This window comes from Athene cunicularia (genome assembly GCF_003259725.1).
Source record: "Athene cunicularia isolate RWA chromosome 10 unlocalized genomic scaffold, athCun1 chr10_part1, whole genome shotgun sequence".
Classification (NCBI taxonomy): Eukaryota; Metazoa; Chordata; class Aves; order Strigiformes; family Strigidae; genus Athene; species Athene cunicularia.
Window position 1 is genome coordinate 16822304 of NW_020799112.1, and position 62664 is coordinate 16884967.

A 62664-nucleotide genomic window follows, 5' to 3' on the forward strand; every position below is an offset into this window, starting at 1 on the left:
TGAAAAATGAATTGAAAAAAATGCTGTTCCTCCGTTTTGTTTTACCCAACAAAGTGCTCGAGCTATATTTATCATTTACTTTTGTTCCTGAATTCAATCTAAAAATAAGTTTTTTGAAGTCATTTTCTTTCTCCTAACATCACTGATGATAACTTCCTCAGCGTGTCACGATTTTTATACTACTGTAGAAGGTTTCTTGTGTACAGAATTTGGCTGTGCAGTTAGAATTGCACTGTTAGCAGAATTTCAAGCACATCTCTTTTTTTTTTGTTATGTTTTTTAAATACAGTATTATTTTTTGAAGCCAGTATGCCTGAGGCATCAGAGCACTGGACTGCTTCTCCTCTTGTAGACCATCCCTGCCTTTCTGGCTCGGAAAGGGGATGGTTACTCTGTTGCGGGGCAGTCTGGATAGTGCCAGGTTTGGGTTTTCCCTGTGAGCCATTATCGTTCTCCATTTCTGTTCTGCCATCCCGAGCCAGTGTTTTCTTCTTGGCTTTTCCACCCCTCCTTACGTCCCGTCCCCCCCCCCACCATTCCCAGCCATCCCATCTCTGCAGCGTTTTCCCACACCCAAGTGGGAGGCGTTGGGTTGGGTTCCCGAGCCAGCGAGGAGGGAGCACTTCATGACTTTAAAGTTGGGCAACTTTGTGCTTCTGACCGAGCAAACGAGCAAGTTCAGCATTTGCTACCGCCGCTGGGCATCCCGCGCTGCCCTCGCCGTGTGCTGCCGTCGTGTCAGTGGCTTGCTCCTCTGAAACAGCCTTGTCCCAGGTCTTGTGGCCGAAAAAGCTGTGTAGCGTTGGCTGTGCTGTATCTTTTTGTCATGTGTTTGGTTACTAAAGCAACTTACTTATCCTATAGCTGAAGTTATAAAGTGCATTTGGAATGCTAACGTTTGTATTCCGTGCTCTTGGTGTAGCTTTGCTGGCACTTTGGCTGCCGGTTTCTAGAATTTCACAGGTGGTGGATTTCTCGTTTCTTTTGTGGTTTTTTGTTTGTTTTGGTTTTTTTTTTTTTTGAAGCTGGAAACAAAGCTGTGATTTCTGATCAAACTGTGTTGCCAACACAGCGTTTCTTGAAACGGAATCTTTTCGGTTTTTTAAACTGATGGAGGAAGAAACTTCAAATAGTAACGATCTGGGCGAGTTATTTCAATGACCGGGCATGCAGACTGAGATTTTTAGATACTAAAATATTTACATTCATTTATTCAGACAAGCAATTCTGTTTCACAAGAGGGACTCCATCACATTGCTTGTTACAAGTGCTACTGGCAGTACCTACGGTGATGCTTTTAACCAGATAGTTCCATTTGTAGCTTTGTTGCCTTTTTTTTTTTTTTTTTAAATTTTGAAGTACAGTATGAAACTGTAAATACTTCTTGCAGTACTGCCTTTTTAACTCTTAATTACTTTTGGCACAGTGTTAAATAGTGTTGGATCTACCCAATTGCTATGACATATATTTTTATACATAGGTGTACTCTTTTTTCGAGAATAATACAGCCATTTTGTCATTAATGCCTTATCAGTGTCATACTGCTGTTGCTCATTGTTTGCAAGGTATTGAGTGGACTAATTTCTAGTTCAGATATTTTCACTTTTCCTGGCAGTGCTCAAGTTTGGCTTCAGGTGATTTTTGCCAGAGTCCCATTTTTCACAGTTGTTAGCTGTGAGGAGAATGTGGGCTTGCTTTTGTTTCTATTAACAGAGCAAAGAAAAGGCGATGGCATTTAATTGTCTTTAAAAGGTCGGTCTTTTCCTACTCTAAACCAGAGTGCATTTCATGGAACTAATGACTGTGGGCACTGATTACTTTGTGTAGATTAATGGTCTTTAAAAAAAAAAAAAAAGAAGAAAAAAAATAAATAAAACAACTCCAAAAATGGGCTTCTGTCATTGTTAGGCACTTGGTTATGTATCTGTTTAAACTCTTCATATTGATGTGAAATTGTGCTGTGGATAAAGTGTATTTTGTACTTCTGAATGTTCTATATTTATGACTAACAAGTACAGAATCAGTTGTGTGTATGTATAACTAATAACTGCCTTTTTAAATTTCATTAAAATAAAAATGTCATGAGCTGTTGTTAATTCCTGCCTTTCTGTAAATGAGTAAGATATGCTGTTGGGAATCATCAAGTTGGAAATAACCCTGAATTACAAGATTCCTGTCAAAAATCAGAAGATTAGGTATTGATCATTGTCTTTGAAATCTCCTCCTATGCTGTGTGGGCAGGAAATTCCCCTTTATCTCGTATAATGGCTGTCCAGAGGGACCGGGAGAGGAATGATAGTTGGGAGATCCCAACTTTTAAATGAAGTTCAGGAAAAACATTAATTAACAGCCCTCTTCCGCGGATAACGTCAAGGTGTGTGAATCGGTATCTGTATAGTAGAGTGTTTCATTAGAGCACAGTTGATTTAGAATTAATTCAGAGTCTGCAGCAATTTTTATTCGCTCCCTGGGGTGGTAACACCGTGTATTCTTTGTCCACCTTTTGGTCTCATTGTTCAAAGTTAAAAAGTACTGGTTTCCTTCCCACAAACATTCTGGTGACCTTTTCAGACTTTTTCATGTAAAGTGCATTTGCCTTTCACTGCGGTTCTTCACTGTATTTATATTTCTTTGGCAACTCGATAGTTTGTGAGCAGGGTTTACCTTTGCTAATAAATCCAGAAAGCTGATGAGTGGACCACGGCAGGAGCTGCAGAGGCTGTGCTCTAGGGCATGCATTCCTGGTGCAGGGTAGGTGATGTTTTCACAGCTCCTACTTCATTTTCAGGGCTCTGCCTGTGGAGAACAGACGTGGGCTCTGCTGGGACCTGATGGGAAACCCACGGGCAAAGCAGGGCGCTGGGACGGGCTTAATCAACTGCAGCCACCAGCCCCAACTGCTCTGTTGGGCTCTGCTCACTAGGAAGGGCTCATCCCAAAGAGACAGGTTGGTCAGTGAAAATGTTGCGTTTGCACTGTTTTGCTGTGAAAAGTGGGTTTTCGACAAAGTGACATTTTGGAATTTCCTCAGACGCTTGTGAAAATTTTTGATGAGTGGATACACCCGGGACTGTGAACCTCATGTGGAAATGCACCACAGCTTCGTCATGGCAGCTCTTTGGTGCTTTTTTCGGTGTGTTTTAATAGGCTCTTAGCTGCTTTTGAAGAACGTCATCCAAACAGAAAGGCTCACACAGAGCGGGTGTTGCACGGATGCCAAGCAGGGTGTGGATTTTGATCAGGGTGTTCAGGATCCCTCCTAGCACCCCTTTCCCATTGATCACCATTAACCTGCGCTCTCGCGTGCTAAATCAAGTGTGCTTCTGGGCACCAGCGTGACAACTGGGTGTGAAAATGCGGGGAGCTGTTAATTTTGGTGTGGAATCCAGATTTAATGAATTAGAGCCAAATGTTTGGTCGCTGCAGCTCGGCGTGGCAGGACACCACGGTAGAAATCCACGCACAAAGGCTGGCACACAGGAAAGAAATGCAGTTGAGGCTCGCTGTGTCCCTACATTTATCATCTTTGGCTCTATAAACTGGTGCTAATGACTAATAGCAACAGCTTAAGTCTTCATTATGATGATAGAAATATATTTTTCTTATTTTTTCCGTGGGAGCTAATTCTTACCCATATTTCCATCAATATACCATTATAGTTCAGGAAGTATTACTCATTTAATTTTCCCAGTTTCTCTCCAAGTTGGACGTAACAGGGACAGATACAGGATGAATTCTTGCATCCTTTTTCACCGAGTTTCAGCATATACTTCATTGCAAATACTTGGCAGCATCTTTCTTCAAACTTCTTGGTCTGGCCCACATAAAATAAAATGGAATCACTTGAACTGTATTAATGGATTTGGGATCAGGTCCAGAGGTTGCTAGGGCATCTTTTCATTAGCTCTGGAAAAAATTATCTTCTAATTATAGACTGGCACTAAATACTAATATACAAAATGTGCCATTTGGGACCCAATTGAAAAAAACGTCAACCCAAGTTTCACACATGGAAGATGCAGCAGTGCTTAAGTGCAGTTACCATGGTCTTGCAGACAAAAACGTAACAGCTGTACGCACATTGCTGTAATTACAAATATGCAGGCACAGCTCTGAAGGGTAGAAGAAAGTCCCAACCACAGCTTGGAAAGAAAACCTGCCCCAACACACGCACCCTGTTAGAGAGTGCTAAATTGCCCAATGCCTCGGCATGCTGCTGCATTATAAATAGCAAGTTTCTCTTCTTAGCTAAGAAGGTGAGGTTTTAAATACTTGGAAAAAACACTACTTGAAGCATGGAAGGCACCGCCACGCTGAACTACTTTGCACCCTACCATCCTAAACACGTTTTGGATGGCTCATATGCACACACACACACACACCAGACACTGCCCATCCCTGGTTGCTGTGGCCAGTGACCCTTCCCTTGGAGCCAAAAGCAGTTCTGTGTGTGGCCCTGACGGGAGGCAGCTTTGGTCTGCAAAATAAAATCACAGTATAGTTATTTTCTAAATGCTGGAATTGCTGGCCATTATCACTGAGGATCCAAGATTTAGAAGGCAGAAGTTGCTGCTTTCTTTGTAGTTTTGAGACCTTCAGTTCGCTAAATAAACACAAGAGAAAATGCTGCCCTGGCACACATGTACACAACCCACACTGTCTTCTCTTCAGTGCGTGTAGCAGGAGGTGAAGACTGGATCGTAAGACTTTCCACTTAAGGAATTTCTACTGTGAGATTTATCTCAAAAGCAGCCCTCCTCTCCCTTGATTTCCCCTCCTTGCATCTAATTTCAATGTGTCCAGGGCCAAATAAGGCCCAGGACGAGGGATACCAAAACATGACTCACAGAGGAAACGTAAATGCTGTGGGATTCCTTCCTTCACGTAAATCACACTCTTCCAACCAAATGTCATGGCTTCGTTTACTGGTTCACATAATTCTGAGCAAAAGACATCAGGAGGCAACACTGTGCAATGCTGGTTGCTGAAGAATTAATTTATTTTTTTTTTTTAAAAGGATGGGTACGTCACATCCTCAGTTACCTGATGCCGCCTTCTCCAGCCACCAAGAGAGCACAGAGCAGTCTGTGTGAAAATTTAGGGTTCTTTCAGGTAATCTGAGTTGGGAGAGATGCAGTCTGCTTGCCCCAGTGTGATCTGCTGTGGGAAGCATGAGTGCGCACGGAGCATCCTTTCTTCATAAAAGAGGTAGGTAGAAAAAAAAGCCCCTGATCCCCCTTCCAGTGTCTCCTTGGTACCAGCTTCCAGAGGTGAACTCGCATTCCTCCCCGCACCTCCCTTTTCCCCTCAGTGCTCTCCAGTATCTGACTGCTCAACACCCCAGAGCTCCTGCAGGCCTCCAGAACTGAACAAATCACACTATAGTAAAAGAAAATCTGGGTTTGGACATTGATTTTACACAGCCTCAACTAATCCTCTAATACCAAGCACATGTGTCATCGTGGTTGTCTTGAGTAGTCAGGAAAAGTTTTTGCCCGATGATTTATTCAGTGATGTGGGAAGAGGCCTTTGTCATTGCACCCATGAAGCTTGAAAATGGAATGTTTGCATCTGTCCTGATACGGTGTGGAAAAGTATTGAACGCTTTAACTGAAAAATGTCTTGATTTTATCCTATGCAACCCTGAAATGAGATGGCTACGGCTTTACGAAGAATTTGCGGAACTGACACCTTGTTAACTCGAAGTGCTTATCTTTTCCATTGTCTTTTAAAAAATGCATTTGGCTGAGAAAAAAAAGATACGCATTGAAATTTGTAAAATTCCTATGAAAAGTTTCAATCATTGAGAAACTATAAAGTGTTGTGCGCTTCCTTTAAGCCATGTTGATGCCTCCACTGCACAGAGATGCTTATTCTAAAGGAGGTTCTGAATTGGCGTTTATTTAGATTCTTAACATTTTTTTTGTGACCTCCATGATTTAAGGTCAGAGACCTCAGCAGGGAGTCAATGGAAGTTGTCACTTTAATCATTTTAGTTCTAAAGATTCATCAAAGTTACGCGAATTGACCTAAATTTCCAGCTCCTGCTGAGGGAGTGGGGTTCTGCACTAACCTACCAAGGTTGACCTGGATAGATCATCTGGTAATGAAATACTGGAGCAAACCCACTGAAGCCAGTGTCAATTATATAAATAAGGCTACTAAAAGACAAAAGCCTTAATTCAGTAAATGGTAATATTTGGTATTTATAGATCGCTACAGACATGCATGACACTTCGTCACAGACTGTGCACCCACGCTGAGCCCAGGCAACAGATCTCTGACAGGTTTGTAAAATCCCCATTTTATCCCTTGCACCACCGTGTCAGTAAAGGGTGGGTGAGCAGATTTTTGTACCAATGTTAATAAGGTGTCAAGGCAATTTTTACAAGACTGTTTTAAAACCAACCAAGACTTCAGCATTGAAAAAATAACTTTATTAGTAGAGGTGGGAATATCAGATAACAGATTCCTGTTTTTCTCTCGGTTTTGTGCTCGTTCTCCCATCAGGAGTATGTTTTACAGCCATTTAAAACACTGGAGCTGAGCTTCCAGCAACAAGTCCATTAATAACTCCTAAAATTGGGTTAAAGATACCCTGAAGGCTCAAATTTCTTTGCTGTTAAAGTCTGCCATCCAGAAGAGAAAATATCTAACAAAAACAGAAAAAAAGGCTTTCAATTTCTTCCAGTTGTTTTTCATGAAGAGAATATTTACTAAATCCTGTGCTTGTCAGATTTTAAAAATCACCTGTGAAAATGAGTTTCAAAACTACTTTCCTCAAATGTGACCAGAAGTGCTGCTGAAATGGTTGCCACCTTCCTCTGTTCCTCATGGGACTCGGAACTCGGGAGTAGTGGAGGAGAAGGTCTGGTTCCTGAACCACAGGACACGGTGGGGCTTTGCAGCCACAGCCTGTGGCCCAGGAGATTCAGTTTGGACATTTGGAAAAACTTCTTCACTCGGAGAGGTTGTGCAGCGTGGAAACAGGCTGCCAAGGGTTCCTGCTGTCTCCGTCCTTGGCTGGCCAGGCACCAAGCTGGGGAGAGCCTCTCTTCCCCAGGAGGTGGAAGAGGTGGGTCCACGGGTCCTGTGCCACCAGCATCCCTGGGATTCCGTGGGGTCAGCTCCAGCACTCGGCACAGAGTCAGAGAAGGCACCAAGACCCCTATGGGGTCACTGACCCTGAGTCAGTTAAAAACTCCAGCTGGCCTCCTCAGCAAGTTGGAGCAGACAGAGGAGCGAGGATAACACGGTCACAAGACTTTCTCAGGCTGCCGCCACCTCCAGCTCCGTCTCCTTCAGGCCTTGACACATCCTTTCCCCATATCCAGAAGCCCTGAGAAACTGCTTTGTACCACACTGCCTGTCGGATGTTATGCTGCCTAGCTGTTCCCACACCCATCCTCCTTTGCAGAAATTTGGTCCGCAAAGAGCAGACAAGTTCTCTAAAATGACTCAAGTTGTTGACAAAAATCCCCTCAAGCTGCTGACAAAACCCCAGAGAAACAGTCTATCAGCAAGGCCAGTCCCCGAGTTTTGCAAGCAACTTTTCCTTTTTATTACAGGCCCTGAGAAACCAAGAGAGGGAAGAAAGGAACCAGAGTGAAGCAACAGAATAGCTATTGCCTGATTTGGAACGGGTTTTTTTGCTGGATGATCTCCAATATTCCATTAAATAAAACCCTTATTAACTGCAGAGTGAAACACAAACACGGCAGTTACCAGACGCAACAACAGTGGGAGAAGTAAACAACGAGGATATTTAATGGCTAAGATCACAATTTAGCTACCAGCTAAAATATCTTCCCGTAGGATTATTTCCATCATCGTCACCCAGAAGTGATATGGATTGGTGTGCATGTGGTTTCTAGGTCAAATGTGAAGTCTACTTTAGTAATCTCGATGCCGTGGCAAAAATATCCTGTGTTGAAGGAATCTAAGAAGGAAAGTGGTAATTCCCAGTGGTGTCACAGCATAGGCCCTAGTTCAATATCAATTTATTTATATTTTTTAAATTCGATTTATTTGTTTTATTTGATTTTTAACTGTCTGAACTAGAAGTAGAGCCGGTCATTTCATGGTACTTACAATCCCATCATCGTGCAAACTCCTGGTCAGATGTGGTATTTGATATGTTTGTCAGCTTTTCGGAAGCAGATGCTTTTTTAATCATTAATATTCCTGGTCTAAAAGTTACCGCTGCTACTTGTTCTCCTTTTCACTTCACTAAGGATTTGCAAAGCTGTGGTGGTCTTTCCCAGAAGCCTTGTGTTTCTTTACTGCTAGGAAAAGTGACAAACCGTTGCAGTGTGCTGGTGGATGATCTCAATTTGAAGCAGAAAGACTTGCACAAGACCATGTCAGATGCATCATTTCTGATTCAGAGACTGGCTAACCCAAACCCACGAGAGGTGAAGACAGAGAACAAAGTTAGAGCCAGTGCATGCCTCTTTATTTGCATGAAGACATGCAGTCTTTATTTGGGTGGATTTCAGCCTGGGTACCACAGCAGGACCTAGTCCTGCATTGATCCTCGGCATCAAGCTGTGATGAGGAGGTGTCTTTTTGGGATGCTGAAGCACACAGGGGTTAAATGACTCTGTGCACCAAAGCAAATCACTGGTGACCCAAAATTACAACGTGGGAGTTCCTGACTCCTAGGCCCGTGCTCATTCCACTAGACCACACTGCCTTCTGAGAAAATATGTTTTAATGGTATCTGACCAGCTGTGTAAACATGTCAAGAGACAACCATGTAAAACCGAACTGCTCCCATTATGCAAGTTATAGTCTATTTTATTTGTAAGCACAATTCCTAAATCCCTCCTCCAAAATTATATTTTAAAAAAAAAAAAAAAAAAAAAAAAAACAAAAGAGGGAAATGAGGAAAACCAAAATAATTCCAGATAATTTTGATGTTTGTGCCTATGGGTGACATGACCAAGTTCATTTCCCCTTGGACAGTGAGCCTCTTCCCCTCTACCAGACTCTACTTTCCAATTTGGCTTCTTGTCAGAGAGCTGGTTTCAGGGACGGATGGGCTGATGCTGCCGTGGCGGATGGAGAAGGCACCTCTCTTTTCACCTCATGAGGTTTCCTCGGCTGTCAAACAACTTCTCTGCTTGAAAAGATGTTGCTGTAAGAATCCAAGCTATCGATGAGTCCCGAAACTCCTGAATAAATAATGAGGTCTGAGCACCCTCGATGTTCAGTATTGTATTTTCTCATTTTGCCTGTATTACGGGAAGACAAAACTTTGCCTGGACTAGGACACATTCAACCACCCAACAAGAGATCTTTATTCTTTTATTACAATCGCCCTTTTCTGCCCCAGTATTGCAGGGTACAGAAGAACAAGTGGTGTATTTAACACCAGTGTGATCCATCGTACCAAACACAGTTGTAGCAACATGCCATACAATGAATTTTTGCTGGGTTTTGATATAAAAAAACAGAGGATGGCTCGCTATTTATTACTGCTCCAAGAAGATCAAAAGTAACAGTTCTGGATAAAGTGCCCCAGTGCTTGCTTGAGCTGACTCCTCTCTAACAAAACGTTTCAGGCTTCAGTAGGACTCATGTATGCCTTAAGAGGAAAATCACTGTTGTACTTGTTTCATAGTTCGCTGTGAAGGGCTCTTGGCTGTGTAGGTGGCACAGGCACTCCAGGACTCAAACCACTTCCCTTTGCTCCAGCATGTAGACCCAGCTGCATCAAAAAATAGTGACATTTCTCACTTCCAAACAGTTTGGTTCAGGTTCTGGTGTTAATGCAGTTGCTAAGTGACAGCATTTCCCTGATCCCCCCACTCCGTACTCTGCTCTAAAGCAGCGGAAAGCTTTATCCACAGGAGCGGGCTGTGACAGTGTTTCAGCTCTCAGCTTTGCTCTCGGCCACGTATCATGGTGTTTCTGCAGCGTTTATCAGCGGTATTTTCTCTGTTCCTCTCCAGCAGTTAGACGCAGAGCCGAGTTCCCTGAGGAGGTCCACCCGTGCTGTTCCTCTGCTGCTGACTGCACCGTGACAACGCGAAAGAGAAACGTTCACCTTCTGTGTCACTTGCAGCAAACTTGTGCCACGGGGTCTTCAAGGTCCACAGAGGTCTCCTGGGGCTGGAGTCTGAATGACAGCAGTAAGTAATGAGCCGAGCACTGCGAAGAGGCGCAGCTCAGCTCAGGCTGTGGCTCTGATTATCGATAATGTGTTATTTTATTCTTTGTTCAGCGGGATTGTGTTGGAGCCTGTGAGCCCTGCTCATGCCGTCGTATTAGGCAGTGGATAATAAAAATAAAAAGGCAGTTTCTGTTCCAGTGAAATAAACGGAAGATGGTGCAGAAATTCCAGGTATGTTAATTAAGCGGGAATGCCTGGTACAGGCAGGAAGAAAGTCTGAGTGCTGGATGCTGAAGAAAACGCCTGAGTTGGTAGGGCTAAAAGCAGGTATTTCTTGCAGAGGAAATCACAAGTAGGGAGTTTTCATGGCTCATTTCTTATCTGGGTTTCCTGCTGGGACCATCACTTCCATGATTTTCCCCTTCTTCCTTGCCCTCCTCTTTCCCATCCCCAGCCCTTTCTGGTCTGGGTTTGTCTCCAGGAGTAACCCCACCTGATGGGTGAGAAAATGCCTCTCTGGATGTGTTGGGTGTGCTATATGCCCCGTGTACAGGGATCTGGAGCTGGCTCTGGCTGTGCTGGGCCCCCGTGCAGTGGATGTAACCTCCTACCCGGCCTTGGTACGGCAGTAGAGTTGTTCAGCTCACCCGGGTGGGCAGGTCTGGGCCTCTCCGGTACGTTACACCAGGAATAACGACAAGCTTGACACGGGTGTGAAGCCTCGCACAGGGCGGCCGTGCAGCGGGAGTGTGGGGAATCCGTGCCGGCTTGGTTCACCAGCCCACCCCAGCCGGGCACCTGTTGGCAGCTGCGGGGCATTGCTGGGGGCTCGGTCAGTCCTGGCGTCCTCACGTGAGGCTCCTCTGCTCTCCATTACGCTGAGGCTGGAGGAAGAGCACCCAGCTGCCTTGTAAGCCATCCGAGGCGACAGACTGGCTCCGAGTTTTGCTGACGAGGACTGCAGTGGAGGGTTTTTGTAGAGGCCCCTGCTCAGGGCAGGATTTTAGCAGGTGTTGAAGGTCTCCCTGAGGCCACTTTCCGGCAGGCTGAAAGCAGCCTTTCAGCGTTACTAGTGATGACATTGGATGAGAAAACATTTTTTTTTTTAAACAGTAGTTTCTTCAAAGCAAGATGTGAAAAGCAAAAAGTCCTTCTGAAACTAGAATTTGCTTCCTAGAGTAGAACACCGAAAAGTAATGAAAGCCAGATGCCTTGGCTTGTCCCAGAAACAGGAAAGGGAAGAAAAGTCAGTCTCAGCAGCCTGAAAACCTACAGTTACAGGAACCTGCTCCTGGACCCAGGGTCTCCCAAGCAATAGAGTCCAGGAAGGGCATGTGTTTGTGACACCGAAACACAGTGCGTGCAAGGCAGCAGAGGGGACTGGTACTGCTGACACAAAATGAAGTAGCTTCCAGGGGCTGGACTGCTTCCAGGATTTGCCTTGAGGGATGGGGAGATGTTGAAAGCCGCTTCAGGGCACCCATGGCTCTGGTGCACTAAATAAAGCCCCAACTACGAGCCTGAGAGCCTGACCTGAAGGCCCATTGTTGCAAAAGCTGTGTAGGTGTTCAGGGTCCTTCCTGGTTGGAGACAGCAATTAGGAGCTGAGCTGTGACAAGTTGCATTACACAAACCTCAAAGACCAGCCCAGTCCGTACATCCATTGCCCCCCACTTTCACATTGTGGTGCTAGTGTGTAAGGCAGCACCAGCTACGCACCCACGGTGTGTTCATCCTACCCTTCTGCGTCATCGTTTTGCAGGAAAAGAGGTGGGAGTTGTCCATTTGTGGATGGAAATATATGTGCATGGCAGAAATGAGTCTGACGCACTTTCTGAAGGACCAAGGTCATCATACAAGTGTGTGTATGTGCAGCAATAAATGTCTAAAGTAGGTGTGTGTGCATGTATAGATGTATACACTTGTCTGTGTGTATACAGACACTCAAGCTCAACATACATGGGCTGGAAAACGCAAGGGCTAAAATAATTGGTATGGTGGGCAAAAGAAGAAAATGCCCCCTCTCCCTGGGCTCCCACAGCCACCCCAGCTCTGCCAGAGACAATGGCAGGAAGCCAAGGGGAAAGAAAGGGATTGTCGGGGTGGGGTGGGAAGCCAAACCAGGCTGGGCGTCCACTGTTTCACACTGGAAGTACGGAAACTCAGCAGCTTGAGTCTTTTTTCATGAACCTTTCATCTGGAGCAAAAGGGCTCATACAAGCCATGCTCACTAGCCATGCCCCTGGGCTTACACACAGACCTCAGACTTGCAGGTTTCATCCCGTCCTGCTGATTTTTCTGGGTGGAGATGAAACACTGATTTCCTCTCAGGAAAAATCATCCCTTCCTGGGAATGGTTAAATAGTGCTGACTGCACGTATACCTTCTGGGAGGAACGAGAGAGGAACAAACCCAGCCAGTTCCAGGTTTTGCAAGTGGTGCAGACTTCGGAGAATAATCTTTAGCAATGAGGCTGATAAGCACTTTGTACAGCCACTAAATGCATGTGCTGGGCTGATCTTGAGGTCAGATATTTCCGCCTTGGTGTCCTGGTTCAGACCAGAGAATGATGCCAGATCCAGGCATCGAGCCACAGGTCTCTGCCTGCTCTGGATCTGGCTCCTACTGTCTGCAGGGGGTGGATCAGCACAGGCAGCTCTTGGTGTGGGGAGAGCCCCTGCGTATGCCTCTGCCTGTCCTCACTGCACCATCCTGGGCTCAGCTGTCACGTTTTGATTAATGATTGATCCACGCCAACATCACGCAGGTCCTCCAGCTGCAGCCAACTTCTACATGGCACATCGTCCAGTAGACACATGTATGTTATTAGCACTGCAAGTCCAGCAGAGAAAGCAGCTCTTCATCATATACGCTTTCGCCAGGATATTATAGCACAGTTTCCACTTCCTGGCAATTAACTCAGTCTTTCCCATTCCAAACCAAGAAGCATTGCATTCACAGATCGAGAGGTCTGCAGAGGTTGAGAGCTTCTTATTCCAATTTGGAAACACCAGAAAATTACTACGACAAAACATTTTTCCTGTCATTTAAACACAAAGAAAAAGGAAAAGTCTTCAGGAATATTCCATAAATTGTTAGTTTATCTCCCCTCTGTTTTCTTCCCCCTTATCCCTCCTAAATATAACGTAAGCCTAGTATCATCTAAGCCAAGCCTGTACCAATGACTTTGAAATTAAAGTGGGATTGCTTGTTGATGGCATTGATGGATATCAATGGATATCTGACAAAGCTTCTCTCTAAAGCTAGTTTTTTTGTCATTTTTGTTGTAAATGAAGTACCAGCTTAAGATATTGCTGTAGATGGAGAGATGAAATGCAACTGAACCTCTCCTGGAAAACAAACACTGTCTCGTGTACCCTTGTACAGGTTTGAGGGGTATAAGAGATACAAATAAGAGGGGAAAGATCCAGCAGGACCTAAATCAAAACTCTTTTCTTTGCCTTTTGTCTTACCAGGAGAGTCACTGAAGCAGATGCCCAGATTTAATATGAATTTTTTTCTAAGCCTTTGTTTGAGGAAGCTGCCAGGAGCAAAGCTATAGTCAAATAACTCTTCGCAATGCCATCATTACCACCAACAGGTATTTATTGAAAAATTGAGTGAACCCTTTTCTAAATAATAAGTAAAAGACTTGCAGGCTGGTAAAGCATGGGCAGTGTTGCTCAGCTGACAGGGACAGGATTGAGTTTCAGGTGACTTGGGTTCAGCCCTCGACCGTGCTGTGGACCTGCACCCTGTGACCTTGGGTTAAGGTCCTTCTCTCTCACCCAGCCCTGGTGTTTGTCTGGCTTTGTTATCTGTGGGCATTACTAAAGATGGTGAGGTTAAGCATCAAAGCCATAAATCAAATGAGGAGTTATTGGGGAGGGAAAGGAAGGCTGAAGGTGCCTGGGTTTCCTCCAGCTTTGCTGCTCTCCTTCCATTCACTGGCTCAGTAGCATCCTCCATGGTCAGGGATGGGTGTGTTGGCCTTGGACTAGGCTGGGCAGGTTGCACAGATATAGTGGTCCCTGGTGGCCCTGGCTAAATGGGAAGAGCCAAGTCCCTAGCTGTAGGTCTGATGGTGGGGCAGGCCCTATTTATTCAGGTAGGTGAGCTCAATTGCAAAGTCTTTGTGGCCAGGACTGTTTTTAATCTGGTGGCTGTGCCCAGAATAACAGGAGCAGGATGTCAGTGGGAGCCTCCAGAGCTGCTGCAGCACAAATACTGATCAGTCCCTAACAGATAATGTTTCCTGTCTCCAGCTTTTAAGAGAGCCTTGTGGGCCAAGGGAATGGAAATCTTCCTCTCTGTTTTACTGGTTGTGGTCTCCAGTTCAGGCAGGTATAACAGGGAAGCGCCTGTTCGCTTCTCCATCAGCTCTGGATGTTCTCCAGATGTCACCGGGGAGACCTGGTAGCTCCTGAGAAAGAAAATATGCCCAGGAAGGCTCACTGGAATGAGTACTAGCTATCCCACACCTCGGGAAGCCAGTGCTATCTGTGGCTCTGCCCTGAGGAAACTAGGTACTGACTGGATAACAGCCAGACCTGGGCAAAGTGGCTGGGCAGAGCGCAACAAGGGAGCCAGGAGGAAGGAAATGAAGTCAGCCCTGTGATCCACACCAGATGCACACTCATGCTTTGCTACGAGCTCATTGCCCCCTGACCACATGCTGCCCTGATCTGCAGCTACAGCTGCCGGGGGAGCTGCCGAACTTGGCAAGGACGCGGCCCGTTCCCCAGGCTCCCTGTGAGGAGCAGGGCAGCCCTTTCCCCAGGGCCCCGCGCAGAGCAGCGGTGGCTCAATGACTAATACAGAAATCTCCCTGCGTGGCCAGCCATAGCGCGGTGTTGAAGTGTGGGGATTTGTAGGGACTGGTATGATCCCCCCCGGGGTGTGTGCAGTGGCTGATGGATGGCCAAGGCTGAAAATGTTAGGTGGGTAGCGATCACAGGAAATATTTGCATTGTTTATCAGGACATGAGAAGTCATGGGGTTTAAAGGACACATTCGCTGAGTACAACCAGTAAATAGTTGCTTAAGACAGCCTGCTGCTGGGACAAGCAAATCATGGCCTCAGGGCAAAGAGGAGAGAAATCCTGTTCCCTGCAGGTCTGTTGGCAGCAGCCCTGGCTCTGTCCTGAACTTCTGCAGAACTGGGATGAGGACAACACCAGTCCCAGGGGCTGTGTCCAAGGAAAGAGGAGGTGAGCTCAGAGACGTGGCTCCGCAGGAGCTTCTGACATCAGGAGATGAGGTGAAAGGGCTGGAGTTTGGCTTTTTTCACGACTCTTAGTAGCACTGGTTTGTTTGAAGAAGTAGCAGTTGGAAGGAGAGGGAGTGGAGCAGACACAGCTGTGGGGTAGGAGGCCAAGGGAGAAAGAGGCAAGACAAGAGAAGACCACTGTTAGCAGACTCATTCAGCCAAGACAGCTGCACATCTCATGGCGTGATGTGGGGTTTTTTTAATTGATTTTTATACTAACAGACAATTAAACTGATCTATTTATTTTTTTTTATGTTTCTCTAGTACTGAGTCATTTCCTGGGGGATGGGAAGAAAATAGCATTTTCTCAAAGCTCCAAACCACTGTGTTAGGGTTTGGGTTGAGGATTCTTTCTTTGTTTCTTTCCATGAAACAGCTACATATAAAAAAGCATGAAAACAAAAGCCAGAGATTGACAACCCCTAGACTTCTGCCAGAGTCGCTCTTTGCTCACAGAAATGGGTGTCCATAACGGGTAGCCCAAAGCAGCGTACAGGGTGATGGATGAGACCTGCCAAAGCCGCCAAGCACCAGACTGCCTTGTCATCATATTCACCCGCAGAGGTTGATGCTTTTTCCAGCTCCTACACACGTCACGGGTGTCGGTGCCTGTGTGCTCTGCAGCATGCTGACCTTTCTTCTGGTTTACCCATCAAAACAGCCTGGTTTGGCAGTGGTTTCCAGTTCAGTAAGCCACATGCCTTTGCGCTGTAGTGGACATCAGGCAAAGCTGTCTATAGCCCCCAAAACTTATGTGTTAGTAAAAGCTGCTGGTCTGGGGAAGCCTAGTGTGAAACAGTGGTGAGTCTAGATATTTTTGTTTTGTTTTGTTTTGTTTTTTTTTAATCCAGAGAGCTATAAGTACAATGTGTTAGTTAGATCTTTGACTAATAAAAGTGGACATCTCCAATCAAGCTAATTTGCTAGAGATTAGAGCCTAATTATAACCAAATAAGCAAAGGGGCTGCCAGCCTCAGAGCTAAGCGCATGTACAGAGCAGAATGCATTGATAAATAAGAGATGCACTGTCTTTTTGAAAATAAACAGCAATTAACCACCTTGAAGGAGAAGTCACACTACCCATGAAGCTCCCAAACACCAACTTCACTCCGTCCTGTCTTGCCTGTGGACTTGGGGACAGAAGGACCACCAGCTGTGGTAGAATGAACAGCAAAAAATTCTATTGACATCAACGGGTCCTGAACTCATCTTGTGGCCTGTTTTGTTTGTTCTGTTGTGCTTGGTGTCCAGAATGTTTTGTGTGTTAATGGAAAAGGCAGAAAACATACGCTTTCAGAGTTACTGCTTGGATGTCACCAAATTGGCATGAGGGACCCTTGCTCTTGGTTGAGCACTGGCGTAATTAAACTGGAAGTCGGAGTCAGTGCAGTTACCTCAGATCCAAAGAGGCTTATCTCGCTGCAATATTTAGCCAGTTATCCTCCCTAAATAGTATGCCATGAAGCCAGTAGTGGGAGAAAATAAAACTTCTAAAGGTGTGCTCATTGACCCAGTGAATATGGCAGTAAACCGCAAGAGGTATGTTGAGACCATGCACAAAGAAAACTTGATTCTGCCTCTTACCCTTGGTTTCTCATGTCTTTTTTTTCATGGTGTTGATGCCTGCTAGGACCCTTAGCACCAAATGATGTGCAGTAACACCTGGGATTAAGTGCTAGCCTGAAGCGCTAACCCTTGGAAGTCAACAGGCACATGATCAACATCAGGCGCTTGTAAAATATAGCCTGTCTGTTGGAAACGAAACGTCTTGATTGCTTATTCACAACAGATTGTATTAACCCATTCTCAACTAAATTGGTGAGGGGCTGTGGTTTAACTTTTTTAAACAAAAGGAAGCAAGAGGATACGGGTGACTAATTTCCTCCAAACAACGTCATGTGGGTCATCTTCCTCACATGTTGTTTGTTTTGCTGATTAGTCTTTAGGTAGATATTCATATATCAACTATTATTTTCCGCTGTGAATTGTGGTTTTCTGCCCAGCAGCAAGTCCAGTTTCCAAGGTAATTGGGAAGCCAACTCCTTTCTAACTACGCAAAAGATGAACTGTGTTTCCTGCAACTTTAATGTCTCTAATGTTAGTGGTTGAGTAATAGCCGGACACGACAGTGCCTTCTGTAAGGAAATATGCCAACAGTTGTTGCTTAGAAGTGAATAAAACTTGCTTTTTCTTAAAGAAAAAAAAAAAAAAAGTGTTTTGAATGATTTGAAGCTGCAATAACAGTCCTTTCCAGTCAAAGCTTACCCTTCACAACAACAGGATGCATTGCTCTATTTAAGCAAGTAATAATATTGGTTTTAGTCACTACACATGCTTCGCTTCCTGTTGGGGGTATTGCACAGAAAACTAATTCACTGCGTATCGGATAACTAATTCATTGCGTATTTACAGATTTTATATACAGAGATGTTTTCTAATACCATCTGTGTGCAAAGAAAATGTATCTTTGCAATAAGCTAGCGTGATCTGTTTATTGGTTGTACGAGCCACAACAAAATTAAGGGAAGCAGCCTCTCAAAGACTGCGTTGCTGTGAGCATTAGCAAAGCCGTGTATATTTAGGGTTTCAATGCTTCTGACTTACAGTCAAAAAAAATTTACTGTCGCAAAATGTTCATTCTGGTTGCACAAGACCTTTCACCTAAAAATTCCCAGTTGCTTAAATGCAATTACTGGGAGCAGTGGCAAGATTTAGCCTAAGGACTTCTGCATTTGCCCCCTGCTAATGATCTGCTGGGATTCTGTCATCTCCCAAAACATAAGCATAGCAGCAGTAATTCTGATATCTGTCATTGCTTCCTTACTTATATTAACAGTTTATTTCATGGCTGACTTCCCATCCTGCTAAGTTAGTTTCTCCATGTCAGGCTGTACTATTGAATAGAGAACAGATTCTGAGCTGCTTCTCTTCCAGGGTGAAAAAAAGCACAAACTCTGCTGAAATCAATGTAGTTGCTCTGCTTTGACCCCGGTGTAAGGAGGATCCTCGTCTGCCTTCAGGTAAATGCCCTGAGGCTTTTCTTTCTGTCAAGCAAGTGCTGCTGCTGACATTCTCCTGGAAGCAATTAACATTTCAATCATCTTTGTATTTCAGCAATGCAGTTTCTGTCACAGTGCTGAAGCAGTAAGACCTGACAGGCAGTGCCCCATGCCTCCCAAGTGAGGGGCCATAATGAAATCCCAAAAACTTCCCTTATGGTGGAGGACAGGCTGGATCCCTGCACGGCACATTTAGTGAGATGCTGGGGAAGGAAATGCATATAAAAGCTAGTGACAACTTTTGAGTGTGCATATAGAAATCAAGGCTGTGCTGTGGTATCCATTTTTTTAGAGGAACATATATTTTTTTTTCTCTATCTATATGTCAGTGGATGATATTTAATCAGAAAACTATCAACATTTGCAGATCCAGTGTTTCATTCATCATCTGAAGTCAGACTGAACATCTGCCAGCCCAGCCAATTGTTTTAACATTTTTCTGCCGAGCTATCCACTGCTGAGAAGAGGAAGGGGGTGTTAAGCCACCATCTAACTCCAAGGGCCAAGTTTCCTTGTCAGCATAAATTGGGAGCCTCCTTTCAGTCCAGCAGAGGTAGAAATAAAATCATGATCAGAATGGAGTGTGCTTTATCCCAATGCCAACAGCCAAAAGGGGAACTGGGTCACACTAGATAAGGCACATGAAGGGAAAAAGAGGCTCGAGGGGAACCTTGTCATTGAACTTCACCTTTATCCTCTTGAATTATGGTCCCTGACCACTTCAGCTCAAGCCACGTTCAGCTCCTTTATCACTTACACCCTTTTTCCATCCTGTTTGTTCCTCTGGCCAGATCTTTCACTGCAGTTAATTGACCTGGTTTCAGTGCTTTCTGTGAAGACTGGCCAAGCCTCCCAAGCTGGAGAAGTGGGTCACCGTGCATCATGTACACCAAGGCATGGGGGGAAGGTTGCCTTGACTCTCTCTCTCTCAGCTGAGAAGTGTTTCTGCTGACACGTGAAGCTCTGTTTGACCAGACTGCGACTGGCTTCTGTAGGAGGAATGCCTGAGAAGTGGTGTGAGGAAAAGGAGGGTCTGGTGACTCAACATCTGTGCGAGCCATGCCTATGTTGGTTCAGATAAATTTAACTTGAGGCTTACTCTGAGAAGCTTCAGACAGAAAACAAAACCAGCAGATTGTAACTCCCAACGAGGGGGTTATTGCCAAATGGATGCATGGCATCAAGCTCTTACAAGAAACTAATATATCCAAGAGGGAGAAGTAATTCTTCTGTTAAAAATTACTGCAAACAAAACTGCAAATGTTGTCATCACTGTTGAAATTTGAACTGTGACAGAGTAGAATTACATCCCTCAAAAAAACTGCCTTTTGGCCCAAAGTGGGAAGCAGAAAGCTTTGGTTTGTTGGGGGTTTTTTGTTTGTTTGTTTGTTTGGGGTTTTTTAATAATAAATTAACAGAAGCCAGAGTATCTACCCTTTAAACACATTTTCTTTTTAGACCAGGCTAAAATGATGCTTAGAGTTGCATTTATTAAGCTAAATGATCAGCTCTAAAAAGACCCAGTGCAGAAAAACAGGGAAGTAACAGTGCATGTGGAATATTTTATTCATTTCAATAGAAGCGCTGGACTGTTTCAAGGTAAGAACCAGATTAAGTGCTTAGTCAGTTCAGAGCCAAAATTTATCCAATTTCTCTGTAAGAAAAAAAAATCCTTCCCATCTCAGTACAACTAAAGTGCATTGTACTTTAACCAGCTTCCCTCTTGAAACAGAGAGTTATAGCAGCTTGTGAAAACAGACACCTCCCAGGCTGAATCACAAAGATGCTTGGAAATGAACAATAAAATTCAGGTAGTGACATATGCTGTAAAACAAAAGAGCCCCACTTCACCCTAGGGCTCTCGTATTCTACTGTAATGCTATTCCCTAGAGTACAGGTGCAAGTGTTTTTCTTAGTATAGTCTGAATGACTAAGCCCAAAAAGGTTTGTTTTTTTCTTTTGCTCTGTTCCCCATGAGTGACCGATGTGCAGGAAGAGGAAAATGATGTGTTTCACATGGGAAGTTTCCCAGTATCTTCTTGAACTTCTCAGACCTTCCTCCTCTTCTTTCCAGCTCCGCAATACTTTTACTGCAGGCCGGTAAGAGCTATGGTTAGACTGAAAAGGGCTGGCCAAGTGGATCAGCAGATACACAGAGCTATGTACCATTGCCGGTCCACCTATTCAACAGTGCCTTCACTACCAAATACAACTTTGGTGTCAGTACGAAGCTAGTGAGCCCCTGGTCTAGAACACAGCTCTGGCTTTTAAGGCGGTCGCTGAAAGCTTGGCTGATGCCAATCAGGCTGACAGCTGGTGGGAAGGGGGTGTCTTCTTTTGATAACCAGCGCACAAAGATCTGTCAGCCCGGTCACCACTCTGAAGGGTTGTGAGGCATCACCTCCTGGGGCGTTTGTAGAATCTAGTCTTTATTACTGGCTGACAGACATGAGCACCAAACTCCCTTTTATTATTGAACAAAGCGAAACCAGTGAGATATTCCAGATTCTTGTGGTTGTCAGAGAATAAGGAATGTGTGCTTAGCTGTAGGATAGTGTTTAGCAAATTGTGACTGTCACAGAACTGTTCCAATTACACCACAATTTTAGATGCAGTTAATATGTGAAAGCCAAGGCAAGCAAACATATGCTTTGGGTTTTATCTCCTGCACAAGCCTCTAATCTTTCCTCAGGAAATTACCATGTAGTTTATCAGTACCTTGGCGTTAATTTTTAAAACCTCAAGACTTCAACCAAAAGGAACTGGCCATTTACTGTTTTTTCTTTCTTATAAATGTAGCTATTGTTACCTCATTAACTATTTAGCATCCTGGCAGGTTATCGAAATGAGCTTAGCTTGGCGGAACCTCAAGGTTTTAACCCCTGACAGAAAATGTCCTTGCTCTCCGTATCTGATACATTTTGGTTAGCAGAGATTTAAAAGCAGCAATAACAGACCCTTAATAAGATATGTTTGGCAAGAAGATAAAAAGTAACTATTAAGCTGGTTTACATCTGTTTCCTTTTTCATTCATTTTGCCTTATCTAATTGCATACTTAACATTAATCTGCTATCACAGTGACTTGGATTATTTTGTTTCTGGGTTTAGCCTCCACATCTCTGCCACTGAATTTCATTGCTGCTACTTCACCGGTAAATAATGAGTGTCTTTTTACCTCTGTACCCAGACTCCTGCAGTCAAAATGATTAGCAGCACATCTCTTTAAACACCCCTGTCAGACAAAGGTTTGAAGAATGACTAGGCTAGCTCTGCTCAGTTCTGTATTGCCAGAGAGCTCATGTGTAGAGTCTGGTAATTACATATAAAACAGTATGAGATTTTGGAAGATCGGGGGCAAATCTGTGGAAGGCTCTATACACTTCAGAAGAAAACTATCTTTTAAATAAGCACATTTCCCCTAAAGTACCTCATATATAACAGTGGATGTTGCACAGCAGGTTCAGCAAAAAAAAGGGGAAAAAGGGGAAAATAGTTTTCTTTTGTTTTGTTTTGTTTTGTTTTGACAGGATGGTAAATGTTTAATCTATTTAGAGAAATATGAGAGTTTGCTTCTGCCAGCCATTTTTCAATGTCCAGGCGTAGAGGGCTGACACGTGGGGTATGGGTTGGGGTAGGGCTGCTGTTTTGCCACGGAGCAGTGCACTTGCCCACTCACGGTGGCATAAGGGGCTCTCAGAGAGACCCTCTTGGTCATCCTGGCTGGCCAACAGTTGTATCAGTGCATGTCATCTATAGAGAAGAAGGGGTCTGAAAATAAGAATATTAAGTGCTTCCTAAAAAAGCAGGGCTGACCTGATCCTGGCCCCCTGTACTAAGCACTTTATTTGTTTGCAACTCTGCAGGTGCCGAGTGTGTTGATTGTATTAGAAGTGGATGAATGCAACCCGATAAGGACAACTGTGATGTTCTGCATGTTGGTAGGAATAATCAATTGCCAAGAAATGGGGTAAAGAGCCAACAGAGCGAGCAGCAGTTGGCTGAAAAGGTATGGGGGTTAGAGCGGACTGCAGGCTCAATGGGAGCCAGCAGTGTCATGCAGCTCTTAATAAAAAAAAAAAAGATGGGGAAAAAAGCAAACATCATACTGGGCTAGATCAGTGAAAGTACAGTCTATAAGCTGTGAGATCATCCTACTATTCTACTCAGCATGAGTAAGGCCACAGCTGGGGTACCATATCCAGCCTGGGGACATGCACTTGAGGACAGCTGTGGGTCAGCTTGAGAGAGATGAAGAAAAAGAATGACTTGGAAACAGAAGTTATAAAGAAAAGTTGAAGGAACTGCATTTATCTGAAGAAATGACTGAATAGAGGTAATGATAAGCATGGAAATAGCTGCTGTGAAGAGAAGAGACTATTCTTTATATTGACTGTAGGAAAACTAGTTGTGGGCTTAAATCGTAGAAATACATGGCTTGAAAATTAAGGTAAAAAAATTACCAATGGGAAGAATGGAGACACAACGAAACAGGCTGCCTGAGGTTGCCTCACTAGAAGTGTTTAAGAACAGGTTAAAAGATATTAGTTGGGCATGGCATGGGTTTGCCTCCAAGCAGAGCTCTGAGCCCTCTGATAAGGTCACTCAGTTCTACTTGTTACGCTTTTGTGCTTGGATGTAATCATATTGCTTTTTTGGACATTAGGAACCAAATATAGAAGACTTTTCTAGGAAACTTCCCTTAGACTATGAACATCAGGGTTTGATGTTTTGGAAACCACAATGACTAAAAGGACAATGTGTGGGAATTCAGTTTGTCAGTCAAATGATTCTGAGACAGTGTGGGGGACTCTCTCAGCTCAGTGTCCTCTCTTTTTGTCTTTGTTCCTCAGAATTTCACCTTGAGCTAAAAAGGTGAAATATTTGGTTCTAAGTAATGGCAACAGTTGGAGGGAGTTGGTGAGGAACAAAGCCAGAACGTGTCTTTTCTGCTGCCTCCTATCACTCTTCTCACAGAGAGGAGCATCCCTGCTCATCTGCTTCTAGCCTAAATGGTTTCTTCTTCCATTGGTCCCCCATGCCCAATCCAGTCAGTCAGTGCTACACACAGAGTATACTCAGATTTACTCCAGCAGTTTTGGTAGCTTCACCTCTTCCCTCCAGATTCATTTTGCCAGGGTATCTGTTCACTCAAAGTTTTCCCCCATTTGCTGCCAGAATGCCAGGGTGAAGAATTCAAGATGAGTGTCACAAAAACAAAGAGCAGGCTTGGGGCAGGCAGCAGTTCTTGATGTCTTGCTGTTGTTGCCACAGGAGGCAAAAAGAGTGTCACTGGGATTTAGTGACAGTTAGAGTAACCCCCAGCAGCACCACCAAAGAGGGAATATGTTCCACAGTTCAGTTCCCTGCTTCCTTATGCACTGATAAAATGCATGTTTCCAGAACACCAGGTTTTATCCTGGCTTTCTAGGGGAGAACAGGGGAGATAACAGCTTAAAGAGAAGGAAGGGAGGGGTAGGTAATGCTTGAGAGTTGGGCTATCTGGTTTCCAGCCTCAAACGCATGCTCCAGGTGAAAACATATCCCAGACTAACAGCATTTTTTGGTTTCTGTGAATTAAGAAAACTGAGCTTGAGTGACATTGAGAAGAAAATGCTGATACATCTCCCATAAGAAATAAAAAACACCCCTGGCCCTTCTGTGCTTGTGCTTTCTAAAAAATAAATTCAAACTGACGATAATAGGTTTGCTCCAGCTGAAGAACATGGTTCAGAGTTTGGATGTGAAGATTGTTTTCATTTGACAGGCAGTTGGAAGGGTACACGTGCTTCAATAAAGCACTGCTGATTTCTGACAGGCAGTAGTGCACGTAAGCCTAAATGTACTCCTCTGTTTTAATTATATGACCAGTACTCATGAATGGGAGCCTGAGGCTTTTATCTCCACTGACCTTGAAAGTTCCCTGGAGGTTTATGATGAAATGAAGCATATGTTTTCTGGTAATTTCTGGAAAATGAGGAAACCACTTGTTCTAGTTCTGACTTTTTCAGGAAACAGTGTGATACACCATATTACTGTAGGAAAATCTGGAGGTTCTCCACTTAGTTCCTGGGACATACATGGGATTTAGCAGTTGTACACAGCTACCCAGATCAGGATTTCATAAACAACAGCCTCTCCCCTGAATATGTGTGCGAGTCTGAACCCCTTGAACAGTAATTCTAGATCTTGCTAATAAATCAGATCATCTTAATAGAGGAATAATGGTAACGAACGAAATGTTTGTCTACGCCTCGGTCCCGTTACTGACTCTGTAGTAGTGTTGATATACACAGACTAGCTTTTAATTGATAGTTGGATTACTGGTCTAGCCACAGTGACACAGAGCTCTGGCTCTGACCAGATTTTGTTTGGTAGCAATGCCTCAGTGCTTCCTCCAGTGTCGGACCTGAGCAAAGGCAGCAGATGTAGCCTACATGTAGAGGTCCTAAAGACTTTTCAGTGAGCTTGTTACACCCATGCTGAATGCATGGATGGGAGTGGAGTGTGAATCAGCTGCTCTCTGAAGGTCACCACAGCTCCTGGGAGCCCAGCTGGAAACCAGGGCGCGTAGTGAGCATCCTGGATGTATCAGCAAAATAAAAAATTCTCACCAAAGGATAGGATGGGAAAATGGTGGATAGGGACATGCAGGCAAAGCATGCAATATCTGAATGTGTTCAGAGAGAACAAATTTGCCTTTCACCCCAAATATTAGGTGACTGCAAGATAGATAAAATGGTTTTGATGTGGTTTTCTACAATTAGTACTCCTTTCTTCCTTCTTCTTTTTTTTTTTTTTTTTCCCCCCCCCCCGGGGGTTTTCTATTGTGTGGTTTTGTTTTTTTTTTTTCTTTTTTTGTCTCTCTCTCATGCGCTGTCTTCATATCCATGTCTTACTATTTTTCACAATTCTTTTCCCTAAGGCTTTCACCATGTTTCATCCCAGTCCTTTCCAATATAGCTATGCAGATTTACAACCCCTTTCATTTCCCATGACACTGCTTACATTTACAGGGCAAAAATCAGCCTTTTCTTGCCAGGTTATGCAGCCATCCTCCCTGCCACTCCTGAATGACTCTAGACTGCTATTCCCTTGAGGACTAAACTAGATTGGGATTATTAAACTCTTAGCCCTTGTTTGAATGATATATGGCCTCAGGCAGTAGGCACTAAGGTGAATGCACAAGGCTTCTTTGTAAAGGCACAGTAAACCATGCTACAGAGTGCACTGCCCCAGGCATTCCTAAACTATCTTGTCCTGTGTCAGCAAGATGCCTTAAGAACTCCATAGACCTTTCATTGCTCCATTCTCCCTCTGCTCCCACCCTGTGCATTTCAATACAGCAAGGAAAGGATTTCATCCTTAATTGATATTCCTTTCATCAGCCCAGATATAGCCTGAACAAAGATACTGACATGAAAAAGCAGTCAAGAACATATCTTTAAAATGTCAGTTTGCCAGTGACAGGCATAAAATGCAGTCACTGCATATCAAGACTCTAAACCCTCACTGTGTATCACATAGCTGCCACTTCCCCCCACTATCCCTCCCGTATGTATTGATGCTTGTACATCTTTGTTTTTCTTTCCACATTCTTCTCATACTCTATTCAGAGCAAATTTGAGGATAGCTGGGTCTTGATTAAACTCCTTCAAACCTTAGAGAAAGCTCTTTTAAACCCTGAATAGTGTCATTTATCTTGGACTCATACTTCTGAAGAAATCATTCAGGCTCTGTGGGTTTTGTTTACTGTTTTTCCTTTTTTTTTATTCATTCTGGTGAAGTAATTGATGCACTTTTGTCCATATAGACCTGCAAGTTTAATGCTACGTGGATTTAGGTGGCAGGAAGTTGCTACGATCTTGCTCAGCTGCAGAAAGAGGAATAAGAAATTAAAGTTCTTTCCACTGGCACAATGTAGGGAAGGATACACCCAACAGAAAAAACTTAAGTATGGGCCATCTACTGAAGGCTGTATTTGGCTTGCTTACCCTGGGTGACTAATTTAGGTGTTGCATCTTAACATCTTGACTATACAGAGACCAGGGTCTGGCACTCTGGCAGCTTGTGTGACTGGAAACATCCACCACCCTCTCGAGCTTCAAGGTCACACCAAGCACAAGGCCCAGCTTAAGTTAGATGCAAGGGAGGCTGCTGTGTGGGACTGCCAAGGGTAGATGAAGAGCCATGGCCCCAGTGCCTGCTTTGTTTATGGCAGCATCTTGGGAAGGAACACAGTGCGCTGCTGCCAACAGGGAGGCTGGTCCCTCTGGAGTGGAGGACCTGTTGTGACACAGGAGTAGCAGTTACTGCCCTGACTCTCCCTTCCTCCTGGCAGCAGAAGGAGCGGCAAGGTCGCCCTCAGGGGGTCCGTGTCTGGCTCTCCTTCTTTACTCCATCCCTTCCCTCTACTCTCTGCTTCCTCTGCAGCAGTGGTTTAGCGTTAGCCTGGCACCGCTTTGCTGGGGACAGCAATTGTAAATTTTAGGTACTTAAATCTGAGAAACCTGAAACTGGCTCTATGTTTCTAGAGAGATGTTCACTTTAAAAAAAGTTATCACTCCTTATTAGTGCTTAGAGTTTTAGCTGTGAAGTTAAGAGGAAAGAGATCAAAAGCTAATATCTAATTATACAACTAAAGACAGGCAAATGGGAGGAGACACTGCTGGTCAAAGCGCAAAATGTAGGTATCACACTCAAATCCAGATTCCCTGCCAGCTTGGGCTGCATCACAGGATCTTTCTTGAAGTCTCTCTAATACATGCCCATCATATAATCCTTCATTTTTTCATTAACTCCACTGTCTCATGCTGTGCCGGCAGCACATCCCATACAGCATTCTTGACTTCATTGACAAAGCTTTCACAGCGTGTCCTCACCTTCTTCTCACTAGCACTAGAGTGATATGTCTCCAGTAAGTTCTTGATGCCACCATCTGTTGTCCATCCATTCTTTTTTTCAGACACACCTCTTCCCACTACATCTGCCAGTCCTGTGTTTGGGAGAGTCCCATCCCCAGAACAAATTCATTTTTCTCTTTCAAAGTCTTCCTTCAAGTACACCTTTGCCCAGAAACTGCAAAGAACTTGACAGTGACTTGGCTGATGAGAACACAGCCAAGCATGCCGATTAATAGTGCTTCATTATTTCCTCTGCACCTCAGTTTGGTAGACTCCAGTGTGATATCTTGTCCTGTGCTTCAGCTGGGGGAGACACTGCCTTCCAGCGTTGCTAATGCTTTAATACATTCTACAAGAGGCCTGGGATACAGAGATACTAACTTACACAAGCAGTAAGAAACAATACTTACACTCTTCATGCACTGTTTGTCCAGGAAATAAAGCAAAAATGCATTGAGGAACTTCCTAGTCTGAATTTGGCATTTGTAACTAGTCCTGCAATCAGACGATGATTGCACGTGTGCAGGTATTAGATGTGGACTGTTTATCCAGCTGTAACAGTCACACAGTTGGCAAGCAGCACCAGGAAATCAGGCATGGTTAATGTTCAGGATACATAATCTTCACAGTGCTTCTGCCAGGTGCCTTCTTTGGCTTCAAGCTCACTGTCTTCTCACCTATTCTTTTGTCTATCTAGTGTTCAGGAAAAGGAAGCGGAGTGCGACATGCTCTACCCCTGTAACAGGCAGAGTGAGCCTACAGGACACGGTGGAAATAATCAGGACATAACCAACACTGTGTGCTCTATTTGTTATATTTACATCTTTGGTGGCTATTTGAAGATTTTCCTTGCTCACCTGAGGCATCTTTCTAGGTCCATCAACAGTTAATGAAAGGCTGATAGTAAAAGTCTCACAGATAACATGTTTTCCTGTGGGTTATTTCCCATCTCTTAGTGGGCTTGACAATTTATTATTCAGTGCTTGCACATTCTACCCTTGCAGGCCATATATTAACATTTAGTGAAGAAGCAGGGTAATTCACTGAATCTTAGTGTCATGTTCGTTACAAGGCACAGCAGTAGGGCTATCTTTATTTACAGATCATTAAAAAGATGAATTCTGCAGTAACAGAACAAGCAGAAATACTTGTTTTTCTTGAGCATTTTTCATAGTATTTGGTCAAATGAAAACTATGCAGATGCCTGCTGGCTGCAAAAATGAAAAGGAGAAGAAAGAGCAGGGGGAATTTGGTGGAAAAGAGATCTGAGACAAGAGGGACCACTGGACTGAAGCAGTAGTCTCAAGGGGGACAGAGGAAAGATCCAAAACAGCCATTCTTCGAGTAGCATTTTCAGATGTTGAGCATGAGAAATACTGACACACTCTCTATCCATTGTCTTTCTGTGCCCACCATTGCTGAGCACCTGGACATAACGATGTCAGAAGATTTGCACATCCTGGAAACATCCTCATCCCAGGGAAAGTGTGAGATCTTTAGCAAAAGAGGTGACTGAAGGAAGGAGGGAGCAAGCTGTGAGGAACCAAAGCTATCTATGGTGGCAGAAGTAGCAGCATGGTTGTTTGGTGGGCTACTGTAATTAGGACAGCTCTGAGACTTGTCTAAAATGTTAGGAGAACTAACCAAGCTCCGGGCAGTGTCCAGGCCAGGGTGTGTTTGAGAGGCATGAAGTTGTCTGTTCCCAACTTTCACAGTCACCCCTTCAGCCCAGCAAGCTGCAACACAATCCCCCAGGACCAGTGTGGATCCTGGAAGGCTAGAGATGTGGCTGCCACTGAAGCAGCACACAAATGGATGGACAAAAATTCTCTTATTAATTTCCACTGCTTTGAGCACTTGTGCAATACAGGTCTGTTTTGACAACTGGGATACAGGATACACACTGATGAGTGCTAATTTTAAGTCCTGATCGCTTTACTTCCTTGAACTACAACCTGACAGACACTGTGTTTTCAGCTTGTCGTGATGGCAGCAGTATTCAGGAACTCCTTTTTCTTACTTCTCCATCCTTATCTTCTGGCACGATCTCAGTCACTCCTTCTTGCTCTTTTCTTGATTTTGTTCTCCAAGACTGGCAAATGTTATCTTTCTTGAGGAGGCACCCACTGTGCAGGAACTATTTTATTGTATGAGGGATGGACTGAGATTAATGTAAACTACACAGAGCGTATGATGAAAACAATGAAGAGACTCTAATAACTGATAAGATTTGCACAGCTCAGTTCACTCGATGAGCAAATTTCATGACACTTCCCCTTGGATTCAAAGAGGACACTTTAATCTCACTACTATAAACATGACCTAAGGAAGGACTAGGGTGGAGCATGGGAAATATTGTCCTTTAAATTGTCTAGTCTTTGGAGTAGCAATCTACTTATGATATAGCAGCCTCAGCTGTCTGGCTCCAGGCAAGTCATACAGCCTTTGCGAGGGTCCTGAGAAATGTTTCAGTTGGTGCTACAAGCCCAAATTCCAGCTCTTATCTTGGTTTCAGTGTGTGTGCAGCGAGAGGAACGCGCAGCGGCAGCACTAGACAGGCTTCTCTCAGATCTCATCAGCCAAATCACTTCTCAGGGTATATCCAGGGTTTTCTCAGGGTTCTATCAGTCTTCCCACAGAATATCAATAGTGGTTCTTGTAACAGTGTAGGTGGAGCTCGAGGCCGTTCGTGATCCCCAAGGAATTTGATAGGGTTCCTCATTGATCTATTTTGTATTTTCTTTATCCAGGTTTGTCTATCACATGCTATGGAGCAGGAGTCCCTTTCGTCATTTGATCAGATGTCTGAACAGCCCATACGCAGGGCACATTGGCCGTGTCTGCCACCTGAGTGCTGCTGTGTCTAGCAGGTGGGACATGCTTCATTCCCCCACCCAACCTCTGGGCCCTGTCACCCTCCCAGCAGGACAAGCCTGGGACACGTGTAATAAACTGGGTATTCTCTGTCCTCAGGAGGAAACAGTCTGTCTGTGCCAGAGGCCACACTTTCAAGCTGGTTGGATATACACAGTGTTCCTTTTCTCCCTTAACAGTCAGCATAGACATAATTATTGCTGGCTGAATTTCGGATTTCTAAAATTCCCATTGTTAACAAAACTAAAGATTGATGTGGATGGGGGTTGGTCTTACTTTTGACATTCCAAAGACAAAGGAATCTCACACATGACCGACTCTTTTGTATTCAGGTTTTCAACTAACTTGCTTTGAGTTGGCGAGTGTTAGCACTGAAAGAGTTCGTCTGAGGCTCGTCACTATTGAAATTACCTCAGCTCAATGTTCTCCTTGTTTTTGAAACTTTGTTCCTCGTAGGCAGCAAGTTGGGTAATGGACACACCTTAGGAGAGCACCATAAATGGGTGAACATGCATCCCATGCCTGAAGTCAGGGCACTGGTTGGATGTACATGAATTACTGGGTAAGTACTGCTGCACAGGTGTAATTTTCCTTGTATTTTCACTTGGGCTATGTTAGTGGTTTTGTTTTGGTTTTTTTTTCAGCAAGCACTCAGTGCTGGTTAATTAATTTAAGGGTATAGTTATAACCTGTGTTGGTCCCAGAATGTTACAGGTAAATAGGTCGTGTTTTGCCCACAATCTTTTGTATTCTGCTCTCTGGGTTGACGAACGCATTAGACGCAGAACAACCCCCGATTCACGGGTTCTGTCGCACGCCCTAAATGATTCGCTGATTTGTTCAACGAATTATTTGGGATACGGGTTATTAGTCTGATCTTTTAAGGAAACGAGGCTTCCGCAATTGCACAATTTTCAAGTTTTCTGTGGTATCCCTTGAAACTGCTGACCGATTTCAGTCAAACCGAACAGACAGAGAGGTCTCCATAGCCGCCAAGTCATGGACGCGCAGGACCCTTGACACCAGGAGAGCAGAGCTGTGGAGGCCTCCAGCTGCGGCGCGGCAGTTTTTGTATTTCTGCACCGCCACACCTGCAGTTCTCCAGGGGCGAGCCTCGAGGCCCCGGGGTAGCCCCCGTCCCACTTGCCCGGGGAGCACCCTGCCGGCCTGGCGCGACCAGCAGAGCCGCCCGAGGCCGGCGCCCTCTCGCATGGTAATGCTGTGGACCTGGGCCAGATGTGCAGCTTCTACATTGGCCTTGGCTCCCGCATCAACTGCAACGTCTTCTCTTATGACTACTCCGGCTACGGGGTGAGCACCGGCAAACCCTCTGAGAAAAACCTGTACGCAGACATTGATGCAGCCTGGCAGGCCCTCAGGACAAGGTAAATGGATATTGGGGACAAGGTGTTTCTGTATCTCCATTTAATCCTGGTAAATCCAGTGTCTGCACAGTTAACCTGCTGAGAGGTGGAGGGGAAGGGTTTGTGGATGGTTTGAGTTACTTCAGCGGCCTCACCAGATGTTCCGTCAACAGCTACCATGCAATTTGCTGGATGGCTTCATTTGTTAAAAGGATGTGCAAACCTTCATCCTTGGGCTTTTTCTAGATTTAGGGGTTTATTCAGCTGTATTATATGTTAGTCATTGCTTCAGCATTGAAAATTACGATCTTGAAGGAAATAGCGCACTGGTTGCAGTTTGAGCTTGCAGGGTGCAAAAAACCTTTTGTTAAAGACTTGCCCACCACTGTCTACACTTGGAGGTAACCCAGGTGAGCCAAAGCATTGACTGAATTTGGCAGTAGCCTAGGCGAGTGCTTACCAAGAAACTGCTGGTGTTCTGTGATGCATCTGGGGTTTCACACAAGCTCGTGCGACAGAGACGTCTTTCTCTTTTGGCAACCAAACAACTGTTGTCGTATTGGGTAGGGTAGTGGGGTGGAAGGAAAAAGTGTTGACAGGTGGAAGTAGAGCTGGGGATTCTGCCAGGAAGAGATGCCGAAGTAGGTGGCATCCAAAGGGATGGAGCAGCAACGAGAAGGCTCTGGCAAGGTGGCATGGCCAGGAGGAACAGGGAGCCCTTGGCTTCTAGGAAATCCTGAGCAGAGCTGCCGCCTCTGGCTCCTTGCTACAACTGTTTGCCATCCCTGGGCCTCTGTTGCTTCTTCTGTCCACAGAAACCATGAGCTCCTTTTGCTGTTGTGTAAGTGGTTCTTAAAGTAGGACCTTGCAGAACATATCCTGGAAGAGAGAGCTTTAAAAAGCTTAAATTGTTGCAGTAGGGCAAGAGGAAAAAAAAGGATGAACGTTTTCTATTCTTGGCTCCGGGCTTGTGTAGATGAACTTGGCTTATGTGAAATGAGTATTTAATGTCTATCTTAAGGATATGTGCCAGCTTCAGAAATAGTGACAAGCGTTGTTACTAATTTAGATAATTGGCTTTTCAAGGATCCAGGGATTGGTCAGTTGTGGAGTCCAAATGGCTTTTGACATTGGTCTGCCCAAGTCAAGTTAAGAGCATGGGGGAGAAAGGTGTAGGAGGAAGTTACCCTTTTGTAGCTTGTGTTCTGTCTGTTTGATGAACAAACCAGATTCTGGGTTTTTTTCCAAAAAAAAAAAAAAAAAAAAAAAAAAAAAAATCCTTGAATAAGAACAAAATGTTTTTATGTAAAGAAATAACTTTGATATGCTGTATGCGGAATAAATTATTAAATGCCACTGTTATGCATATGGATGATGGAAATAAGGTTTTAAGGGAGGAAAAGTGCTATGTCTAAGCCAAGCCTAGTTAACATTTTAACATTTGTCCTTCAGTTGCTGTGTTTTCTCTCTGTTTCACTTATGTTTAGTTGATGATATTTTTTCATGAAGGTCTTCTAGAGCTCTGAATAAGTGCTTTCACATCCACTTGGAAGGGCTCCTGTCTTGACAGGCATTTAATGTGTGTTTAAGATCTACGTAGATCCAGAAACAAGAGGTTCCTTCACTTAAGTCTTTTGAGACGCCTGACCCAGTAGGCGGTGCCAAAACGTGCCCAGCTTGCTCTGAGAGGATTGAGCTCTTTCTGTTAACACGTGGCTGGAGGAAGTTTGTAGTCTTATATTGGAGTCCTTTCTGTAGCTTATACAAGATCTGGGTTCTGCTTTTCTCTGTAAATTCAGGGGTTGAAATTTGCCAGCTTGTACATGGTTAAGTCCCGCATCTTAGTGCTACCTTGAGAGTACTGTTAGAGTAGTTGTGTTATCATTGGTTAAAGATAGGAAATACTACATACAGTATTTTGGGTGCCCAGTGAAGAAACTGGTTACTGAAAAATGTAAGCTTAAAAAAAAGAGATTGATTCTGTCTATTAACAGATGACTGTCTTCATAACAGGTATGAGCTGAAACAGTAGGTTTTCTGTTGATGAATTCTCAAAGCAGTAGTGGGAACTTTAAATGACTGATCATTTCTTAGCCCTTTTTAATGTCCAAGTGGCTCCCAATTAAGTGAAATACTCTGCTGTAAAAATACAAGTCTGCCTGTTGAAGTAAAATGTCGTATTATACCATTTTTGCTACAGCAGTTCGTTGGTTGCTTCCAAGAGTTTTGTGTATGCTTTCATTCTTCATGCAAATGCCTAACATTTGGCCTGTAGTCATGTGGAAGTGAACTGTAATGCAAAGTTAAAAGTGAAGTCTTAAAATAGGAGAGGTTCACTATGCCATCAAAAGCATTTAGTCATCTGTGCTAAGTTCTGTGGGAAGCTGTTGCTCTTCTGAATCCACCAGACGTTCCACCTGGCAGCAGAAAGGAATCATTAAAATGTTGGAAATCTGAGATTCCTCTCTTTTTTTTTTTTTTTTAAATTGTGCCTGTGAAGTACCACTGATACTTAGCAAATATTAATTTAGCAGTGTATTTTGAAAGTTGCCCTGAGTAAGATGGAAATTAACCTTACACTAGGACAAAACAGATTGCTGCCAAATTTTAGAAATCATGGTGAGCTGACTGTGGTTGCAAACATACATGGCTGCAAATTTTGACTGTATTTTATCAAGTTACTGAAATGAGGATCTTGCTATCACATATACATTCAAGTGTCAGATGTTACACAACAAACGACTCTAAAACCACCTTGTAAACAGTGGCTAAAAAATAAAATCGTCTTTTTTTGGTTGGTTTCAGTTATCAGTCTGTGTTTGTAGAATCAGTGTCAACTATTCTGCATTCTTTTAGTCTTTGTAACTTATTTTCTTTTAATTCTAAATAAATGAGTATCTCTCCTCATGAATAGAGTATGCTCTTAAATGATAATTTTACTAATTATTACGTTTGAATGCTAGCTGTCTTTCAGCCCAGGTAAAGATACTGACATACAATTACATTTCGTTGAAATGAGTTTTTATAGATGTTCCTTCAGAGGTCCAGTTGTAGTGTTGGTTGCTCAAGTTCCAATATCCATTATTAATCAGTAATTAATTTGGGCTTTTATATATATTCCACTTGATTAACAAATTTCCATCTGATATCTAAATGTCTCTCAAAGAATCTTCTGTTTCTTTGCTTCAGATAACATGTTTTTTTGTATTTCATTTTAGGCAGGTTGGTCTGTTTCTGTTGTGTTTGTTCCAGAACCAGATTGAAGAGAAGCTATATTGGACCCTGTCTTCTCTCATGGTCCTTATAGTTTTAAGTTGCTTTTTATTCAGATGTGGTTGACTCTTACCCTAAAATCCTATTGACTTACTTCAACATCTGCACAGAATGACTTGATTGTCACTCTCCTTCCCTTTCCTGAATTCCCCATGGGAAGTTTGAACTTTCTAACTCTTTTACATTAAGACAATGTACAGTACTTAAAAACAGGATACACGCTTAGGGTTTGGGTACAGTGCTTAAGCGCAAAGCCATGATGACTTTGTTGACTGCATGTTTTTTATATTAAATCAATTTGTATGTTCTCTAAAAATTTGGAGATTTGTGAAATGTTTTAAAATCTCCGTCAAGTGAAAGAAGGCACTACTTCCCCACTCTCTTTGCTTCTGTAGTAGAGTTTCGAAGAGAACCCATTAGTCAATCTTTTGGATATTGAAAGGAGATGAAGAAAATGTGGTTAATAAATAGGTTAGAAGAGCTGTTCTTGTTGCATTTAACAAAATACAGCTTGATTTTTTTTCATGGTGCACAATATAAACTAGTATCCTTTCTATTTAAGCTTTTGATAAATGATAGATGTTACTGTAATGTTTAAATACTTCATTCTGAAAACACGTACATTTGAGTTTGTCTTTCAGTCCATAGGAGAGCATTGGTTCACTTCCACTTCTCATTATGCTCCTTGGTCAATACGGCATGATGAAAGGAATTGTGAAATGGTATAATGAAATGAGAGGGCTTTTGATCAATGGATACCAGATAGTTTAGAATATTTAAATAGTTTTTAAAACTATTTCCCCAAATTCAACGTTTAAAACAAAATCAAACCTTTTATTATATGGTAATTTTATTATTTGTGGTGCTGATTATCAGTCTCTTACTGCTATTTCCTTTGAAGGAGTTGATGGAAAAGTGTTAACAGTTTTCATTTGAGTAAAATTAGGGAACACATCTAGTTGGATTAGACTAGCGTGATAACTGATCTTCTGAGGCTGTGTCAGTTTAGTGTGTCTCCATTTTGATTTGCTGAAGTGGTTACAGCTTTCTAGGTGAATAATAGCTTCAGGTCTTTTTTACCTCGATTTATCAGAATAGTTATTTTCTGCTTTAATTTTCTTTGCAACAGAATCTTCTTTCACTAGCACTGTGTTTCTGAGCATGATCTAACTCGAGTTCTTCAGATGGAATACTTAGAGGTGTTGATGAAAAGTTACCAACTTCATTCCTGGCAGGCCAAAGGCAGTGCTCAGCAGTCATGACAAATAATCCTGGAGTAACAGGGTTCCCCTTGTTCATGGGGCATAACCTGGTAGATTTTTCTGTCATTAACTTTGATAGGGTTTTTCCTACTTCCAGTTTTTTAACAGTGTTGACACGATATCTGTAAAGGATTGTTTAAAGAGACCGTTCTCTAAAACTTAACTTATTCTACCTGCCATGGTCAGTACCTCAAGAAAAGCTGCATACAACTTTACTCTGTATGTTATTTTTACTCTGTATCTATTTTTGAGCAGTCTCCTGCTGTTGTCTATGTAATGAGCAGAGATTAATTCCAATGATGAGCATCCCAGGGACAAATGCCAACAACTATTTAAAACAGGTGCTCTGATGTTCAAAGTTATTCAAAATGTTTACTGAGCTTTGGTGTTGTATTACATAGTTTAGTCACTTGAAGTGAAAGTAGTTTTGCTAAATATTTCCCCATTTCTGTCAGGACTGCAAGATCAAAGCTTGTTGGAAAAAAAAAATATATTTTTTTACTTTCAATAATGTTTTGCAGTGGCTGTTATTTGGGAAGAAAAATAAGCTGTCAAAGAGCCTTTGGCTAATACTACTTGTTGTCCTGAGTGTAGATAGTCCTGAAATTCAGCTTCCTGAACCGGAGAGGTTGGTTTACTCTCTGCACAAAGGTTGTAGCATCTGGTTCTCAACATCATTATAGCATTGAACAGAAAGGTTTCTGGAGGAACATGTTTTTTAAAGCCTACTTGCTGAAGTAACTAAAGGTTTCTGTCTGCTTTTAAGAGCTAAATTGTGTGAAGCGTATGAGAGAAAGGCAAGCGTTTTCCCTTTCTCACTCTGGATGGAGAAGTGTTGTCACCTTTTGGGACTGAGCTGATGGTGGTTACACAGTGGATGTTTGACCTGTTGCTGGTAGCGCTTAGATCAGTTCAGTTTGTACTTAGCAATGGAGTATGAGCTGGACCGTATAAACCTCAGTGGTTTTGCTCTGAAGCCAGGGTCAATCTCTAGTGCCTTACAACCTCAAAACCAAAAAATCCCTCCAAAATTCAACCTTTGTCCTTTGTTACTCGCTATTGTGGAGTGTTTCTAAGTGCTGGGCGAAGGTTACACTGGCTCATTACTTATGAGCATGAGTAAAAAGAATGAAATTAAAAACCCAAACAATTAGCAACGCTATCCAGGACTGTAGATACCTGTGGGTATAGGTGGAGAATATTTCAAGCTATGAAAGTAGGTTATCTGCCATCAACTGGGTTTGTGGGGAAAACTGTCACTTTTTGAGGAATTGGATATTTATATTTCCATATTGAATGAAGAATACGTGGTCGTCTTGGTTTTCTGGGGTGTTTTTGGTCCTATGATGCTTCCTCAGGTGGAGATAGCCTAATATAAAGGCAGTGCCAAGAAATTTGCTGTTTGGAGCCTAACTTCTGTAGCATATGTCTTAATCTCATATTTTATTTTAATATTAGGTTTGCCTGGGGGAGACGGCAATCTGATTATGACAATTTTTAGTTTTAAATCCTGCCTCCAAAAAACACTTTTAAGCAAAATATCGAGAAATCAGTTCCTCATTTGCATTCTCTGTTGGCTTTAAAGACAATAGTCTCAGAATTATGTAGTGCTAATAAATTAAATGAGCAAATAATCTTTTTTTTTTTCCCCCTAAAGCCAGTAATAAATTTAATGAATAACTAGCACTCCCTTCTGCCCTTCCTCACAAATATAAATCAATTACAAGGCTACATTGCAAGCAGTTGAAATAAGTCATAAGCTGCAAATGTGCTGTGGCCTAACACACATGCAGGCTTGCTTTTGCCAATTAGCAGCTAAAAAGGGTAGAAATCTTTCTCTGTTGATTAGGAGATAGTTTCAGTTGCCACTGGAGAAAACTTGAAGACACTTATGCATGTGCAAAATGAGGGATTCCTTGTGTTTTCTTGAATCTAAGAAAGGCACATCTTTACGATTTTTGAATGCTGGTGGCTTCTAAGTGTCTCTTAAGTGTATTCTCTATCTGAAATAAAGATTTAAGGATTGTTTTTTGACTAAAAACTTGGGTTAAAATACAACAGGTGGACAAACCTATCTATAGGAGTTGGTGGACAATGGAGAATTGAGATTGCTAGAGCCTACTCCTTGTGAATTGAATAAGCAGTTTCAGTGATCCATTTGCTACCCCTTCATTTGACTGTCCTGCTTTTCAGTTTTTAGAGGAATAACTTACACTGGTCCTGCATGCTCAGCCTGACATCTGATGATGAAGCTGAATTTCATTCCTGCGCTCAGACCCAGTGCTTTGTTGGTGTGGGTTTTCTAATGTGTCAGGTTTTGTGAGCATGGAAGTGCATGATTGTAAAACCAGGAAATTCTGTGTGAACACAGAGGTATAAAGGAGCTTTTAACAGAAGGCTAAGAATGGGATGAATAGTGCATAGTGTCAGTTTAAGGACTGAGGAGAATCTTTACATTCATTATTCCAAAGGCTAATTTGAGAAAAATGGATTATTGTGGCACATTCCACATAAACCTACAGTACCTGCAAGCGATCCAAGAAAGGTGCAAAGAAATGTAGGCCGGTTGTATAAAGACAGTGTTACATTGGCATTATCTATATCCATAACTTTATTTTGTAACCACTATGTTAGCTTTACAGAGCAAAGCTGCTCCTGTTGGCATTAAACATTGTGGTTGGATTTGCTGACCATGAGAGCAGATGATACAAAGGCACAAAATTATGTTAAACAGTCAGATCTGACTCGGTGCCCACCCACCTTCCCACCCTTGGTTTCATGTCTCCCGATGAGCACATGCAGGTCTTTGGGAAAATCCCTACAATCAGTAAATAAAAAAAATAAATTAATCTGTAACATCTCAACTTTCAAAAAGGGGAATTCCATGTGAGTTCACAAATGAAAAATGATGTTGATGTGGAAGATGAGGTTTTAAGTTAGTAGACTTGCCTCAAAGTCTAGAGAGAAAAAATTAAATTAGAGGTAATCTAATCTCTTAAATATTGCCTCTGGGTTTTTTTGTATTGAAAATTTTTAGAAAAACATCATGCTTTCTTGACAGTAATATTATTTATTGGCACAGTTTCTTGAAATTCTTTCTAGGTACGCCTTTCAAGATGAAAATGCTTTTTTAAAAAACTGTTAATTTGAAATTAATTGTTAGTTTAGACAGTTTGGGGTATGCTTTTAGGAAGATCCGTGCTACCATGCCTGATCAGAAAATCCTGCTTATTTATAGAAATGTTACTTTAAGAACTTTAACTCTTGTGAGCCTTGTTTATCTGCCAAGGCATGTTGCTGAAACAAGCTGCACGCATCAGTGTTTGGCAAATAACACTTCTCAAGGCATGCAGTGTCAGCCAGTAGCTCGAAGATACTTTTAATTTATTTTTTTTTCACAGGACGCTGCCAAATCTCTTAAGATCCCAGTATGTTAGACCATTTAAATTTAACTTTGTGACATGGCATGGCCACTAATTTTTGCATGCAGCAAATGAATAATTATGGAGTGATGGATAATGGGGTCCAACAATGCTGGAAATTCTGAGACCAACTTCAACGTTTTTCTCAGGGAAGCACCTTTTAAATAGTATGGCTTGAAATACTTCTCTTTTAATAAGGTTGCTTAGAAAGTGTTTTGCTCAGATCACAGGATCTTTCTGGACATTCCTTCTCTCTGCTGACTTTTGAGTTAGCTTTGTTTTGCATGTTCTCATAGAACTTGAAAAATGGTGTTCAATAGCAGCAAAGAAGCAAACCCAACTATATATTTTCAAGTGTACAGATAAAGTGAGATAAGGTTCAGATTATCATTATTACATGAATCTTATTGGCTATTTATAATAAATTAAACACGACACTTTGTCTTAACTATTACGCTGTACAATAAACTGCAAGCCTTAATAATATGCAAAATAAGAGAAGCCAACAGTAATATGGGGGTAGACTTCTGATAAGCAGTTTGCAAGCAAAATGGTCAATGGAACCATCTACATTTTAAAGGAAATTTCAAGTAGTTAACTTGCTGCCCTAAGCATTGGACTGGTTTGTTTGTACAGATCTTAATCTTTGTCCCATCTCTGTGTAGTCTTGCGAAACATCTGATGAACTTAAGTAGGATGTTGGCTGCATGACAGCCTGGGGAAAGTGGCATCTTTCAAGAAAATGTTTTTGAGGCATGTTCTCTGGGGCAAATTTATAAAAGTCTTCTCTAGTTATTTGTTCTTTATAGCTTCATTTCTCACAAAAGTGTGTGTATGTTTTTGGTGTGGTGTTTTGTTTTTTTAAAATGAAGTAGCTAATTTTGGTATATTTATTTTGTTGGTATTCGCAGGACAATTCTTACCTTGAGGCAGTTGGTGAACAGCCGGTTGGTCTCCCCCTTCCCCTAAGACTGCAATGTACTTCAACTCGCATATTAAGTTGTATTACACGTTTTTTTTTCAAAATATTTTTTGTTGTTCCCTACTGTAAAAAGCTTGTCTATTTTTCTAGTAAAGCGTTGTTTTTAACGTGTCATAACGCTACTACAGGAAAAGTTTCCTGGTTATGAGCATCTTACCCGCTTTAACCGACTGTGAAAGTACCAGAGTTATAGGAAGAGGTGGGGTAGTATTTCACCTACAGTTTTGCTATTTTTATCCATACTGGTTTATAAGCATGTAACCTTTGCCTCAGACTGGTTAATAATTACATTGAATTAGTATACTTCGCAGATGTTTCTTTCTGATGCAAAAAGCACTCTTTCAGGAGTCAGTACAGTAGTTTAAGATACTAAGTGGTGTTTTAACCTTAAGCCCGACCAGTCTGCCTATAAGGTTTTGACTTCTACTGAATCTCTGCCAGCTTCCAAACTTCTGTTTCTCTGATACAGAAACCCTCTGCCCTCTCCCCTGAGCTCTTGCCAATTATTCATTAATATGATGTACACTTCTAAAGCCTCCTGTGCCTAAAACCAGTACAATTAGTACTTTATCCTGTTTTTGAGGCTTGTACTAAAAATCAGTCTGATAATGCAGAAAACTACTGTCTGTGAAGGAATACAGGCACAAATATAGTTGTCTTTTAAAAAAATAAATTGTTCTAATTTGTATTTGCAGTAACAAAGAACAAAGATGATAAGAGTGTACTTGAATATAACTTGGAGCTGAATTATTGGTGTGAAAGATAAGATTGTCATAAATCCTCAATGTTCACCTACTTCTGTAGGGGGTGAAAGGACTGTAAAATCTCCTTGGTTTATTGAGTTCTTTTTTATCTTGAGACTAAGCAAGCTGCTGCCAGATATACCGCCCTTCCAAACTTGGATGCCCTTCTGTCAAACCTCATCTGAGATCTGTATACCATTTTGTGGAGAGCACTGAACAGACACCATTGATATTATGGTGACCTGTCACCTTCCAATTATTTCAGGAAATTAACCTTCCTATCCAAATATCCACTCTAATAATGTTCATAATGAGGAACACTAAACATAAGGATCTTGGATGTTTCTTGCCTGGATGTAGTTCTAAAGCTGTTGAATTTCAACAGCAGGAGAAACTGAACAATTGCTAGTGTCTTTGGTTGGACACGTAGCAATTTTCTGTTTTTCTTAGGACGAAGTAAGTGTTAATTTGGAATAAAGGAAGCAATGTTAGCTTAAATTTAGCTAATTTATTATTGGGATTTTGAGGGGGAGAGGAGGAACTTGATTTAGCAGGTATCGTTTGTCATTTGTTATTCTGTTTTTCTTCCTTCCACTATTCCCAGTGCTTCTCAGCCATAATGTGAACTGTGTTCTTTCCTGCTCTTTGCTGTAGAACTGCTCAGACTTCTTTAAATATTTTTTTTAATTACCATTAAATATTTCTATTTTGTCTCTGATTTGAAGCTTTGTGAAGGGAGGGAAGAGCTAAACATGAGAAATGTGTGTTGGGGGAGAAAACAGCCGTAGCTTCCATCTAGAAGTACGTGTGGTGAAATGGGGAACTGCAGAAAAACCTGTGTAGCCAAAATGTTACTGTCCAAACTGGCGTTCGGCCATGGTGTGGACATTAATGCACCTACTTTTCCAAGCACTGCACTGTTATCTGTTATTTCAAAAATAGAAACTCCGACAGTACAAGACGTCTTTATGCTATGCTGGTTTATTGGTAGGCCATTAAGTGCCGGTGTGGCATGTACTGGAATTGCTAACATTTTTTTTTTTCCTGCATAACCAGTTGTTCTCTGGTGATACTACAGTCAAGTAGGGAGCCTGCTTGCTTTACAAGGACTGCATCACAGATAGAGGCTAATAGGATGCTGAGTAACATTAGGAAACTGCTTTCTTTTCCCTTTATTTTTGTTTTCTTAATTTTCTAACATGCATCTGCACGTCAGCTTCTACCTTTAGCATCAGCTGCAATAATGCACTTAAGTGATTGCATTAACAGTTGTCCTTGATCCACTGCTAGATACTTCTGCTTCTTGTGGAGTAGCTAACTTAATGGGTAAGCATCCTTTTCTGAGGGGAAAAAGTTGACAGGCAAGAAATCTTTCACCAAAAAGACCAGAAAAGCAAATGGCCCCGCTCACTCAGTATGTTGGCAGAAAACAAAGTATGCAAGCATGCTGTTTGACCATCATTAAAACCTCTTGATTTGCACAATCTGGGCAAAATGTTTTTCACTCCATAGAAGCTTGAATGATGCTAGCTAAGATAGCTGGATAAGCTGAACAAGTATAGATAACCTGGTTTCAGAACTGAATTTTCTGATGTGAGTTTAGGAAAGTTATTAGAAAGTTAGTACTTTTCTAAACATACAGAAGTACTGATCCCGCTTCTTAGATTAACATTTGTTACTTTAAAATAGATAAAATGTACTGATATAATTGAATGCAGGTGTCTATTTCTGTAGTAAATTACTTTTTTATTCTCTTTCCAAGTTCCTGGAGAGCATGTAGCAGGCTTCCTGGGCACTTCCAACCTAACAGAACTGCGCAGGAGAAACTTTGACTATGTGCTAAATTGTACTGTTCACAGTCCTCAGTAGTATTTACTAGTAGAAGGGGATGGGGGCTTTAGCCCCTGGGTTTGTGATGATAAAGGCTTTGACTAGGAAATTTGTTTTTTGAGCTCTGAACTAGTTACTTGTGGTCTGCTGTTTTAGAACATCTGGTGCTGTTAATCCTTGTGATTTGCTATATATATATATATTTTTTTAATCATCTTAGCTTTATATTGACTGTTACTGTGGCCTGAACATTCATCGTGCTAAAAGTTCATTAATGGAACATGTGCAAAAGGAAAACAAAGTGTAAACCAGTGCAGGTTTAAATATAGACTAGCTAATGTATAGATTTTGTAGAGCAACAGATCGTTAATCCTGGTACAGTCAAATCAGCCCATCTTTGAGCGATAGGACTAGAAGAACTTGAGGATGCTTACAAAGAAAGGAATTGATGAGTCTGATTTCAAAGTCAGAGTGCCAATATAAAAATGTCACAAAGAAAGAACGAACGCTGAGGTTTTCTTCTTTCTGAAGAGATGCTGGAAGAATCTTTTCTACTAATAGATTGGTTTCATGAAATTACTGTCTTTGTCCATTTGACAGTTATCACTCGATATTTGTTAGAATATTTAATGAACCTAACTGATAATGGGTAATTGAGAGGAGGCAGGGAAGACTCATCAGGAGAGTGGTGTTTCTCTGAGGCTGTGAATTTGCCACTTCTTTGAAAGCAGATGCTTAAGTGTGTACAGATTCACACTGTAATAAAGCTCAGTGTTTGAAGCAATTACAAAATTGGTTTGTGTTTTCTCCACTTAGCTGGGGCTGGAGGAAGAATAGAGGTTACAGTATCACTTACCCAAGTAGGATTTCTTCCTATTCATGATTCACAAGACACAGCAGTGCAGAGGAAGTGCCTATTGTCTTGATTCTTAAATCAAAAGAAAATACTGCTTTTCTTCTTTAAATCTGTGGAAACGGTTAAAGTAACTCAAAGAAACATGAAATATTTCCAGAGGATTAAAGAGGACTATCCAAGCAGGATGTGTGGTCTCCTGGATAACACAGGCCATGACACTTCTTCACTTGGCTTCTGCGTAGAGCCCTTTGGTGTTTATGAGATAGTGTGTATCTTTGAGAGAAGTCCAGTCTTATCTGGTTCTTCTACAGTGCCTAAGCATAATAATGTAAGTATATAAGGGAGAAATCCTACTGCCAGCTGAGTCATCTTCATATAATGCTGGCTGATAAAATATTCATATACCAGGGACAAAAGCGTTCATTTGCAGTCAGTTCTTTTTAGCAATATTAGACCAGTTCACTGGTACTAATCACTTTTGCATCAGGACCTCTCTGCTGTGTTGTCCTCCATCCTGCTTTTCTGCCATCCCATCCCCTTTCTGCAGAAGACTCTCAAATCACTGCCAGAGCTATACTAATGCTTCTGGAGGGGAAAAATGATGCATCCAGTTTGTCTGCTTGCAGATGTGGCAAGGCCTCACCCATTCCAGCTCCCATGTAATCCTCTCGGACTCGGGCTCTGGCATTCATGTTTCCAAGGATCTTTGAAGAGCAGTGTGAAAATTGCTTTGTCTGCTCTACTAGGATGTTGGATACAAGCACCTGCTGTTGAGAAAGTTCAACTTTTTCATTGTTCTCCTTAGTTACAGGGATAATACTTGAATATTTTTTTTATCAGCTTGTTTTCAGGTTATAATTACAATTGTCTGTGACACAAGGAAAAGTCTGTATTAATGCCACATATTTCACATTTAATGGCTTGTAAACTAAATTGTAGCAAAAGTAGTCATGTAATATAGTTTATCTTTGCAAACATGAGGTTCTTTGTAAAATCTATGGATGAAATAGCTTTTACTTAGAGACTGAAACATAAATAAAATTACAATAAATAGGTGGAAGAGAATGCAAAATGAAGGCAAGACTGGAAAAGATCCCCAACGAAACAAAACCAAACAAACAACAAAACAGAAACCACACACACAAAAGAAAAATTTAAGCAGTTAGCTGAATTAAATCAGTGGTGGGACTAGTTACCTGAGTACTTCCAGCGCCAAGCCCTATAGGTATCAAAGTTTTGAGTAGCCTGCTTTGATTTTTTTATTTCATCTAGTCTTCCTAATATTAGTCTCAAAAGGATTAATGCCAGCTTAGCAAGCCATTTAATTATTCTAGAGTACCCAGACAATTGCCTTCAGCAGAATTTATATATACTTTTGTTTTAAGATCCTTAGGTTGAGGATAACTTTTTTTTTATTAATCATAGTGTGTGTAGCTAATCAGCTGTGCAAACCTAGAAGTGTGAAATTTTAGGTGAGCTTCACAGTTTGATTACAGTTTAGGGTTAGTCTTGTTTCATTAGATGCTTAGACAGTGATAATTGTATTTTCAGAAACTACAGCCTGATACATTTAATGAAAATTTAACTGGTGCCATTTCTTTGGCTTGACTGTTCTGCTTTCTGCACTTCAGCAATTACTGTCTGCTTTGTGAACAGCTGAGCTGTACCTGGCGAAAGGGAAGAAACTTTGGAAATGGGTGGTGCAGGCAGCAGCTTGGGTCAAAAGTCACTGCACTCCTTCTCAGATAAGTTACCCCAGTGCATGAGTCAGAAGCTTAAGTCTTGCGTAGTTGCAGCTCATGGCAATTAGTGCTGCGGCAGGATGGCCTTAAACTATTGTGTGGTTCTATATGTATGTAGAGGTAAGGGAAATGTATCAAAGTTAGTGTTTGTGAAGAAGAGTCAGGGGGAAAAGCAGTGCTCAAGATTCAGGTGTCAAAAGTGCTCCAATAAGCAGATGGGAGTACTAAAAGAATAATACAGTGCCTCTGAACAGAAATGCTTTGAGAACTGTTGGAGAGCAGCAAGATTGCTTCCTCCAGGCTTGTAAACCCTCAGTCTCCCGGTGCTGAGCCAAGGGTGGTGAGGAGGGTTATGTGATGGGCTTGGGAGGTGAGCCAGAATGCATTGGCTCACTGTGAATTTTCAGCCTCGGGAAGAAGGCAAGGCTCTCCAGTTTGGAAGCAACTGAAATCTAAGAAACAGCTATGAAAGCACAAAACTTGTGGGCATGCATAATCAGTGTTAATATTTGTACTCTTTTTTTTTTTTAACATTTCCTAGGGAATCAGTTTCTGTTCTAGTTTGACACATACCGGTTTTAACTGAAGTCTTTATATTAAAAAATACTATGTTTAGGTACATGGATATCATCAAATCTTTCTTGTTCTTCATAACAACCCTTATAGGGAGTAGTTTACCTCATTTTTTCAGCTTTTGAGTGTAGGATATCCAAAGGGGAAGTGTAGGCTGTTTTCAACAGTAAAAGGATTGTTGAAGTTTTAATGATGTGTCATTAAATGTTGTGAGGAGTACGCTCATCTGTCTTAGCTCTGCTGTATTATAAAACATAGAGTATGATGTGTGCAGCTGAAATAAAAATACCACAGCAGGATTGAGGTGAGATAGAAGTTGGGGGTGAAGATAATGAGTTCCTCACTCCAGAAAGTACTGTAGACTGAGCTTCTCTGTGAAAGTAACAGAATTTTCTCTGCTGTCTCAGGTTATTTAAATGTACCTCAGAGAGTAGCTATATAGATTTTGTACACCGGTTACAGTAAAGAGTATATAATAGAATGTAGCTGACTGAGTTTTTGTGAATTATTGATGCTGTGGTCATGAAGACAGTTCTTAGTGGCCAGTAAGAATTCCTGTCTTTGATAAATAAAGCTTAAGACTTCTATATTCCATGTTTATTTGCTACAGAGCATCTTAATTAAATGCAAAATACTTTGTAAAGTTAACTCCAGCGCTCTATTTTTAAAATGGGTGAGAGATTCATTTTAGTATACCATCTACGTGTTGTGTTGTGGAACTAAGTGGTGTAAATCAAGATTGCTCTAAGAAAGCATTTTGGGAGAAGCGGGGAGCTCTGAAGAGTAGAGAGCACGTGTTTCTTCAAAACCATAACCTTGTGACACAGGGCTGGCTTCAGATCTTTAGTTGATATCTAAGGTTGCTAAAGCAAAGCAAGTTGTGGGGTGGGAATTACATTTGCATGTATTCATGCATTTAACACTTATTTCTACTCTTACTAGCTTTTATTTCAGTTTACAGTGGGTTTGGAGTGCATTTGCTCCTGTGATTAGGAATTCATTTAGGAAAGCGCTCCCTTCCTCTCGTTGCACAAATGCACGCTGGGTGTCGGAGTGTTATTCACCTTTTGTCATAAAGTAGTAGAATGGTGAAGGTTGGAATTCAAACAGAAGGCTCAGCCACATCATCGCTCATTTTTGTTAGATGTCCCACAAGAGTCTGGTTTTGTTTGTCAGTGGCCTTTTTGCTAACTTTCACTTAACGTGAAAGAATCATTGATCATCAGTATGAAAGAATTATTGAAGTTATTCTGTTCTCTTATATCAGTGTGCTCAGCAGAAGCTCCTGCTTAAATTTCGATGCACATTTAATGACAAGTCTGTTCCCTCATTCCCTGCTATCTAGGGAAAAAAAAAAACCCAACCAAGCCCTCAGTCAGTCAGAAGCAGCTGTTCCAAATCTGTTTGTTGTTTATACATAAAACTGCTAGTTCATGTGGTAGACAAATGAGCAGCCTAACATAAACCGAACACCAAAATTTAGTATTCTGGGTTATTGTGGTGATGAAAGATCATGTTATAAATACAGTTGAGTTCTCAGTACAAGAGAAAACAAAGGGGGTTTTACTTCGTAGCCTCTTGAAAAAAACCCAAAAATTGATCTGTAAGCACAGGTTGCATATTTTCTGCCCATTCTGTCTTTTCTATACTATTATTTTGCTACTGTTTAGCTACCTTGGAAGAGATTTCTTCCAGAACACAAGTTTGCAGAAGTCGTCTTTCCTGGCTGATGATGTGTACTGTCTGGTTTTTTATGCTCCTATGTTTTACTTCTCTTTTGACTCTTCTTTCTGAAAAATGCTTGAGAAACCAGAATGGATAGATGCAGTCTAATTGCAGTTGTCAAATGATCTCCACTGTGAGATCATTAACTATAAATGGTTGTGAGGATAGAGCCTGATTTATGACTAACAGAAGACAGACCGCAGACTGGGCCTGTGATCTGCTGGGTTGCTTTGCTGTGCCACAGTAAGTTGGCTCAAATATGTGTGATGCAAGACAAGCACGTGGAAGTGCTGCCATGGTGTGGCATGAAATCCTCTGACAAAATGAGTGTTGAAGGGGGAGAAGGAGCTTACTTGTAATGGTGAAGCTGGGGAGGGGTGTGGGGTGGTGGAAAAGGAGGGGAATGGATTTACTGTTCATGAGTGCTTGGTTTTGCTCTGAGTCCTGAGCAGATTTACTTTGGTTAAGGAAGGTGTTTCCCACTTCAAAACGTGACATATTCAGGAGCCTATGTTCAAAGCATGTGAACACAAGGTAATTTAAGGTTGTTTGAAAAAAGGAAAAATTTTTTTAGAGGAACTAGTATTATTCGGATTAAAAAAAAAGACACCCAACCCTCAGCCCCCAAGCTACTTAATGTAGATTAGCATAATTCAGTGAATTTAAAATGCGATTTCATTACAGTTTGTACCAGAGAATGCCATGAAACAGCTTTCCTTTACCTACCCTGGTTGTTCAGGGAAAACTTGCCCTGGCTGCTCTACTCAGCAGTGTGTATCCACCTGCTTTTGTCATGGTCCCTTAAGCTCACCAGTGATACTTAATATCCTTGTTAGGACTTGGTTGAACTTTAAGTACAGCTCTCAGTATTTCATAACAGATCACTGATTATCACAGGACAGTAATCAAGAAGCAGTTGTAGTGATTCACGCTTCAGTATAATTAAGGTACTGCAGTGCAAATGATCATCCGAAGAAGTACCTAGAAATTGCTTCCACTCAATCAATTGATTTATGGAATAGAAGAGCTGGTACATCACTGGATCAGCACTACAGTCACATAGTCCAGCAAGCCTGTAGTAGTGTGGTATTTGCAAATAATGAATTTCCAAAATAACCTTTAAGAGGGCATTTTCAGGAGTCAGAGGTTCATTCTGTAACTCCAGGATTAGTTACCCTATATTGATTAGCACTGGGCTTTCTTTACAGCATAACCAAATAATTATCTGGTGCGGCAGTAAAATAATAGTGATATAAACCTGTGGCAGATTCCTTGATTAAATTTCTCTGGCAGCCACTGAAATTATTTTGAGTGTGAACACATTTGTGGAATTACTCATCTGCTCCTGTGACAGTGTGCTGGGATATATGCCAGAAAAATTTGTCCCTTTTTTTGCAGCTTCATAAGCCAGAATACTATGGAAACCACTTTTGGCTCTTACTACAATGAAAATATGAACTCGGAGTCTGCTGTACCTGAACTTGAATCACACAGTGCTTGTAGACTTGGACAGGAAGGAAGTAGGGAAGGAAGAAGACATCACATATTTTAAAGAATCAGTGTCAGTGTCTATTGTGCTCAATAAAACAGTGAAGAATTTTAGACCTATGTTTGTGTGAATTCAGGAAACTGGAGTGACAAGCTGGCACAGCAACTCTTGCTGTGTGCCAGGGTTTCCTATGAATCTTGAAGTAATTCTGATTTTTCTCATTTGACAGTTGTTGTTATGGTTAACACCAAAAAATCCTTAATCTAATGCCTTGCTCTCAATTTGGTGTTGGCATTTAGGTTGAAAATCTGCTGTAATTTCTGTGGTATTTTGGCTGACGTGCTGGAGTGGTACTTGCTGAAGCACTTTTTGAAATTCAGTGTTTTGTTCTGATATTGTAAATTACTTACAATAATGTTTATTGACTGAACTTGTTGAGTTTTTCTGCACTAAAGGTCTTACAACATAAACTCTTGTTCATCATATGCAGTCTTCATGTGGGATTTTTACTTAATTGGGGATTTTTGTTTTGCTTTTGTACCCCCAAAATCAGATTTTTAGATTCATACTGCATTAAATAGCCTCTTATTTCTGAAAATGTAGATGCATATCCTATAGAAGTGTGTAATGATGTTATAGAAAAACTTATCTGTGTTTCTTAAGCGATTAAAATTTAGATCGTTACATTTAGAGGCAATGTATTTTGAAAAGGGAGTGAGCAAATAATACGTTGTGACAAATGGGTTTGTATAAACAGGAAGAAAAAGACTTGAAGAATAGCTTATGAAGATCTTATAATAACTGAGCACATGTATGTTCTAGTAAAAATACTCTAGAAATCACTATTTTCTTCAAATGTGCCATGATTTGTGTCATTCCTGATGCATGCTGGATTTTCGTTGTCCTAAAAATTAACTGGTTCACTGATGCCTCCCTTGAGAGAGGAGTGCAGTTTCAAACTTGGTCTCCTTGCAGGAACACATGGACTAGTTGCCTTGTTTTCCTGGCCTATCTCTATATACTGTGTTGTAAGGAAAAACTTGACCACCAGCAGCCACCTCAGTTTAGTAGCAGTTAAACAAGTCGATCACAACAACATTATGAAATGGGGCTCGTGTAGTCAAAATGCTCTGCCTAGATAGTTACTGTGACTGTTTTCAAAAATTAATTTGTTGCTTTTGCTATATCCATGCTGTTCTATCTACTTTCCAGTTTAGGTAAGGGGTATTGGGACAGCAGCGTTAAAACTGAAAATACAAGTTGTGGTCAACTTCACTGATTCAGTAAGTCTGAAAGAAGAACTGGCCTCATTAATGAATACGCGTTTAGCACCTTTGAGGATTGGCACAGATGCTGTAACTTTGGCCGTGAGCATTGCAGGGCTTCAGCTGTGTGACACGTCTGTAGTCCCTGAAGCAGCATTTCACTAGCGCTTTCAACTGAGTAAGGAGAGAGTAAAAATAGCCGTGGTAAACTTTCCATATGTATCACTCAAAGCTGGAGCCCTGGAGGCGGGGGAGGGAGTCAGTGTCTTATGCTCATAATTAGGGATGCTTTATGACAATGCATAGTTTGTACATAGTGCTGTCAACCAGAAAACATGAAGTACTCTACAAAAGCAACTGATACCATCATCTGTGTCGTATGAGGAAACTGAGGAGGGACATAGCCCAAGCCACAACCATACAGCTAAGCAGACTGAGCTAGAGGTGATTGTGTCCCGTCCTCCTTTGCTGTACTCGCTGTCAGCAACCCTCCCGACGTCCTCTGTCCCACTGGCCTCTTGGTGTGACTGAGGGCTCTTATTACTTTGTGCAGGGGTAATTAGAAGTCTGGGGTGTGGATTCTTAATAGCCAGCTTACACAAGCATGAACTGTGTGTGCAGAAGGAGACCAGAATTTCTGGTAAAACCAATTTGTATAATTTGAGGCAGTAACACGGGGGGGGGGGGGGAAAAAAATCACTTTCTGCATCACTATTCCTGTTGTACAAGAATCTAATACCACAGGGGAGCTTGCAAGAGTGGGGAAGGGACTCAGCCTTTGCTCAGAGAATACTGTATTTTAAAGATGAATTCCCCAGGTCATTTTGTACTTCAGTCGGACGGTGCTTGCTGAGTCACCAGCTGGGCAGCGTTCTTGAAGACAGAGTATCACGGAGCCAAGCCCTGGCTTTCAGCTCCAAGAACCTCACACATGTCAATTATTCATGGACCTTGCTTATGTCATATGTCCTTTGGCCTCACAGTAAATAAATTTTACATGTAGCTGTTCCTGCTGATGTTCGTGGTAAGCGTTATGTCTCACCTTCTGATTGATGGCCTAATGGTAAAGGGCTTAAAAAGATAAATCTGTTACAGTAACTCTTCCGTCTTGGAAAATTGGACTGTCCCTGACTAAAATGGTCCAAGAGATTGTTTTAGTTGTCTGTCAGTAAGAATACAAAGCAGAAAAGACATTTAACCTAATGACAGGCTACAAGTGCACTAATTTGGTGTCCTGATACTTTTTTAAAGTTTTGTGTTGTTTTTTTTTTTTTCTTTCAAAATGGTCACATTGCCTGTCTGCAGAGTTAGATACTGAATAGTTGTAGCACTTATTTAATGATGAAGGGCTGCTTTAAATTCAGAGAGCTCTGTGGGTTTTTTAATGATGCTATAAAGTGTATCTGACTTTAATTGGCATACTGTGAAATTGAAATTGTTTATTTCTAGAGTACCTATTGTCACAGCAGCAAGGTGTTCCGCTTACAATATGAGCTCTCTTCAGAAACAAAATAACATCGGATGGTGTGAATCCAAAGCAGATAAATGTTAAACAAAATTGCCATACTAAAGCAATTGTAAATGCTGAAAGAATTCTCTTGCTACCCTACGCTGCCCTGTTATCCTGTGATTCTCTTTCAAACGTCTGTTTCCATATTCTGCCTAGATTGTAAACCTTGTAGGAAGAGGACTTTAGCATTTCTCACGATACTGGAGTTCAGGATGGTATTGCAAAACCTACCAGCATTAATATCATTCCATTACCATTTAAGTGCCACATAGTGGATCTTGTTCCAGTCCCGTTTTCTTGTATTCCCTAATGCTGATGCATTTCTACCTGGTTTTAAAACAATGCAGCAGCTGGTAGATCACCAAATTGGATGCTTGTGCTGCCTTCAAAGGTACATGCCTCCAGCTCTCCCTACCCAACAGCCTGAATGAAGTCCATGAGGAAAAAAGGCTTTGCTCCAAAATCCTGTTAATATGTGTACCATAGGCTAGGCTCTTATGACTGTTTGCTGGACTGTTTCTAACAGTAAGGCATAAAAAATTCTCCTAAAAGAGCTTCACAACATCTCTGTAAAAACATCAGGCCATGGCTGTGGTGATAGACCACCAACGTGAGCTGCTGCTTGGTTACCAAGAGGATAAAATTTTACTCCAGGGAGATATTTTTAAACAGCTGCTTATTCATATTACAGTAGATGCCAAAAGCACCCTTATGCTCAGCAGTATAGAAATATTAAGAAAATTCCAGTTTCACAGAGGCTATCATCCAGTCTAGTTTTAACTTCATCATAAAGCCAGGCAATCTTGACAGCCTGTAGTTGAATGATTAGTACTGGATTATTCTTCTATTGTAATTTTAATTATTAACTGGTTATTCTTCCATTGTAGTTTTCTCTCTTTTGCACATACCCAGTCATTTAGCTGCTTGAAAGTCAAGAATTACCCAGGCCTACCGTACACCTCACTATCAGCTTGGCAAGGAAGTTGAAACCTTCCAGGTGTGCATTTGGCATAGCCTGAACTGTAGGTTTTTTCACAGTCATAGCAGTGACAGCAGGACAGTAGACAGTGTAGACTGGCAAAAAGACACGTTCTGCACAAATAATTTTCTACTAGAAATGTGTTCTCTTCTGCACTCAATTATTCTTTATACAGTTTTCAATAGGAAGGGGAGTTATACATAGAAATTTTCTGGGTAAGTATTTTATAATTAACTGAGTAACAGCTTTGATTTGCAGCTTCCCTAACAAGCTGTAGTGGCCAAATACTGTTGTACTCTTCACTTCTTCCTAGCCACTGTTGTTCCTCCTCGATCCCGTCCAAATTCCTTTATATTTTGCATACTTTAAGTAAAAACTAGCACACAAACTAGAACCGTTTTGTAGACTGGATAGGAGTATTAGGGAGCCATCCATGACTCTCTGTGAACCCTCAGTTTTATGGAATGATGTGTTTTTACAGTTACAAAATAAGCTTGACATATTTAAACTGGAAAAGAAGAAAGGAACAATTTACACTGACCAGAAACTGAAAAAATGAACAGAACTATCCTCTCAAATTCTTCTCCTCTTTGGTGTCTTTAGCTACACTAAAAAGGCAGTTTAGTCTTTTTGTTCCAGCTGCCTGGAAAGAAAGGCAGGCAGAGGAGTAACTATCTTGTTTAACGGTGGAAAGGTTGTTAGCCTCCAGAATATCTAATTGAAATTCCTGAGAGTGACTCTGGATAGGGGAGAAATCTAATTTATGATTTGCTGTGCTGTGGAGTGCAAGATAAGAGGTGTTCGTGAAGATGGTGAAGATTAATGAACAAACTGACATTCCTTTTTTGGAGGCTAGCTCTTTTCAGCCTGTGTAATATTTTTATTCTTTACTAGACCATTTTAAAGTTTCAACTTGAAAGCTAGTGTTTCCTAAAAACAGATTTTAAGGAGCTACAATGGGTAGGAAGGGTGCTTTGTTTTTTATCTCCTTCTTTCGTTTGTTTTGGATAGTTTGTTTTTTGTGATGCAAAATGTGTTGTTTTGTTTCTTAAAGAGATGTTTCTTTTCTCTACAGGTATGGTGTTAGTCCTGAGAACATTATTCTCTATGGTCAGAGTATTGGTACTGTCCCTACAGTAGACCTGGCATCTCGGTACGAGTGTGCAGCAGTAATCCTTCATTCTCCCTTGATGTCTGGATTACGGGTAGCTTTTCCTGACACTAGGAAAACCTATTGCTTTGATGCTTTTCCAAGGTATGTATAAATGCTGCAGAGGGCTGTTCTATACTCGACATGCTCTTTAGGTGTTGAAAAAGGACTAGTTGTTTAACTTTCCAGGGAACTTTATTGAATTGTCACCTGCTTCTTAAATTTAAGGTATGCACACCTTCTAAATCCAAGCAGAGATTCACCGTGTAAGATAAGAAAGAGGCTGATGTCAGTGTCAAACTGACATGATAGTCAGCTCAATGAACAAATAAAGCCTTAGTGTTTACAACTAATTTTTCCCCTGTTCTTTTGTGTTATGGGTTGTTAATACCAGAATTTTTATGCTGTCAAGTTTGGAGTAGTAGCTTAACAACTGATAATACACTATTAAGTCCTTCAGGCGAATGACTAACAAATTAGTAATTGTACACTTAACATCTCAGTCAACTTTGATTTAGAAGGTAATATGATATCATTGAATGGATGTGCTGTTTTCAACCTGCTTGTTAAAATATTGCTATAGTTTTACCAGATCAGCAGATAAAAAAGAATGGGTAATTGCTGCTTTTAAAGGGAGAAAACGAGAGGGTCAGAGGCTAGAGTGTTAGACTGGTGTGATTCACACTTTGGTTTAATCCTGCATTTCACGTATAATCTCAATGGAATGCATTTAGTGTTTCCTTACCTTTGGTCCTTGTAAGTAAAAACCCTTGTGCATCTTTGCATGCTGTCCATATAGAATCACTAAAGATACCGAGACTTGTACTCGTTCCTCCCTGATGGACATCATGTAAGATCCTAATGTCTGTGACCAAAATTAAGTAATACTGCCCCTCTTTTGGAAGATTTTTATCTTGTTTTAGGATGTTCTAGAATGTTTTACATACTGAAGGCTATATACAGTTGGTTTCAAGATAAAACAGTTGCCTCTATGGCCTGGTGTTTCATTTGGAACAGACCTAAATTAGAGTATCTAGATATTTGGGAATACTAGAGGTCCTGGGAATAGCAGATGTTCTAGGAATCTGTTAAAACTTCTCGTTTTACCCGGTTTAAATTATGGGAGAATGAGAAGGGAAGCCAGTCTCTATAGCAGTGTGTATAGACCTGGGGGCTGTGAGGGGAGGCACAGGTAAAAAGCTAAATGATGTGTGGAAGGGAGAAGGCAGCAGAAACTCACTGAAGTCTTGCGCAAAGCTTGGCTTTGCTTCAGATCATGTTTGCAATGGGTGTAGTAGGGGATATTCATAGCATTTGTAATGTTTGCTTTATTTTGGTTACAACAGATAAAAATTAGAAGGTGGGGGAGGCCATAAATAGAAATCTGTATGCTAAACCAGCTAGAAGTGATAGTGAGCAAGTGACCCAGTAATAGTGGCTCTCACAGTACCTATGTCCAGTCCCCATGCTTAGAATTCTTCCGAATAGGTTATTAATTAAATAATTAAATTGTTGAAGGTGCAGTCATACACCTATACCCCAATTCATTCATCATCCTCAAACCTGAAATCAAATATTTACAGATACTTCTGCGAGAGGGAGAAAACAAAGCCTTAAAAATAGCTCTGATTTACAAAAGTAACCATGATTAGCTGGTATCGGCCAAATCAAATAACACTTTAAAAAAGAAAAAGTGGGAGGGGGGAACAGTGACAACAGATGTACTGTAGAACTTGAGTATTTTGTTCTTACCCTACTGAGCTGTTCATTGCTGTCAGTCTGACTTCACTTCTACTGTAAGCAGTGAAAATAAACAGCAGTGCACTTTTATGAATGTGTGCAGTTCAACTGTCTGTCTTCCCGGTGGGAAACAAAATAGTTCTGTGTGCACCCACAGTGAATTGCTATTATGTGCATTTTATGTTGGGACGCCATGCGAATTTGGTCTCTGTAGATTTTTCTAGCTGCAGAGCTGTATGGCTAAGAATATTAAGTAAGTCTAATGTGCAGTTTAAATACTGCCTTATGAGTCGCTGAGTTGGCAATGGGACGCTTTCCAGTTTTCTGCAAAATACAAATATTATCTAGCTTAATGGTCTGTGAATATATGTGGAAAAAATAGTTTCATTATCTGAATGCTGAAGTGAAAGGGGTTTCCTGGTGTCCTACAATAAATGAGAACTTAGTATCTAGCCACTAAAATTATGTATAAACATCTCTGTAGCTGACATGTTTGTCACGTTGTGGAACTCAGGGACAGACCCTTCATGGGCTTAAGGCTTCAGTTTATATAGCATGTTGATTATAAAGTATTTCCATTTGGCTATGATACTAATTTGGGGATGAAAATTATGGAAAAAAAAAAAGAAATCTGCATCATTCCGATGTGTCTCTTATGTTCTTGGGATATTTTTCTGTATTCAGCATAGCTGCACACAACTCAAGTTCCAGACAGGAAAAGTGAAATAGGCTGCATTTTAATTTTAAATAACACTTTTCCTCTTTATATGACATGAAGCTTGTTTTTTTGGAGAAGTATTGAGACGGAGACAGAAATGTGTTTACACTCAGCTGTTTACTGGAATACCAATGACGGTTCTCTAGAATACTAAATGCTGAGGTTTATATGTGTGAGGTTTAGTGCCTCAGTCTACATCTTAATTTTTAATTAACTTTATATTTTCATAAAGCTTCTTTAAACCTGTTTTTAAATCAGTGTATGTTGGCATCTGCATTTTTAAATAATTTTAAGCAGTCTTGATCACTCGTAAAATCTCTGGTCTTAACCAAAATTGCATGCTTTCTTCAGAAGCAGGAAAATCCAAACGTCTTTTATTAGATAGCGTAAAGAAATAGACTTGTCCTTCTGTTAAATATTTCTGATACTAATTTTCCCACCCACTTCATCCCATACTCTGCATAATGTCCTTGAGCCAATTCTTCCATTTGTTGATGTAAGTGGAGCTGGTAGGAAGCTGAGAGTTCATTAGCACTTGGTGTCTATATACTGATTTGGAATTACTGGTAAGCAGCAACATGAAATGGCTGTCTGGAAATAAAAGCTGCATGAAGACAGTCAAAGAAAGCTGCTGTTTACCACTATGAATTTTGTGTGCTGCCAGTATGCTTTATAATTGGGGTTTTCTGGCCTGAACAATTAGGTATGAAGGTACCTTTGTCACTCTTCCCTTTCCTCTGAACCCACTTTCCTGTGAGAGGTGGTCATTAGCTGTACTGGTCTGGGAAGTGTAGCTGGAACAAAAGGAAACAAGTTTATTTCAAGGCCACCTTGCAGTCAGAGCCGGGGAGGAAGTTGGTTGTATGAAGTAAAATCCCGTGTGAGCTCCTCTTGGTTAGCAGTTGAATATCCTGGTGTAACGCTGTTCTCCCACAGTTTTCTTTCATCATTTGAACTTAAACAATTAGTACAAAGAACAGATTTTTTTCTTTAGTTGAATTTGCCTAATTTGGGGGTTTAAAAACAGGCTCAAACCTCACGAGGCTTTTTTATAACGAAGTCTTATGACTGGAATGTAGTTAATTAGCTCCTAATCTGTTAAATTGGAAGGTGATAATGTGTAATGTGAAGAGTCCACACTGGCAGCATGTCCCATGGAATCTTACTTGCCTCTCAATGGTTTTTTTGATAGATACACTCAGTTTGGGGTTTTTTTTTTTTGTGCCAAACTTTGTGTGCTGCCCATCTGAGCTTCTTGTCATTAGAACTGGTGGGATGATGGTGATGGCAGTGCAGGCTCCCGTATACGTCTGGGGATTGAGCCTTGCTCCGTATCAACTCGGGCACAGTTCCAGTGGTTTGGAGCCATTTAAAAACATGCAGTGGTAGCTGGATCATGTATCAATAGCTAAGATGTGCTTTTCTTTTCTATCCCCCAGCATTGACAAGATATCTAAAGTAACCTCTCCTGTGTTGGTAATCCACGGTACCGAAGATGAGGTAATTGATTTCTCCCACGGCCTGGCCATGTACGAGCGATGTCCACGAGCAGTAGAGCCCCTCTGGGTGGAAGGGGCTGGGCATAATGACATAGAGCTTTATGCACAATACTTAGAGAGACTAAAACAGTTCATATCTCATGAACTTCCCAACTCCTGAAGAAGCCTACCTGATTTTACCTCAGTTACTGTGAACGGAAGAAATTACCTGGTTTTGCACATGCTTTAACTGGATAGCTGTAATAGCTTTATACTATGAAGAAATACCCTGTCTTTAGGGTGTTCTAATCAAACATCTGACGAAATTTGTCTTTTATATCTGGAAATTATTCTACTAATGCACACAAATATGGTCAACTACTGTAATTCCAACAATTTTTAGCTTCGTTGCCCTGAAGGAAGTGGGAATACTAGCTGCTTATGGGGACACTTTTTACCTAGTGCTGTATTAATTGAAGATCAGTTTTCTCTTGTCTCACTTCAGATCGTTTATAATTCTGTCCTACAAAGACTTTTTTTCCCAGTGTTCTCAGTGTGGAGAACACAACTGTTATGAGCTACAGCTTGTTCTGAACAATCACTCATGGGTTCAATCTAAGGGAGTGCTTTCTCTGTAAAGTTTCTAGCTGTGGTATTGTAACTGGAAAGTTATTGTGATGAAGTTCCCCCTCCTCCCTTCTAGTGTTCTTTTGTTAACTTACTGATCTTCCCAAGTAAATTATTTAAATATACTTTTTTCCTGAAAAATAAGCAAACTACTATATGGGGCTAAACTCTGTAACAACCTCTTCATTACCTGTATAAACATAACTGGAATATTCTTAAAGGAACTAGGGACAAAATCGCTTTTGTTTAAAAAATAAATGTGTAAATTTACTACTAGAAAACTCATTTTAATATTCAGATGGTCTGAATAATAGCCATAACAGACATTTCCTTCTGTAAAGCATTCCTGTAGACTTTTTAAAAGTACTGTACATATTTGAATTTACATTGTGCATAGATTCTTAATTGGTAGTTTTAATTTAAGTCTAGTTACAATAAACTGCAAAATTCTGGTTTGTATATGATTGAATACATTTTGTTAAAATATGTTTTTATCCCTATATTATTTTGCTATTAAAGTTTTATAAAGTTTCCAGGACAAAAAAAAAAAAAATTTACACATTTATGTTTTGATGAATTTATGTAACTAAATTTTCATTGAGCTGATCTTTTTAGTTTAGAAGTAATTTGATTCTTTGACACTGGAATCGCACAGATTATGCATCAGAAATGCAAGACACTTAAAAATTGTTACACTACTAGCATAGGTCTAATTTTTTTCCAAATTTAAAGGCCTTAAATGTACTGTAAGCCTCAGATTGTTGTATAAATCGATCGCGATTGATTGCAGTTTGTGTCCTGTTGCTAGAATGCAACACAGTGATTGTAATGGAATAAAGGATGCATGGATTAGAGCTTGCTGAATTTTTTGAATCTTATTTGGTGCATAATTTTCATGCACAAGGGAAGTGTATAGTCCAGATTACTTGATAGAGTAACTTGAATTTCATTATTTACTTCCTTCTGAGGAAAAGTCTCCTAAAGTCCAAAGCCACATTTCCATGAAGCTTGGTATGTAAATCAAATGTAAAAGAGATTACTTTTAAATGGTGTTCAGATGGTTTGAAGTAATGAAAAATTATGATTCATTGCCTAGAAGAAATGTTTGAATGTAGTTGTCATGAGGCCTTATAACAAGCCTGCAGTTAATTTTCAATTTTTAATTGTGTCTATTGTTTTTGATTATTGACTTGGCCCTATTACTTTAAAAGGAGAAAAACTGCTATTTTCACTGACAGTGGGGGGAAATTAGGACACCCGTCCTGCTCCACGTCATCTGGATCCTCAGAATCTGGATCTGTGCATCTGTTTTGTCCAGTTGTGAGTTTTTTAAATTATCCAAGCAGCAGGGGCCCCAGCTGTTCTCTTGGTGACTCTTCCAACCAAAATTGGCAACTTTTGCCTGATCATAACCTCAAGTTTGCCACTTCCCTCCTGTATTTTAAATAAATGTTCAGATACATGTCTCATTTTATTTATTTTGTACCTTCATAAATCTGCAGTGGATTTCCTTCCATTTCTACACGTGTTCTTCCTGAGACTGTAGTCCTGTGGAAACAAAGCTGATGTCTAAGATACAGGTATTCAAGGTAATGGTGGGACTTGTCAGCCTGTCCATATAGTGACTTGGGGAGTTTTTACATAATAAGGTAATATTTTTTTGAACTTTGTGCTGCTCTGAAAACTTCAACCTACACTGTCTCTTCTCCTCTTCTTCCTTGGTAGCTACCCTCTTACTTCAGCAAACTGTTACTTTTAACCTTTTCCCTATAAATCAATTTATTTAAAAAAACCCGCAAAAACTACTACTTTTCTAACTCCTGCAGTCATTTTGGGACTTGTCTTTGCATTTGCTTTGCTTTGTGTCAGTATTCTGTTAATGAGAACCCCAAATCTGACTTCAGCGTTGTCATACATGTCCCATGGTCTCTGCACATGCAGCCCAAGTTCACAGTATTCTGGCTGAACATGAATTTCCACTTGTATTGTCTTTTATGTGTCCAAATCCCTGCCTAATTAATTCTCAGAGCTGCCTGCATGTTCTGCTGGCTTCTGCATTTGCTGCTAATTAGAATGTTAATGACATATCAGTGGTCATCTTCCCTGTCCTTTAATCCAATAATTTCTTTACATGTTTGGTCCACTAAATTTTCCTTGTAGCCCTATTCCCATCCAATAGTTCTTAAATGAATTCTGAAATGTTTATCATTTTGTGACATATCCTTGACACAAAACAAATAATAGTAGTAGTGAGCTGCTTTATATTGTAAACTTCTACAAAAGCATCACTGTTTCAGGCAAAACACTGCTGCTGATCGACATTAGAATTATTCGTTGAAAAAAAACCTGTGGCCAACTCATAAAACTATTTATAAGACAGTGGATTTCAGGTCCCCATTTTTTTGAAGGAAAAAGGCTAGAACAGAATTTTTAAACGATGGGTAAGGGGGATGATGTGAGGTTATGAAAGAGAAACTTTGGGCTAAAAAATAGTCTGTTCCAGCAAACTGTTAACATTCTCTCATTTAAATGTATAGCGTGGGCCTTTACAAGAACTTGTTATGCATATTTTAGAGCTACCAAGGTGTTACTGTAAAAATGGCTGGCTGTGCCTGGCTAGATTATGCAACGGGACTTCCAAGGGTATAAGTGATCACTAACACTTTTTCTTGATGTCGATGCTCTATCCGTTTTTCCTGTGTGACTTACTGTCTTTGTTCTTATCGTACAGCCATGGGTGATGTACAGCTTTTTTTTCAGGAAGGTAAAATGTGGCTCATCTGGTTTTCTGTCAGTAGTTGTCTAGTGTTTGTACTTTGAAAAAGACAGAGGAAAATATTTATTACAACTTTAAAGGTAGCATTTTCCAATGAGTTTGATATGCATTCTTTTTATGTTTCTGTGCCTTATAAATTTTATTTGTGTTCACATGGGGACCTGGTACCTGTGTTGCCTCTGCATTTTTTTTTTTTCCACATTCTTCCATGTCATTCCTTCAGCTTGTGGCAGCTGTACTCTGGGTGCTGACCTCTTAATGCCCAAACCTGTATTTATGCTTAGTATTGTATACATCTTTTACAAACTCTGTGGTTTATTGGCTTTTTCGAAATGATGCTGAACACAGAAGTAGAGAAACAGTGCATTTCCTTCCTCTGGTTATTCCTTCAGCAGTAAACCTTGATGGTTCTCCGCTGGAAAATATTTTCTTCTCTAGGTCTGATCTCATGAATGTAATCTCGGTTTAGTTCATTTTAACTTATTTCTCTATATCCTTCTTTGTGGAATTCATCAGCCATTTTAGCTCTGAGATTTCTGTGTTGCAAATGCAGTTGTGTGCTCTCCCACACAAGGGTAGGGTGGTTCTTCAGTGGTGGGACTCTGCTACTGGGAATGAGGCCAAGCACAGAAACTACCTGCTTAGTATTTATGGCTTTTCAAAGTACAGCAGTAACTCTTAGATCACACGGGTGTGAATTTCAAAGCGGGAAGTTGAATTTCAACTGTGCAATATTTGGTTCTCATAACTTTTTGCTGCAACAGTCAAAAGCACAAGCTGGTCCTTACAGCAGGAGAGTGAGCCCTACTCTGGGGCTTTGCTTCTGGCAGTGTCTGGTTTTGAAGCTGGGTTTCTGCAGTAGCTAAACTAATTTTGCAGGAGGTAGAGTAACGTGCCTGCGGCTTAAAAAAAAAAAAAAAAAAAAAAAAAAAAAAAAAAA

At 41.2% G+C, this 62664-nt stretch overlaps 2 protein-coding genes across 5 annotated transcripts in view; both read left to right on the forward strand.

Annotated features, from left to right (window-relative positions):
• Positions 1-989, forward strand: part of ARNT2 (aryl hydrocarbon receptor nuclear translocator 2) — a 99745-nt gene extending 98756 nt beyond the window's left edge. For all 4 annotated transcript variants that reach the window (XM_026856199.1, XM_026856198.1, XM_026856200.1 and 1 more), the window contains one exon: positions 1-989. This exon is cut by the window's left edge and continues 2664 nt beyond it. The gene's annotated coding sequence lies outside the window, so the exon portion shown is untranslated.
• A 30423-nt stretch (positions 990-31412) lies between these two features.
• On the forward strand, positions 31413-59808 carry ABHD17C (abhydrolase domain containing 17C). Its single transcript, XM_026856159.1, has 3 exons — positions 31413-31605; positions 54311-54490; positions 58283-59808. Exons 1-3 carry the CDS (start codon positions 31457-31459, stop codon positions 58500-58502), a joined length of 549 nt encoding a protein of 182 aa, XP_026711960.1. The 5' UTR covers positions 31413-31456; the 3' UTR covers positions 58503-59808.
• The last annotated feature ends 2856 nt before the right edge of the window (positions 59809-62664 follow it).

Bases quoted from the DNA above. Each gene is read 5' to 3' on its own strand.
- ABHD17C (XM_026856159.1), top strand. From the start codon at position 31,457: ATGTGCAGCTTCTACATTGGCCTTGGCTCCCGCATCAACTGCAACGTC. The intron at 31,606-54,310 runs GTAAATGGATAT...TTTTCTCTACAG, and splicing joins TGGCAGGCCCTCAGGACAAG to GTATGGTGTTAGTCCTGAGA. The intron at 54,491-58,282 runs GTATGTATAAAT...TCTATCCCCCAG, and splicing joins TGCTTTGATGCTTTTCCAAG to CATTGACAAGATATCTAAAG.